The sequence below is a fragment of the Lissotriton helveticus genome, chromosome 4_1 (genome assembly GCF_964261635.1).
Source record: "Lissotriton helveticus chromosome 4_1, aLisHel1.1, whole genome shotgun sequence".
Taxonomy (NCBI): domain Eukaryota; kingdom Metazoa; phylum Chordata; class Amphibia; order Caudata; family Salamandridae; genus Lissotriton; species Lissotriton helveticus.
Window position 1 is genome coordinate 2,095,517,187 of NC_136063.1, and position 72,089 is coordinate 2,095,589,275.

Consider the following 72,089-nt stretch of genomic DNA (forward strand, 5'->3'; position numbering starts at 1 on the left):
ATTTGTGGGAATTCACTGCATGTGCTGGGAAGTAGGTTGTGGCAGTATCATATGAAAAGCAGGATATAGTGTTCTTTATTTCAAAAGGCAGGGCCCCCCTTGATGCATGCAGACCTCATGGGATCCACCGCTCCTCTGTAGCACACATCAGGCCAGCAGCAGGAGCTTGCGGCCCAAGGATCTGCAGCATCCAAGGCAGTCTCTAGACTTATGTCCAAGGGCCGTGGGCATGCGCACCACTCACAAGCATTGATGGCACCCTGCAGCCATGTCAAGCACTTCACTTCCCTGGATCTCCCATGCAGAGGTCAGGCTCTGCGACAATGGCACGACAGGCCTGCATGGGTGCCCCCAGCCTCAGGGGTTTCAGAAGTTTTTACATGGGCTAGGCTGCCTCCCATGCTGTCTCTATCAGGTCCCACCAGCCATGTGAGGTCTCTCCTAGTTTGCGTCCTAGAGGCTCCACGGCCGCAAAGTCTCACCTTCAGGGCCTCAGTGTTCCCTCCCAGCCAGGATCCAACAAGTGGTTAACTCCGCTTTTCGACCACATCATCTGCTGAGAGTTCCCCAGCAAGGAAGACCGCAATGTGGCCGAGCCAGCACTGGAGACTCACCCCTCTCCGAAACAATGGTATGTTGTTTAGAGCCCCCCAGAGGTCCCAGTTGCTGAAGTTTACAATCTTGCAGGTGTTAGGGTTACTGCGACCCAGATGTGCCAGGATCATGCTCTCTTCGGTGGGATCTAGTTAGGGGTATGTCTAACAGGCCATTGTGCTTGGCCGCGCCCCATTCAAATACCTGTCTTAATAGTCATTTAAAATCCAACCTAATGATCAAGCAGGAATTTATATTACTAATTTACAAATTTCACTATTAGAAAGTTATAATTTTTCTGCTTAAGCCAAAAGCATCTTCATGCCAGTTCCACCTGATTGCTGAATGTCTCCCATGTGGTGACATTCGCATTACTGCCAGAAAGTGGACAGAAGGTTTGGGTGTGGAGAGGTGTTTTTCCTTTTAAAGCAAAATGGCCCACAGTGCTCTGATCAACTCTTCCCTGAGCTTCAAGGATGTCTACCCTGTCACTGCTAGGTATAGCTCACACATAAGTCTGTCTCCCTTTGTCTTCCTAGTCAGTTTGTCTGTGAACCCATTGGGCATTGGAATCTGGCCCAAAACTGGGTAGAAGGCACCGCAGGGGAGGCTTTGCCCATTTACATAGTTGCATCTGTGGGTGGGCACAGGGAGCTCTGACCAGAGGCAGAAAAGTTCTGCCATGTTGGTTTTAGGCAAAGATGGGCACTATGGCATAGCTTAAGGGTAAACACATAGGAAGTGTTTCAAAAGTGTGTAGGGTCAACCCTGGGTACCTTTACTCAGTTGGCTAGGGAGTGGCCAGAAGTTCCAACCACCCACAGACTAGCCCTGAGCATACATTTGGCAGCTCATGGCCCTGTGAAGAATGAGAAGAAGGATGGCCCTACTGTCTGAAGAACCTTGTGGAAGACTGGGCCTTCTTGCCTTGAACCTAGGGCCCCAGAAGTGTCTCCATGTGTCAGTTGGATGACCTGTTTTAGCTACATGGGCACAACAAGCCTCCAGAGGACGTTCTCTCTACAACTGCCCAGATGACCAGTTCCACATGGACCCACCCTAGACTCTGCTGATTATCTCTGTTTGAGTGAGTCCTAAACTCCAAGTGGTGCCACCCAGGTCCTGATGTTAACATGTGCTCCTGTTGACTAAACTGCAAAAGCAGGGACTTAGAACCCTTTTGCCTACTTTTTCTCCAGGGACCCGGTGGGAGATCAGCTTGACTGGCAATCTGAAGCCGTTGATGTTAGATCTCTAATCGGATTCAATCCGCATGTTTGCCCCGCTAAATGAGATCAGACTTCTAGAACAATTTTTAAGTCTGAACATAGAGAACTTCATCAAGACCGACACTGAGCAGCAACATATTGAACCTCAAGACCTTCCTAGGCACAGACTTTGGACTTCACCCACTTAGTGCTTTCATACCTTCCTCGACAACCGCACAGGGATCCCCATCCCTAGCGACCCACTGTTGACAAGTGCATTTCCTTGTTGCCCCCCCATGACCACATTTTTTTAAGATACATTTCTAGTCAGAAGGTAAACTTTCCATGTGTATAAACTGGGTTCCTGTATCCAAGTGCTCCTCCATCGCGGTGGGCATAAACTTTAGATTGTCTCGTGGTCTAGCACGACCAGATAACCCCGGTTGGCGTTTTGTGCCTTTTAGAACTATTTTTCATTCAAATTTTTAAAAATCACATCTCCACTTCTACCTATTGGATGTTTGTTCTTTCAGTGTCATTGTATTCATTAAAATATTACCTATAATTCTAAATTGGCTTGGGATTTTTACTCCATTACTGTGAGAGTAGTGCATAAATATGTTACACATGTCCCCTAGGTTAAGCCTGACAAGCTGCCAGAGAGTTAAGCACAGATTTATTTAGTGACTTTTGTGGTTCACCCTGACAAGAATTGTGATTATTATTTGAGAACACATTCAAAATTCTTACATTCACTATGGCAATGGTGTTTGCAAGTCACGCAGCACATTGAGGCAGCAATGGAGCAGGTCCCTCAGGTCTCACTCCATGGATGCCAGTGTGCACACTGTCCATTGGGAGTTAAAAATGTTTCATACACTTCACATCATGAACCATAGAAGGAGTCAAACTGACCTCTACGAGCTTGGGTTGTTATCTGTTATGCTTATGGTATAATGCTGACTCTTCTGGGTGCTTCACATACCAGAAACACATCTGGGCTTCTCCTCCTGCAGAGTCAAGCACTTTCCTTCCCTCTCTGAGAAAGTAGTCAGGCTTATAAGCACGAGGAAGATCCACAGCTTCTCTCACAAGTCATGCAGACTTCATATGATGTCCCCTCACCTCTAGCAGACTAGTTATCAAGCAGACTCTATCCCGGGGCCATAGCAGATCTTTGATTAATCTTCAGAGCACTACCTTCCTTGGTCAAGAAGAACTTGGAACTGGAGGAAAGGATGGTTTGGCTCCCATCTTTATACTCATTTTCCAGACAGGAGATGTGGATTAACTTTCCGATGGCCTGGAACCAGTTTAGGGTGGTTCCCTTTCAAAATAATTTTCTGTCTGCACATCATGGTCATGTGCCTGTTCTAAAAGTATTCCTCGAGTTTTCTGATTGCAGTCTGTTCCTTCTACAGGCAGGAAGAGAGGCTGTATAGTTTCAAGAGCAGTGAATTCAAAAATTCCGTCTGCTGGTCATTGTTGTTGCATTGTGTCAAAGCTTGTCTTTGTGAGCAAGCTTGTTTGGTGAATGTATGGGATTTCAGCTGTTGGTCCTTTTTTTGGTAGGTTACTATTATTTTGGAATGCTTTTAAATAAAGTAACAGTTTTTTTCTTTTTTGGTGTGACTTCACTTTTTTTAACACCACGTGTTAAGCTTAGTATGCAGGTCAGCGGCGGTGCGTCCATAGGGCGCTGGGGCGTTGCGCCACTAATGACGCTGCCCGCCACCATCACATAAATATTAACTCGCGCTGAGGTGCGCACACACAGTGACACTGCTAGGAAAATTAAATTAGCCGCTAATTTATACATCCTTACTCCTAATTAATACATCCTCAATCCATCAAAAAATTTTCACTGAGAGTCTGCAGATAATGAGGAACTCTGTTCACCCATGGGGCGATGAATATATATATATATATGTATATATATATTTTTTTTTTTTAGATGAATTTCAAGCCTTCATCAAGGGGCATGACCCAAAATGGAGAAGATGCCTAAAAGTCGTTGAAAGTAAAGAGGAAGACCAACAGCTACCAGCCCAAAAAGAGAATAAACAATCAACAAAAGAAACCCTTTGGGAATATGTACGAGGGGTCAAAAGAAATAAAAAAAATGTATCCATGTGAATAAATGATGGTACTTAATTGATTGCACCAATAACTTAAAGAACTAGAGACTGGGGTGCCACGCTTAGGTCTTTGTTTTTGCCCTGATCAAAGCTTTGATAATGTTTGAAATAGAATTGATTGATGTTTTAGAAATTATGCACAGACGAAAACATTTCAAAGCATATATGTTTTCTGAACACAAACACGTCAAAGTAATACAAAAACACCATTACCACTGGCCTTACTTTAGCAGATGTGATATTAAATATGTTACTCATGTCTTAAACAAAAGGGTTTGATTTCAATAATCAGGATATCTTCATATCTGAGAAAAAAAATAATATATATTTTTTTCATTTAATTATAGCTTATTACTAATGCCACAAGAAAAAAACAGCTTTCAGGAGAAATGGCAGGTGCAAAGATGCTAGAGACACTGGAGATTGGTCCAGTGGAAGTTACGAAAAACTGGGACACTGGACCTCTAACTGTAGTGTAACACGAGTGACTTGCTTTCTTGGTTTATATCCCTTCCAAGTTAAGAGAGGTACAGAACTCATTAGGCACAGTTAGACCGTAGGTTTCACCTGGCAATGTGTTGTGTAGTTGGACCTGCTGTTTGCTAACATGGTAGTACACATCGGGGGATATTGTCAAGAACGTGTGAAAACTATTGCAAAATTAGCCTAACACAACTTTCAACATCACAGCCCCCTGCTGGAAAAGAACACTGTGTTAACAAAGTATTCAAAACACGGAGGCACCATGCGATAGGTCCCTGACAATGCGTAAAATGCCAGAGATAAAGTCAGCGCGATGCCGCAAAAATGCAAAACACTTGCGATGAGGCCAATCGCGATACAAAAAGCAGCAAAAACCAGCAGCAGGCATGCAAATCCCATGCGTCTGCCGGGAAAATGCCCTATAAGAACAACAAAAAGAACACACCAAAAACAATCCAAAGAGCGCAGCAACATAGATGCACCCGGACCGCGTGCAGAGGTCAACGCGAACCCCACAAGCCCCACAGACCACCAGCAAGAAACAACGGGATCGGGGAAGGCTAAGGAGAAGAGGGAGAGGAACACGGGGTACAGTCCACAGGAAAACCAGATCAGCGTCACGGAGGTGACAAAACACTACCATCAACTGACCCACAATTAGACTACCATGAATGCAATCGGAGTGTTCAGGAGGTCAATGGAGGAGGCCAAGAGGCGCTGGCATGATGTGAAAAATAAACCAAGGACAAACCCACTGCCAACAGGAAGGCAGCAACGGCGATAGGAGATGGGAGTCCTGCGCCACAGGAGGAGCTGGAGGAAACTGAGGCCACAGTCATCAGTTTTCGAGATGGTGCAGTGAGCTGGGAGTCTGGACACAGCTCGAGAGGACCTGACACACCATCAACAGGGCGAGTAACGACCAGGGACTTGGGGGTAGGGTGGAGATGGGCACAATGGCACACATGCACACGATGTGTAGCACACTGCACAAATACAATGACCCAGGAGCAGGTGTTAATTTTCTGCTGCTAATGCACCTTATCGCATTCTATGGGATCTTTCGCCTGTCTGGCCGGTCATTGTGAATGTTGCGGAGTGGTGTTGTCGAGGCTTTTTGCACGGGGACGCCTACACTGCATCTCATTAGCGATAGTTGTGGGGGTCTTCTGCGGCAATGTTTTTTGCGACTGCTATCGCAGGTAAACTGGTGATATGGGCTGTTATCACCAGCTTGTGAATGGGGCGATAAATTTATCGCCACGTTGGCTGCGATAAAGTGCTGTTAACTCGGCGATAACTCCTTGAGAATATGCCCCATCCTTTTTTGTGTATAACCATATTTGTTTGCTGTATTCTTTCTCTTTTTTGTTTACTTAGTTTCCTTGTTAGTTACAGTTTTGCCTTGACTTGTATTAAACTTCCTACCCTATTTTCTATAGGTTCTTACTGGTGAGTTGCTGGTGCGTCCTTAGACCTTCCACTTGTATCTTGGTCAGCTTCAGGCCAGTAACATCACTACTCACTACTAAAACTGATAAACATAATTTCATCAGTGCTACTTTTTTGCTGCAAGTTAAGCTGCATACTTACCATCTCCCCAATGTCTTCCAGTCAATGTAGATCTACCCATTATCTAAACAGATGATATCCCTTGAAAGAGAATGGCCTTTTTAGATTGCGGACACCAGTCAAGTATTTCTCTCTTACTCCCTTTCCTGTTTCTCCTGATTCCTACGACCAGGGGCGAATTTTCCTTGCCCCACCAGCGTGGGTATTCTAGGACGGCAGGGACTTCTGATGTGCTACATCTAATGTCAAATAACAAAAACTACTTCTTCTTTTTCTAATTCTTCCTCTTGCTTTTGTTCTTGTTCTTCTCTGTTCTTCTTTTCTGCAGGTCAGGTCATTGAACATAATTGAACAGATGTTTAAAGAATGAAAACGAAACTTGACTTTTCTTTCTTCTGCTCTATGTTTTATTTATACAATGACAAACAGAAACACGATATTTATATAAAAGCATGTTTATTTTTGCACTCCTTCGTTAATTACTGAGAGGTAGAACCGTTCAGCATGTGTCTATACATTCTGAGCCACTGATATTGACCTTCCTACCCCATTTTAACTAATTCTTATATGTTTTTTCAAAAACTATTTAGCCGCTTTTCTGATGTGTTTAATTTTGCAATATAGATTTTATTGATATTCCTCATGTTTGCAAACATGCTCTCGCTTTCATATGAAAGAGGTACACACAAAGGATTTAAATGTTTGGCGTGAAAGGTGATTGTGTAATCATGTATGATAAATTATTAAAGCACCTGCCGACGTATACGATAAGGATATTGCAAATCACCTCTGAGTGCTGTAACCTTTTAAAGGAACTCAGCCTATGTGGTCATGGAAGGCCTCGGTGACTTGCAATACACTTATAATGTATGGCAGTGGGTACTTTATCCCATTTATTAATATTATTATTAGTAGTACTACTATTCCATTTTATAAATGAGGTTCTAAATGGTATTTAGTATTACTATTATGATTAGCAATATTTTTTGCTGTTTCCTTTCATTTTGCTATAAAAAATATCAATTATGATAATTATAACATTAATAGTTGTTATTACTAGTAGTGCTAGTAGCAGTATTCCTAACACTTTTGGGCGTTGTGGCCATGATGATGTTAAAATGATGATTAAGGCTAGCAAGTAGTTATCATTCAAATTGCATATTGTTGATATAGTTTATTAATAATAGTGATAACAACAGTGATGATGATGGTGATGATAATATTATTCATGAATAAAATAACCATGATCAGAATAACATTTCTAAGACTCTCAGGCAAGCAGGAATCAAGGAAGATAAGACATACTGTTGTTATAAACCCAAACCACAATGCACAGTAGTGGTATAATGTACCAAAATTATGAAATGCATTGCAAGCCACACTATTGAAGAAATGACATTGAATAAAGTAAACAAGTCAATCAAATATCTTTGACTTTCAAAATTATTATCATTATTGAGGTTCCAAGAAAATGATTGCCACCTCCTAAACTGCACCTAAACCCGTTTAAATAGGTGAGATTTCAAGCACAGGCTGTGAATTAATGTATTTAGGTCAAGTCAAATCAAGTCAAAAATAGCTGTATTCGATTGCTATTACATACAATCATAAAAGCACATAAAAAACACAAACAATTATACAGCTCATTGTGAAGTTCAAGATAAAAATTTTAGAATGATAATAACAATCAAGTGCAACTTTTAAAACTCACTATTTAGATCACCATGGAGAACCTTATTTAAATACAATGATATCCTCCATACACTTTGTACATTATCCAGGAACTGCAGATTAATGAACGCCGGTATGCACGGCTGAATCCCCATAGTTTTTAAAATTGGAATGATCCAAATTTTCCTTACTTCCACGTAAAATGTTCAAATTAAAACTACATGTATTGTAGATTGTTCAGAGAGATTATCGCAGGGGCATACTTGTAATTCCCAGGCACAACCATTCATTTTAGGGACACTAACAAGTCTTTGAGAAATCCCCAGTCTAAATCTAGTCAGTAAGAACCTATCGTATCGCCCTGGTGCAAATTTTAAATAAGGTTGGATACTGAAGGTAATTAAGATTAGCTGGTTATGCTGGACCGATGGTTTAGCAATCTCCGCTGACATTGTCAGTGTGTCCAACAGCATAAGAGCCTCTTTTTTCAACTGTTTTCTCGAGATCGTCTGTAAAATACGCTAAGTGACCCAAATCACGCATAAAATCTCTGCCATATTTAATCCATGGGACCTTTAGGGCCCCCTCCGAGTTCATGCTGTCCATTAAAATGTCCCTTTTTAACTTTGTCTCACATTTAGACTAGATTCTATGCAACAAAAAAATAGGCTCTGTTCGGTAATGATGGGTAACCCCAAATCTGCATGATAAACATATGAGGAGGTGTTAATCCGCACACTTGAAATATATTTTAAGAAGGAATTTTCCACCACCTGCAATGGAAGCGTGTTTGTGAAACCCCACAACCCTGCCCCATACACGGCAGTGGTGATACATTTTGCTTTGTAGATTTGAATGAGCTCTACTGGTGGTGTCCTACCCAGCTTTTTAGCAAAGCTAGCAAAGGTGGTAGTTGTTACAAAAGCACATTTTGTTGTTAACCACTTGGCTGCTAAGGGGTTTTCCCCTCCTGTGCTGCATATTTATGAATCCCATTATACATGACGAGTTGACCTTGTCATGAGCACAGATCCAGTGTGCCTCATGACGAGTTCACCTTGTCATTAGCATGCAAGTGGTTAAAGCAGTTTGGGCCCATAGGCCATTGTGATTAAAAAGTATACCAAGATAAGAAAAACTCTTGGCAACCCCCAACTTCGGGCCTTCCACAAACATGTCCCTGCACCTCTGATTACCACGGTCACACCTCATAATATAGGTCTTTTAGATATTACCTCTGAGGCTTAGATTGCTCATGAACATGGAAAAGCTGCCTAGCACCCTCTGCAATCCTAATTGCATTGGTGACATCAATACCGCATCATCTTCGTACAAGAAGGCTGGTATAGGGTGACCTGCTACCTGGGGGAAATCTTGGTTGCCTTTAAACAACGCCTCACCCAGGCCATTGATGTAAAGAAAAAAGAAAGGGGGCAGACACTAGAACAAGAAGTAGAAGTTGATCCTGAAAAGAAAAAAGATCTGTAGAGAGAGAACATAGAACACGCAGATGCTCTAGAAACGCTTCGTGTCATAGACCACAAAGAATACCTCCGTCGACAACATACGGAGGCAGACCGGTCAGGAGCACTATTAGCCCGTTTAGTAAGAGATCACCCGGATATCCCGGTGATAACCCAAATCCGAACAGGGGAAGGGGATTTGGTTTGTACACAGAACGAAATTAATCGGACGTTCTGCGACCACCTGACTGCACTATATGCCCGACCTGAGCGGGAAGACCTGGGTCATATATCCGATTTTCTGGCCGACCTTCCATTCCCAACGCTAACTGTGGACGCCCAGAAAGATCTTGAGGGACCCATCACACAACATGAGATATGCGCTGCCATCAAGTCCCTTAATCGCAACAAAACACCAGGTATGGATGGGCTCCCGGTAGAGTTTTACGCGACCTACTCTTAGATCCTGGTACCGGTGCTGGAAAAGGTATACCGGACGGCGTTGGTGGAGGGCCATCTGCCTGAATCCACTATGCAGGCACTGGTGGTCTCGCTGCCAAAGCCGGGTAGGGATCACCTCGATATGTCAAACTATAGGCCCCTATCGATGCTCTCTACAGAATACCAAATTCTTAGTAAAGCGATAGCTCTAAGGCTCCAGGCGCACCTCCCTACCTTAATCCATAGGGACCAGTGCGGCTTTCTTCCGGGTAGGAGCACCTCCATGAACATGCGAAGGTTACACGCTCTCATGGCGACCACCCCACAGGACCTCCCCAGGGCAGGCTGTATAGCCTTAGATCTTAGGCAGGCCTTTGATTCACTGTCTTGGGTTTTCATATTTCTAACCTTGGAGAAGTTTGGGCTTCCAGCTTCTATTCTGGCATGGATCAGACTGCTATACACTGCACCTTCAGCACGATCGCGCACAGCACGACATGTGTCCGATAAATACACAGTACACCGGGGCACCAGACAGGGCTGCCCCCTGTCCCGACTGTTATTTGTCATTGCCCTGGAACCCCTGGCCATAGCCCTTCGCACAAGGGAAGAACAGAGAGGCATACCGAGCAGAGGTACATACAACTTGATCTCGATCTACGCAGACTATATCCTATTATACCTCCTTGACACTGCCATCTACGAAATATTTGACCGCTTTGCAGAGGTCTCAGGCCTAGCCATTAACCCGGACAAGTCCAACGGCTTCTATTTTCGAGACGCCCCAAGCCCAGATTTCATTCCCTTTGGGGCCCATCTTATCCCAGTAGCTCCGACTACGTTTAAGTACCTGGGGATTCAGGTATACAGAAAACAAGAAGACCAGATAGACGGAAACATCAAATGGGCTATCACACGGCTCCGCAGTTCGGTGGGTTTCTGGACGACGCTACCTTTATCGGTTATGGGCAGGATTGCAATTTCCAAAATGGTGATGCTCCCCCGAATACTGTACTTTTTTGTTAATCTCCTTGTAAGTCTGCCTCAGTCCATTTTTGACACACTTAATACGCTCTTGGTTACCTTAATATGGGGGGTTGGGAGACGCCGATAGGTCTCCGTAAGCTACAGTTAGGGACCAGAGAGGGGGGGTTGGGGGCCCCGGATTTCAAAGGTTATTATTTTGCTAGTCAGCTTCAGTGGCTATCCTACTGGACGGCAGGACGGAACCTATACGAAATCGACTATACGCCAGAGAGGCTGAACCGGGTTGAACTACACACATTACTACTCCCGCGGAGCCGCATTCCCGCAGACTGCCACCCGCTCCTTCGCACGGCTTTGGTATGCTGGCGGAAAGCCCTAGCATATACAGCACCGACCATGGCGTACGTGGCTAATATCCCTCTGTTGGGAATCCCGACGCCACAGGGTAGGCTTACTGGTACAGTAATGCGCCCCTGGCAGGCAGCCGGTGTGCTGGAAGTGGGAGCCCAGGGATTAGCACGAGGGTGGGGGTGGGAGGGACGGGGTGGGGAGGTGAGTTAGCCATACTGTTTAGTTCCACAAAATTACAGATTGTGAAAACAGACATGGGAATGAAATGCATTGCAGGACGTAAAGGAATAACTGTATTACCGCTGGTTCCATGTTTGGGAGCAAACCTGATAATGTGGGTAGTTATGGTTGGGAGAGAAAATCGAAAAACCCCAGCTGATGTAATGTAGAGGATAATTGCACTGTCATGCTTATGATGATACAGCTGTGAATAAAGAGGTTAAAAAAAAAAAAGAAAGGGGGTTAGGACACAACCTTGCCTAACCCCCTTCCTTATTGAGAGTGGGACTGAGCAATCACCGGCCAAGCCAAAACGTACACACGCCCTTGCATTACTATACAGGCGCCTGAGAAAATAAATGATTTTTACATCAACCCCCATGAGGATTTCCCACAGCTTGTCTTGCATCAATGAGTCAAAGGCTGTGGTGAGATCCACGAATGCTAAAAACAGTTGCCCCTTCTTTGCCCGGGTATATTTCCCCACCAGAATAGCTACATTTAAACTCTGGTCAGTCATCCCTAAGCCCTCGTGAAAGCCGTATTGAAGGTCGGATAGAACCGTATTGTCCTCTGCCCACTCATGGAAGCGTTCTAAAAGGATTCAACCAACTACTTTGTTCAGAGAGTCCAGTAAAGAGATGGGCCTATAACATCCGGGATCCTGACGGTCCCCCTTTTAGAAAATTGGGACAATGATGGATTCCACCCAAGTTGCTAAAAAAGGGGCAGCGCAGCTGGCATTAATTACCTGCGTAAGTATTGACCCCATACATCCAAGTTTGACTTAAATAAATCTACAGGGACACCATTCGGCCCGGGGTTCTTGCCACCATGAATTACCGAGATTGACCGGGTCTCTTCCTCCAATGTAATTTGCAGATCAGAGTAAAAAACTGAAGGATCCAGGCTAACTTCCCCCTCATTGATATTTATTTGGACATCGTAGGTTCCCTTCCCATTATATACCTTTGAAAAGTGCTCGACCCATTGGTCCCTAGTTATCGCAATTTCAATTGTGGGACCATCTCCAGCTCTCAAAAATGGGGCTTTTACTGCTTTCCAGCTTTCTTAATCAAGGAGACTTCATGTAGGGATTCCCAAGCTTTATTTCTAAGAGTAACTCTTCTCTCCTTAAGCGCACACCTATACTCTATTCTTGCCTGCCTCACACCATTTACGTTTCTGGGTGCCTTGTGAAGTTCATGTTTTAATTTTGCGTAGGCTCGGGTGCACTTAAAATCAAACCATCCCTGGGACTTGCCTTTGGGACATTTCTTGGTGAATAAGGCCTCCCTTACAGCAACTGATACTATTTGAAAGGAAAATAAAATACTATGTGGGGAAGCATCTTCACTCAAGCACGTCTCAAGAGCCGTTCTACACTTACCTACCACTCGTTGCCTAATAGCTAATGGATCAACCATCGACCAGCGTTCGGGAGTACCCATTCGTCCTATCAATTGCTATCTTGGCTAGTGTCCTGTCAACTTCATCATGAATACCAGATTTACTTGTCAACAGTTGGCCGAATAGACACAAAGTGAAATGGTCACTGAGTGAATTGTCGTCAACAGAGAAAGAGGGAATTCTATTTGTGTGACTGTTATAATCTATAGTAGGAGATAAACCTCTGCCATTAAAGGTATGACTCAAAGGAGCAGGTTCCGCACATAAAGTATTTGCAAATCCCAGATCAAGACATTATACAAGTGTCCCAATATTGAGTGCCTAAAATATATATTACATAGCCCTTCTTTTCTGAAACCACATAGATTGCCTTCATCATTTGGGTACAATGAAAAGTTAAAATCCCCTGCCAAGATTATCATTATATCTTTGGAATCATCAGTGGACAGACAGTTTAGGTCATAACCCAGCTTTCTAACTACAGGCCCACACTATCCTGGGGTATAATATTATAAAAGTTCGCCAGTACAATACAGTGCCTGCTTTCCACATACATTTTAATTAATTGGTAAAACGTCTCCTCCGCATACATCTCCACCTTTTTAAAATTCAACATGCTGGAGAAGTAGCTACAAAGCGGTACAAAAGGGGGGTGGTGATGGACGGAGCATCTGAACCAATCAAACACTCACACCCAGTCCAAAGATCTGGGTTTGATCCATCACCGTTCTTTAGCCCACTCTGCCACCCCAGTTCAGACATGGCTATATACAAATCAGTCTGACCCTGTGCCTTGTGGGAACAGTCCAGCCCGAACTGCCAAGCCATGCCTTCCCTGGACCGGAAACAAGTTTCCGAGGACCGGTTTCTGGCATTACAGCCGTCTTCTGCCTGGCTTGCTTGAATCCAGTGGCAAAGTGAGCAAGGGTCTCACGTCTGAGCATACCCTGCCACACTTATGGCGGCCAAAAGCGGTACAAAAGGTGGGTGGTGATGGACGGAGCATCTGAACCAATCAAACACTCACACCCAGTCAAAAGATCTGGGTTTGATCCATCACCGTTCTTTAGCCCACTCTGCCACCCCAGTTCAGACATGGCTATATGCAAATCAGTCTGACCCTGTGCCTCATGGGAACAGTCCAGCCCGAACTGCCAAGCCATGCCTTCCCTGGACCGGAAACAAGCTTCCGAGGACCGGTTTCTGGCATTACAGCCGTCTTCAGCCCGACTTGCTTGAATCCAGTGGCAAAGTGAGCAAGGGACTCACGTCTGAGCATACCCTGCCACACTTATGGCGGCCAAAAGCAGTACAAAAGGGGGGGGTGATGGACGGAGCATCTGAACCAATCAAACACTCACACCCAGTCAAAAGATCTGGGTTTGATCCATCACCGTTCTTTAGCCCACTCTGCCACCCCAGTTCAGACATGGCTATATGCAAATCAGTCTGACCCTGTGCCTCATGGGAACAGTCCAGCCCGAACTGCCAAGCCTTGCCTTCCCTGGACCGGAAACAAGCTTCCGTGGACCGGTTTCTGGCATTACAGCCGTCTTCAGCCCGGCTTCCTTGAATCCAGTGGCAAAGTGAGCAAGGGACTCACGTCTGAGCATACCCTGCCACACTAATGGCGGCCAAAAGCGGTACAAAAGGGGGGTGGTGATGGACGGAGCATCTGAACCAATCAAACACTCACACCCAGTCAAAAGATCTGGGTTTGATCCATCACCGTTCTTTAGCCCACTCTGCCACCCCAGTTCAGACATGGCTATATGCAAATCAGTCTGACCCTGTGCCTCATGGGAACAGTCCAGCCCGAACTGCAAATCCATGCCTTGCCTGGACCGGAAACAAGCTTCCGAGGACCGGTTTCTGGCATTACAGCCGTCTTCAGCCCGACTTGCTTGAATCCAGTGGCAAAGTGACAAGGGACTCACGTCTGAGCATACCCTGCCACACTTATGGCGGCCAAAAGAGGTACAAAAGGGGGGTGGTGATGGACGGAGCATCTGAACCAATCAAACACTCACACCCAGTCAAAAGATCTGGGTTTGATCCATCACCGTTCTTTAGCCCACTCTGCCACCCCAGTTCAGACATGGCTATATGCAAATCAGTCTGACCCTGTGCCTCATGGGAACAGTCCAGCCCGAACTGCCAAGCCATGCCTTCCCTGGACCGGAAACAAGCTTCGGAGGACCGGTTTCTGGCATTACAGCCGTCTTCAGCCCGGCTTGCCCGAATCCAGTGACAAAGTGAGGAAGGGACTCACGTCTGAGCATACCCTGCCACACTTATGGCGGCCAAAAGCGATACAAAAGGGGGGTTATGATGGACGGAGCATCTGAACCAATCAAACACTTACATCCAGTCAAAAGATCTGGGTTTGATCCATCACCGTTCTTTAGCCCACTCTGCCACCCCAGTTCAGACATGGCTATATGCAAATCAGTCTGACCATGTGCCTCATGGGAACAGTCCAGCCCGAACTGCCATGCCATGCCTTCCCTGGACCGGAAACAAGCTTCTGAGGACCGGTTTCTGGCATTTCAGCTGTCTTCAGCCCGGCTTGCTTGAATCCAGTGGCAAAGTGAGCAAGGGACTCATGTCTGAGCATACCCTGCCACACTTATGGCGGCCAAAAGCAGCAGTTCGGGCTAAAGAACGGTGATGGATCAAACCCAGATCTTTTTACTGGGTGTGAGTGTTTGATTGGTTCAGATGCTCCGTCCATCACCACCCCCTTTTGTACCGATGTAGCTACAAAGCCCACCCTTCGCCCTTCCACTTAATCCTTCCACAGCTTGTGTGTCAAATTCTTTAAACCCTTTGTTGTGGATTATTTTTTTAGCCCATGTTTCCTGAAGACACATAATGTCACAGTTAAGTACGAATTTTATACTCACACCATATGGGGTTGGTCAGTTTAGAGCGCAGTCCGGAGATATTCCAGGAGACAGGGTTACACCTGGCTTGGTCACTTTGAAGTGTTGCACTGTTTATTACTGGTTGACCGGGTTGTAGTCCGCCATCATTGAGCGGTGTAAGGTCTGGGCTGACATGATTGTGTGACTCCAGTAGGATACTGTCCCCCCATGATGTCCTCCCTGTTCCCAATGTTGCCTAGGGCTGGCAGATGGTTATCTGTAATAACATAGGCCTGGTCAGCGGTGGCTTTTAATACATGGACCTTAACACTTCCATCCTCTGCGGGAATAGGACTATTATTTAAAAATGGGAGACCCGACGGGTCGGTCAGAGTATGTCTTCCAATGGGTTCAGAGTATCATAGTGGTTACTGACTGGGACAGCATATGTAGGGTACCTCGTTCTTATGAATCTCTCCTCTAGATGAGTAAACCCAAGGCTCCTGGAAGGTTGGTAAAAGTACCCCAATGGTAAGATGTTAATACTCTGCACCGTTACCAGCCCTATCAAAGTTGGACTGTACTAGACCTGGAGACCCAAATGATAAGACTACGCAGTTGCCCGCAAGAGACCTAGTTGACTTACCCACCCAGCCTATTCTTCGCGCCATTTTGAACTCTGAGAAGAGCGCTTGGGTGATGCCAGTCCTTGTGCTCAACAAGTGCAATGACTTGTTTTTTAATGTAGACCAATGTTCAAAGACGTTGGGTGGTAAAGGTGGAACATTTGCCAGCACAACCGTGTAAGGGGTTGCCTCTGGCTGGAGATGTAAGGTTAAATTGAAGTTAGTAGAATCTCCCTGGTTAGGTCTCTGTTGGATCAGCATGCTTTTTGGTCTCCCCTCTCTGCCTTCTAGGCAGAACCCCCTGTTGGCAGAAGTCCCATACGGAGATTTTGCATGTTGCGTGCCTGCAGCATTTAAACCCTCTGAGCCAACCAAAAAACCTTCTTGAGCATGTGGGTAGGGTAAAGCCCTTAAGTGAAAGTGGCCAGACTGGACTGGATTTGTTAATGTGGTACTGCGGATACCAGAATATGAGGGTCGTCCCCCTGCAAGAATAATTACCAGGCAGACCGGTGTGACCAGCCGCAGTTTCCTTCCCCCTAGTGGACAGTGTCTCGGTGCCTCTGCATCGACATGTGTCTTGTTGATCTGAGACAAGGCTGCTGACAGGTCCCTCCAAATTTAATAATCTGCTTTCCAGGATGGACAATTTTTGGAACAGAGGGTCTAGTAAGGCTGTTACCACTGTTTTTAGACTATCCCAAAAAAGCTCCTTGGAGGGCCAAGGGAGTGCTCCATCTGAAACCGTAGGTGCCTTGGGCTGCGAAATTATGGTAGGCCACTCTCTACAGAGTCTCTCCCCGGGTTTATTTTTACGACTTGATGGGTTTTGGATCTGCTTCTGCGGGCCCGACCCTTCCTCTTTTTCGGTGGGGGTTCATGACTATTATCATGGCATTTTCAGCTCCTAGTAATTACATTAGGCTTGCTTGATATACCTACTGGTTCAGAGGAAGTGGAGGGCTGGGGATCTAGCTCTGTGGGTGTGAACTGGTAACCTTGGAGAGATACGCCCTCCGAGTCAGTTTGCAGAAGGGGGTCTGTAGGTGGAACCCGACTTTGAAAGCTGGGTTTCCAAACATAGGCTCCGCTCTGTGAGTTCAATCTCATGAATAAGTGATGACTCTGCCTGCAACAGAAAGGCATTGAGTGTCCCCACAATGGCCTGTTCCTGTGAGGTGTCCACTCCTGGGCACCCCCAAGGTGAAGCCAGGCATCCTAGCGTTGTTAGGGCCGGTGTGAAGATTAAGCAAGCTATTGCCCAGAGTTGCAGAGTGGAACCCATGATTAGAGTAGGCACCGAGGCGAGAATTATCAGGTCCGAGGACATTGAGCCCAAGACCCTGCCACGACGGGGATTGAACCCTGGTCCTGGGCCAGACCTCTGCCTCAGGGTCTGCCGCTCTAATCGGTGAGCCACACTTCTTAGTAACACAGTACCTTTCACGTTTGAAACAGAAGCGGAAACACCACAGGCGCAAAATGTCAATAATATGGCCCAGCCCAGTCTCTTACAGTCTCTGGTGGGTGCAGACGGGCCGCTCTCGACCCGGGCTTAGCCCAGGCACGGCCTGGGCCCACTCGCGCGCGTCCCGCGCTACGACAGCCCCAAGCCGTCTTTATGCGCCACCAGGCACGGAAGATTCGCTTTGGTGCCTCCTGGCGGGGAACATCCTTTACGCTGCGGATGTTACCCTGCGCTACCATTACGACGCGTCTCTTACAACGCAAGTCGTAACCACGACTTGCGCTGGAGGGCGCTCAAGGACAAGGAATAGTTAATTTACTATTCCAACACCTTCCCTACTATCCACGGGGACTGGTGTTGGAATAGTAAATTAAACTATTCCTAAGTCCGCACCCTACAGCGCAAGTCGTGGTAACGACTTGCGTTGTAAAACACGCGTTGTAACGGTACGCGTGGTAATAGCCCGCGTCGTACCGTCATACATCCCCTCCTGGCGCATGTGGTGCTTCGAAATGTAGTCTCCTTGCGGTCCTGTTAGTCGCAGCTGTTCCGGTGAGGCAGAAAGTGGCGGCGTGCACGTTTTAAAGAGGTTGAGGCATAAGGGCGCATTTAGGTCATAAATGTCATGTTGTACTGAATGGTCACACTTTATAAAACAACCGAACTAATTAATTACTCTCTAATTAATTACTCTTACTCATTTTACTAATGATGGTCCACATCTGTAGCTTTAAGTTTCAGCTCTTCCAAATCACTTTAATGTATTAAAAATACAGATGAGGAGAGTCAAGTAAAACAAAGCCAGTTGTTCTGTTTCTTTATTAGAAGTGATACATCGTTAATTGGCAAGTCAGTACACTCGTGAATGGGTGAGTTGATAAATGTGAGAATGACTGGGGATGGATGACCAAGTGCAGGAATGAGTACAATGGTGAATGACTGCGAGCAACGTCTCGTGTGCTCACTCACTCACGTTATCCAGCCATATATCATTGTCCTTACTGCAACCAAACTTACACTTGTTTATGCAGATAATTGTCAAAACACAAGAAATAGACATAAGCCCAGGTTTACTGACACTTCGCAGTAGACATGGGTATAGTTTTACTAACACTTTGGCCTTGGTTTGCATCACAGCCTGGGGCATAGTGTTGAACTGGGACTTACTTTCCAGAGCTAAACTTTTTTGGTGCTGGAAAGTGCATCTAAAGTAACGCAAAATAGCGCTATTCACTACTTTGATTCAATGGGGAGTACCAAAGGTGGTACAAAGGCATCAAAAGCAACTATCCAGTTGAAAGAAAATCCCTTTCTACTAACATTGTTAGCTGCTTCGAAGCAGGCCTAAGTTTGGAAAAAAGTTTATTTCACCAAATGTTTCCATGTTTGCATGTGTACAGTACAGCACACATACAATGTTAGAAAACTATTAAACAATATATAACCATAGCAGGGTACCCTGGAAGTGCAAAGTCTATGCTTGACATCGTGCACAGTATCTTACACCTTGGTGAAAGTGTGTGTTCATTGGCGCAAGCCAGCCAAAAGTGCACGAATGCAGGATGAAAGCGAATCGTTGCCATATCATTGTAGATATGCCATTGTTCTGCTGTCTCCCTTTGACACAATGCAGGTCAGAAACCATAGTAAATTTGCCCCGTAGCGTCTGTACATTTTAAAGGCCCGATTTATTAGCAGTTTGTGCCAGGTTTGTGTCACAAGAGTGACACAAATTAGGACAAAGTGTTGATTTGGCACTCACTTTAAACCAAAACGCTTGTTTTGGGGTGAATACCAGTAAAAAGAGGGTTACATCCACCAAATATAGGAAATTTGAAAGATATGCTGCTATGCGTCCAGCCTGTTGTCAAATGCTCTGTCATTATCCCATGATATCCATTATCACATCATTGTGGATAGATAATTGGCCACAAGTGCAGCATCTGCAATTGCTTCAAGTCACAGACCCTATAGGACACTCAAAATGACTGGAAGATCCTCTCTACAGAGGCATTAACTCTGGTCGTCCTCGCACTTATCATCTCGCGACTCGACTGTGCCAATTCACTCTATGTAGGAATCCCGGCATACCAATTACAACGCCTTCAACTAATACAGAATCATGCGGCTAGACTCATTTTCCAGCTCCCTGCCCGTCAGCATGTAAAGCCACTACCTAAACAACTGCATTGGCTCCCTGTAGAACATCGCTGTGTCTTTAAGTTAGGCTGCATTGTACACAAGGCACTACTAGGTGAAGGCCCTAAGTTCATTTCTAAAAAAATAAGGAAATATACCCCTTCCCGTACTCTCCGTTCATCTTGCCAAAACCTTCTGATCGCCTCGAGATACAAGCGCCTCAAACATGGCCGAATCCGGTTTTCCACATTGGCCCCCCAAACATGGAATTCCCTTCCTCTCTCTATACGTTCCACTCACCCTCATCTCCAGTTTAGAAAAGAGCTGAAGACATGGCTGTTTTGTCAGGCCTTTTCCACTTGATTCCCTTTCCAGCCACACAGAGTGTTGTTTCCGAAGCGCCAAGAAACCAATCCGGTGTACGTTGCGCTAAATAAATATTTTAACATAACATAACATAACATAACATAACAAGATGTCATCAATGTATGTCATTAGGGATGTTGAGACGTAATCAGTGATGTTATCAATTATGTAATTTAATATTTAAAGAGTGAAGTAATAAGTGAGGCACTAAGAAGTGCATGCTGGGGACCAAAGTTATGGTTGCTTCCGTAAACTATAGTTTGTGATTTTCAACATTTGTTTTTGTTTTTAAACATTAGTATACATTTCATTTCAACAACTAACTATAATGTCACTCGTTCTTTCAATGATTTTCAGGTTTTTTTTTTCAATATGATTGGAAATCTTATTACTATGCCTAACTATACATAATCACTTATATAGGCACCTCTAATTACATAGAAATTATTAGCCATTATATCAAAAACAGTTAATGAATATCCTCACAAACTTGATCTGTCATTTAAATACTCTATCGCCACGAACACATTTAGAACAAAGATTGCAAATATATTTTGGCACTTGGTTTGTGAATTGGCTCACATCATTCTGTCTAAATGTTGTTGCTGCTTAATGTATGTTTGTCCCATTAGCTCAGTCAGTTATTGAACACGCTCTTCTGGTTTTCAAATCTTGTTGTGAAATCAATGTTTCTTGAGCCATGTGGGGGCAAGGTGAGCACAACCCAACCACCAGGCATTGTTAGTCATCTCACAGATAAGAGAAAATGGGCTTGATTCTGTCAGGATTGAGAAATAATTCAGGCATCTGGTTGCTTGTAGGGTTGGATTGGAAAGACCGAGAAATTGTGGAACAACAGGGCAGTGGAAATTGGGTTCATGAAAACACTAGACCACACATCACAGGTTGACTTAAACTCTGGTTTATTGCAAACACTATAGGATGTGGGATTGTTGATACATACGGCATTCTCTGGCACCTGGAGATGAAAAGTATTTTCGAAGGATAGAATAGTGATGAACCATTATAACAATGAATGCTGCTGTAACAAGCTTTCATCACTTCTGGATACCAGGTGGAAACCCCAGGATGCCATTTTTGGAAAATGCTAAACAACCCGGGCTCCCTACACACGACTGTTAACCCTTAAGCAGGGAAATAAAAAGCTATTCTCCTATATGAGCTCTTTGAAACAATCGGCATCAGAGACAACGTGAGCTGATGAGGTGCCCCCAGTGGCCTTTTATCATGTATTACAAGAAGAGTTAGAAGAGTCATTGCCTTTAGTAGTAAACCAGCACACTCCATCAACAGCCTTAATTGGCAGAACTCTTGAAATTGATATCCAGCGAAAAGCTTGCAATGCGGAATGGAGAGTTTATTCTTGATGCCCTTCAATACCAAATCTAACAAAACCCCTGCAAGTAATTTCTCAACAGAAGAACCCATGCAAATGGGGGAGGAGTGAAAAAAACTCAGAGGGGAAGAGAAGGTGAAAAGACGGATGGTAAGGTTATACCTATGCTCCTATTGATCAGCAAAGCACAAAAGCCATCCTCAACACCTCCATGGACTCTGCCAGCTTCTGGACATCTAGAATCATTCCACACTCATATCCCAGCTCAAGAAACTATCCATTGACCCTGCCTGCCACACTTTGCATCTAGAGACCCATTTCCTTTGTGCCATACCCGGAAAAGGTCTTGGAGAAACTAATCAACCAATGCCTCATCAACCAGTCGGGCAACCACCAGCTCCTCGACGCCATGCAGTCTAGACTCAGACCCAACCACAATACAGAAACAGCACTCATCACCAACACAGACGACATTCACATGATCCTTGTCAAAGGAGACACAACAACCATTGATCAATTAGGCCTCTCAGCAGCATTTTACATGGTATTATACCCCAGCCTCATGAGTCACCTGAACGAAATTGGCATTCAAGGGTCCACTCTCTGCTGGATCGATTCCTTCTTAATGGACAGAACACAAGCTGCCACTTGCACCTTACTCCTAGGAAGCCTGCGAACTCATCTGTGGAGTGCCGTAAGGTTCATTGCTCAGTCCCACCCCCTTTAATTTCTTCTCCTACGCTTATGACACAAAACTCATAAGCTCTCTCTCTCTCAGACAAGCTGGACTACTGGACCAAGCAACTCACTAGAAAAATACAAACCAACCAGAACTCACTAGTCAGACTCATCCTCAATCTCCCACACAGAACTCGCATCACACCTCATCTCAGAGAGCTCCACAAGATCCCAATACACAAATATGCTAATTTCAAATTCCTCACACAAACATTCAAGGGATCACAGAACTTATGCCCCACCTACCTGAACGGTCTCACCTCCTTCCACCAGCCACCTAGGCACGTCCTCTTTGCAGGATTCTTACTCACACTCATCCCACACATACTCAAATCTAGATCAGGATGGCAGGTATTCTCTTACATTACTTCTAGACCCTGGAATGACCTTATACTCCAGATCAGACCCCCTCCTCTTGTCTTGAATTCTGCAAGAAATAGAGGATCTAGCTTTTCAATTAAGTAACCTACCATAGCAGGGCTAGGCACAGACACATGCCAGAATACCCCAGTGGTTGACAGTGCACTTTACAAATACATATGACTTAACATAATGAAATATGATTCCCATCCGCTCAGAAACAGACAAACTAATTCCTTTGTAAAAGGATGAGGATTGAGCAAAGTAATAATTGAAGTGCCCAGTAGCAATAAGGCTCAATTCCATCTACAATTATTCCTCAAGATCCTCTCATAGTCTTTGCTTTAGTGCATTCCAGTGTCTTGGGATGTCTAATGGATTATGCCTTTCAAGATAATATACACATTCTGACTATGGGAAAAGACACACCAGAAAAGATAAAGGTATTTATTGCGTACATTGTCTTGGGGAGATATCTCTTGAGTTACTGTTTCTCTCTTGATGCCTAGCCAATCTGGTCAGGTGGAACACATACATTTTAATGTCATAAATACTTTGCCCTTCCCTTTTGTGCTGGGAACACCATAGTTAAAGATCCAGACTCCAGTATATTGAAAAACTCCTTCCATTGTGTTTGATACGTAAACTGCAAGGAACATTGGGGCCGATTACGATGGCGGGAAGTCCGCCACCGCTGGGCCAGCGCTGAGGACCGCCGGCCACTTCCTGCCATCACCCTGAATATTCTCACCGCCAAGTTAAGATGGCGGTGGGATTGGGAAAGGTACCGAGGAGGACGGAAAGATCGTCCGCCGTGGTCCCGCAAGGGCAGTCCTTTTTCACCCGCCTTGCGGGACAAGGTACAATCGGGCTATGGCGGCGGTGCCGTGCAGGCACCACCGTGTGCATTTGCATGCCTGTCTTTTTGGGTGGAGATTCTGCCGCAAAAAGACATGCGATGAATGCCTTTGGGGACCATTTCAGGCCCGCGGGGCTGGGGTGTGGGGTGCTACACATGGGGGTACCTATGGTACCCCCAAAAATATGCATGTATAAGGTGGCAGGCACCGCACGGTGCCTGTCACATTGTACATACATATGCACAACAAGTATTTTTACATTGTGGCAGGTGCTGCCGCCCCCGCAATGTAAAAATACAGGATGTGATCGCCAGTGTGGCGGGAGCATCCCAATTCGTATAGCGGGACCGCCGCACCTATGGCGGGCGGTCCCTTTTGCATCTGTGATGGCGGACAGACTTTGTCCGCCCGCCATCGTAATTGGCCCCATTATTTGTTGTTACAGAAAAAACAGATAATATGTTCATAGTATTTCTTTTAAGGGGAACTCTGGTATGAGTGTGTGAGGGAAATGAGTGGAAAACTGTCAACAAATGGCACAGCTAGTTAAAGTGCCTCATAATGCCGATTGGCATCTGCAGTGGCCCAACTGCCTTCCAGCATCTAGTCAATTATATCTTTTGAGATCTTTGGATAAACTACCTTTTTATTCAGATACATTGGAAACAACTCTGCGGTAATTTACAAGCTGTTCTATCTCATCCTCAAAAACATGCTTACCATGCTAAGGCAGAAAAATATCAGTTGTTAGTAACCTGTATAAACTTTTGGGGATACAAGGTTTCTGGAGAAGTCATTAGTATGGATGCTTCCAAGGTAAAAGCTATGTTGTAGTGGCCTGCAGTGTGTTAGGTTTAACAGTAGTTTATTAATGAATTCTCTGCATTCTAGCCCATCATAAAAAGTAATAAAGAAAGGCGTACCTTATCATTTGGAAGAAGAAAAAGAACAGACGTTTCAAGAATGTAAAACTGCATTCACAATAGCTCCCATATTAAGAGTCCCTATATGGTTTTGTTATTGTTTGTGGTGGAAACAAATGCCTCTAAAATCTAGTACTCAACAACAAACAAAAAAGTGGTGCCATGATTCCCCAGCAGCCTGACATCCTAGTCTGAGGATTCTTACATCTAAAACAGTCAGCAAAGCAGTGTGTCTAGTAACGTTGTGTATGTGCTCAAACAAAAGCCTCATACAACCTGAATATGTCTTCAAACCTTGCCACCTCCTACTCTGCCATAGACCATGATGTCAAAGAATTACATCATGTTATTGCTCCCCTCAAGTGGATGCACCCCATTGCAGATAGTGGTGGATTGTTCCACCAAAGTAGGACACTGCACCACTCATACTACAGTGTTTGAATTAGCTAGACTTATCTTAGTTCACGCATTTCATGTGCATGGGCTGGCTGACACCATCATAACCGACAGAGGTGCGCGGTTTCCAGCTTTATTCTGGAAATAATTTTTCATTTCCACCAAAAACAGACAGAGACCGACTTATTGAGTCACTGAATTATACTTGAGAAGTTACATTCCGAACATTCAGAAACCTTGGAATAGATGAATTGGTCTTGCAGAGTTTGTTTTCAACAATTCCTTACCTGTCTTCTGGGAAGACCCACTTTTTATTGCAGATATGTATACTACCCTCATATGTGACCAACAAGAATAGTAGTTTGGTTAGTTCCTTCGCTCACTGGTCTTGAGAAACCCATCCAGACTGTCTAAAAACAGTTTATCAACACATATTGCAAGCAGAAGCACACTATATCAATTTCACATATCATGATACGAAGGTTGCACTAACTTTTCAAAAAAGGGGACAAGGTGTGGTTGTCTACTAAACATCTAAATGTTCCATGTTCTCATTCCAAATTTTCATCTTGACTTTTAGGCCTCTTTAAGACTGAATATTAAATAGAGATCTCCCTGTTTCATTTGATACTACCTTCACATTGGCAAATTCATCCAGTCTTTTATGGCTCCAGACAAAAGAAAGCCTCTATAAGCATGCCTTTTACTCTTTCCATAGACTTAGAGATTGTTCTCTTGAATATGACTTTTAGCTACCGTTGAGCAGGGTACAAAGAGGAGATTGGAATACAGGGAGTGTAACAATAGCCCTCATTTGGTATGGCTTGTACAATGTCTCCCTAAAACAGGGTCTAACTACATATTCCCAGGTGAGGTGGTTTCGAGGAGAGGGCTACTGTCGGGTAGAACACACGATTCAGACATCGAGTTTCTCACTGAGATGGAAAGGCCCAGTAATTTGGTAGTCAGGGAAGTGGAGATGGGGCTCATGAAGACACTAGACCACATAGTGCAGCTTCAGCAGGCATCTTTACGTCTGCATTATTTGGGTCACTTCTGGGGAAAGTGGGGAAGAGTCTGTAAATAAGACCCTCTCTAACATGGAGTGCACGCCTGGCAATCTGTTGTTTATGTTTACTTGCCTCATATTATTCGCACCTGTGCATCTGTCCCTGCACTTGGTCGTTTTTCCCTTTGCTGGTCTCTCAACGTTGGTGTTCTCCTTGGTTCCCTCTGTAGTCTGCTTTTGACTATTTTTGTGGTTCTCCCTTTGGTTCCCTGTTTATAATGCAAATTCTTTAACCTATTATTTACTGGTCTTCTCACGACCTGGTATTATAGTCTGTTGGGAGCTTAATACATCACCATCAGCCATTACAGTGCATGCAATTGATTTTATCCTTCATTTTCATGTTGGTGTTGAATCAAAAATGATTCTAATTGTATTTATCTACTCATCGCTGGCCTTTACTCCCTTGAAATTCTCGGTATCCTACGGTAGCGCTCAGCCACCCACAGACAGTCTACATCTTACTCTCATCTCAGTTGCTCAAAGTAGGTGGCAAATGGGGGCAGATAAGGGCCCGTTACTTAGCCTAGAATAGGGATCTGCAAAATGTTCTTGACCAGGCTAAGAGAGGTCTACTAGTTATTTCCCATTATCTTATAATTACATGTTGCATACATGCAATTGCGGGCCAGAACTGGTCATTTTAGATCTGGTAATTTCGACACCCCCAACACCAGGAAGCTCGTAAGTGCCTCTTTAAATATATTGTAGGTTCCACATATATTAAAATAAGCCCCAAAAGTTCTAGTTAGACAAAATCCACCTATATTTGCCAATAATCCCTTTGTAATAGTTCACACCCTAATGTATTTTACTCCAAAACCAGAAAATGGTGTGTACAGGAAAGCATCCCCCCAAAAAATGAGTTACTCCCACAAGAGAGAACTGCAATAACATGGTGAAAGCATTATTACAACATGGTAGAACAACCTACAGATTATAAAGAACTGCATTCCAGGTAAAAAGAGCTACTAAAGGCGTGGACGATATTTATAGCAACAAGTATATTGTTGTATCTCTGAATAATGATTCTTCTGATTTTACTCTGCTTGCTCTGGACAATTCTGACATATTACGGGGTTGTCTTTTATTTGCCTAAATGTCTATTAGGGGCCGTTTTACAGATGGTGCCCCAGGGGCCACACCTGCATATTTGCTTTCCCCGGGCACTTTGGTATTATAGAGGGGGACGCAGACACTTGTGCGTCCCCCTCTATAATACCTTTAGCCCTTGCACACTTAAAGTATCAGCGCTATCAACAGATGGTGTTCCTTCATTTGCATACGGGTGTGCTCTATGCAAATGAGGGGATTCCTTTGACTCTGCATCCGCGCCGTATTACAGACATGGGCGCAGAGTGAAAGAAGCCTCAGAAGGCCACCTTTTAAATGACGCACTATGAGTGCGCCTCCTGAGAGCAGCCCTTTGCAGGGGGTAAAGGGGGTACCATGGACCCCCCCAGACATCCCCTTGCAGGTGGGTGCAGTCACTGACTGCACCCGCCTGCAAGGGGATTTCTAAATCCCTTTGACTGAAAACACGGAACGACTGCTCCGTGTGTTCACATGAATGCGCTGCCCCCAGGCAGTACAAGGTCACAGCTGCCCTGGATGCAGCGCATACGCTATAATGTGACGCAAACTGTGATAATGTGTAATACGGCCCCAGTTCTGTTCTGTTAGCCTAAAAGACTCATGCTGCTATCAGGTATTCTTCCTATCTCAATCAAACGCTCAAAACGTGATACCAGCAGCAGATAAAAGAAAATTCAAAATATATGAGAAAGGATAGCGATGCCGCAACAAATAAAGAGGAATTTAATAATGACACAACAAACTAATATGCATTGAGAAGTGGGGTACAAGCTAATTAACTATCCTCCTACATGTTACAAAAATGTTATGTATGAATGCCTGTTCACTATCCATCACAACAGTATTTCTTGTAATTGAAAACCTTGTTTTTCATTTGAGCTTTCCTAATATTCAACTGAAGCATTTATTTCCCATATAGTGCTACGTCACCTAAATCATCTAATTAGACATAGAAATTCACAGGAGGTAATTGGGATTTCCAGTGTGCTTCAGTACAATTGGCTGGTGCTCAAAGCAAGTGGAAGACTCAACAAGCCACTATTCTTGATACATCTAACTCAGCTGATCCCTAATGTGTATGTCACGCACAAAGCTTATGCAAGCTGTCTGGTCTACTGCCTGGTCAATGAGGGATTGGATGTGGATGGCAGCTGTAGTGTGAAGGGTGACAGCAAAGGATGCTATACAGATACTGAGAGGTCTGTTGTTTAGTTACCCACTACAGGTAAGAATAGTTTGTCCAAGGTGGGTGAAATGTACTGATATTTTAATACTGTAGTATTTTTTATGTTTCTAGTCGCCCAATATCTGCTGATCCATTAGGAAAATTCGTCTAGTTAAGTGTTCATGACTGAGAGCTCTTTGTAACCCACAGGACACATACTCATTTCACTCCGTGCAGGCTTCCTTAACGTTTTAGTCTATATCAAAATGAATAGCCTTTTGGCATGGTCACTACAGATATTTCACCTTTTTCTGTTCTACGTCCATTGCATATGGTTTTTAAAGTGCACCTATGGCATCGAAAATGACATGTCATGTTTGGGCTTCAGTGTGCATATTATACCGGCCATATATGACACAAAAATATATTTCTGCCAGAAGCACCACTCAGCTGTGGTTGGGCTGCAGTTTAAAGCACTGCAATGACAACACAAGGAACGGAAAAATGCCTTTGGTATGTAAGAAAAAACTTTCTTTTATGTTCTCGTAGGTCACCGGTAAAGTGTGCCTTGTTATCCCATAGGGCAGGGAGCGGATATATCATAATAAGACACACTATGTATTAGGGTTAGTATGCCTTTGCACAAAAAAAAGCCAAAAGCTGTTTCACTATGCAGGACTTGTAGGCATTTCCTAAGTGAATTTAGATGGAATTAAAATCTTAATTCTGGCTCTCGGCTTACGAAAGTGTTAAAAACATTTTTTCCCACTTCGTCCTTCAAATATGACTGTTGAAAATTGGGTTATTGGTGGAGGGGTTTGAAAACCTGGTCTAACAGCAGCCACAATTTATGTCATCATGGAGTCATCCTCTGGTAGCTTTACACAAAAGCAATCAGGCTTAACTTAGAAGCAATGTGTATTTATGCAGCACTTCAAACAGTAATGCAATACAACATAAGAAAAATCCCTCTCCAATTTAAAAAATTGAATAAAATTGAATGGGGAACGGAGTTGGCCTAACGGCTAGGGCAGACAACCTCGAATCTGGGGAACTGAGTTCGAGTCTCAGCAATGACGCTGAACATCCTGTGTTTCTATGCAAATCACTTAATCTCCCCGTGCCTAACAAAAAAAGAATGTGTCCTCATGTAACGCAACTGGTGCTATGTAAGCGCTCTGATACCCGATTCGGGTCATGTTCGCGCTATATAAAACTCCGTAAAAAAATAATAATGAATAGTTTGACATCAAAATGACAAAAATCCAATCGGTAGAACCATAGGTAGGCAATTTCAAAGTTTTCAGGTAAGTACTGTGCCAAAAATCACAAAGCGCCAATCACAGCAATCTGGTCATGTGAGTCAGGTAAATGGCATAAGGTCAGGCAGACCACAATGGAGCGCATGCCTGATATTGGGATCAGGCTAGTCCCGCTGAAAGAGCTACCTTCAAATTCCAGTGCGAAGAGTTCCATTCACAATGGAAGGGGCCGTGGGGAGCAGGAAGAGCGCCGCAAATGATCGTTGATGTAGCACGAAGAGTAGGTCTGGCGTCGTAGTGCAAAGTTCTGTTGTGGAAGGTCATTGCTGGAGCTTCTTATTGGCAGTCATTGCAAATGGACGAATATGTAGTGTGAAGTGCAGCTCTCGTGGCAAGATCTTGGTGCAAACGGGCAGGTTTGTGTTCATGAAGAGCCTAAAAATTTCCAGGACTTGAGGGTCACCTCTTTGAGGTCCGGAATGAGCAGGATTCAGGCAGATCCTATTACAGGTCTAGTTGCATGTTCAGGCAGCAGGTCAGCTAGGAAGTTTTAGGGAGCCTCTGGAGATTGTTATGTCCCCGTAACTCATAACAGGAGGTCAGCTGGCTTACCCTTGGGGTCACTTCAGCCTGGGATAAAGGGTGCAAGTCCAGTCTTCCTTATCAACAAGCAGGACAGCAGGCAGCAGAGTAGCAGGGAAACAGGGCAGTAGGGCAGCAGAGTGGCAGTCCTTCTAGCAGCAAAGCAGCCCACAAGTCATTCTTCTATAGTATCCACTGGTCCAGGAGGGTACTGAAGAGTTAGGTCTGTGGATCCACTTTTCATACTTGGGCCTAAGAGTCCACTATTTGTACCTGGTGCCCACTTTGAAGTAGGAGAAGTTTGTAATTAATTCCCTTTGTAGTCCTTGAAGTGTTCTGCCTCTCCTGTCCTGTCTCCAAGCTGACTGCATTAATAATGCAGTGCTGACAAGTCATGCCACTAACCTGGCTTTTGTCTGCAGCAATGATGCTGCACCTTCTCTCTCTTGGGGTGGGTTCTCATCAGGAAATTATAACCATGAATCAACTACTGCCCCAGAAGGTAACAGGGTTAGGACAAAGTAACCAACAGATACTTGCGTGCGTGCGAGCTCAGAGGAGTCATACATACGTCTCTTCTCAGTCCTGGAGAGCATTGCCTTGATGTGTGTAATGTAGTACATGGTGAGCTGTTCTGCTAATACAAGTAGAGAGGTTATTCATCAAATGAGTAGTCTTTAAATATTACCTCTCGCCTTTGACATGTGTACTAACAGTCACTTACATGATAATGAATCTATTACTGCATAGATTTCCAATAATCAACTGTTACTCTTGGAGTTGGCGCACTCCCGGCAGAAGCTATATCGTGTTTTCACATTGCACACTAAAGAACACCTTGCTTGTTTAAGGTGCGCAAGAGTGTACTTTTGAATTCACAAATTACAGCATAATAAAGGATGCACTGGTCAAGCAGCAGCCACAATCCTGGTCGAGGTAAGAGCCAGACAGCCCTACATTAACCTGTGTTCACCCTTTGATAGCTGGGTCAGAGCAGTCAGGTTAAACTTAGAGGCAATGTGTAAAATGTTTGTGCAACATTTCAAACAGCAAAAACAGTGACAATACCACACAAAATGATCCCACATCAGGTTAGAATATTAGATTATATTTTAATAAATAAAAGAAGACCAATACAACAAAAATCCAATAAGTAGAACTGGGAATATTGAACTTAACAGTAAAATAAAAATAAAATAGCGCCAAGAAACAAAATATGTTCGGGTTATCACGGGCTTCACTGGCAGTATCAAAACCAGCATTAGGTGGAAGAAATCCAGGCTGCCCATGTTGGAACATAAATGACAAGATAAAGTTGGAAGATATGGATCTGGATCCAAATAAGAAGGCTGGCCTCTGACATGTTCTGCTTCCCCATAATACATCCTCCACCATGGCTCAAGCAATGTATAACACACAAACTCTGTACCCAACGGCAGTTCTGGATTACCAAATAGGTAAAGTAGTCTCCGGCCTATGAGCCCCACTCCTTTTAGTGGCCCCGCGACAATGGGTCAAAATAATATTGATATGATCTTGAAAGAAAATTACATCAACTTTCCTCATATTGTTTCCAAAAGATAGAAAAAAATTATTCAACTCAAAGAAACGAAATCTTTACATTAAAGCCTCTATAAAGAAAATATTGTATTAATGTAATGTGCCCATTGAATATTTAAAGTTTTGTGGCTCTAATATATATGTTTTTTAAAACAGTGTTTGTTTAAAGCATTATTGACTGCCTCCACAGGGTTTAATCCGCCACTGCACAATGGTTTGCCTCTCGAGCAATGAAGGCAATTGTGAATTAATTAAAGCTGCGCTGCCATAAACCATAATAATCGATAACGTTAGCACAACAGTGCATTCTTCACATTGCATGTGCAACTTTGAGAAACGTTTTGGAACCAGAATATCCTATCTCCCCCCCCCCCCCAGGTTTCCCATTCTGCTATAGCTGAGCTCTGCAAAATAGTACTTTAATTGTTCGCCACAGAAGCCTATGCCTGTGTTGTGCTGCAGCAAAGAACGTTATTCAGACAATATGGAGTCGGTTCAGTTTCATGATTTCAGCCGACGCGCTCACACATGCATTCAACACAGCTGTAAAGATAATACATGGAAGATGGGAAGCCAGTGCATTAGGCACACCATACATTTACTCGTATTCCTTTTTGCTGGTTCGGATGTCTCAACCAGAGATAGGATAGAAATATATATACGTTCTTGTCTCTGCAGCATTTCCAAACATTAGATCTAGCTTCTGTCTATATCATTGCATGTTTATCGACCCCAAGTACTCAACAAAAAAGCACAAAGACAAACTTTGCTCACTTCACACATTTTCATGTTGTATTTTTTTTTAAGAATAATGTCACTAGGGGCAATGCTTCTGAAGCATAAAAGCATCAAAGACGCCCGGAGAGAATTCTAAAAAAACAAATGTAGTCTCAACAGAAGCATTTTTATTTGCAGACAGTTTCAAAATATGACCAGGCTTTGTTTATCACTTTTGTCGCTGTCAAAATGATTGTTCTGTAATAGGCCTCGCCTGTTATATACTGCACACAGAAGAAATCTATCCTTCAGGCAAAACATTTTCCAAAGTTAGGTTTGCCTTTCAAAAGTGTACCATTTCCTTGAAGTATGTTATGAAGCGTAATGGCCTTAAACAAAATCTATCTTCACAAATGCAGCCCCACAAGTAGAGTGTTCTTTCATATTGTTTTTGTTGTCATTATTTCATACACTGTGAGCTGGAGACATCAAAGCAGTCCAGTGAAATATGACTGGGGCTCGAATTAATAGAGTGCACAGGGCCCGGCAATGTAAAAACAAGAGAAAATACGTATTGTTTCTCTGGCATTGAACACTGAAAGGAAATTACAGTTTAAATGTCAGAAATGCATTACTCATAGGCACAGCAACATTCAGAATGCTGCTATTGTGCTCAGACCTTTGCATGGAGATTATTTGTTTATATTTGCACACAAAAGCTCATAGAAAGAATGTTTTGAGCTGGAATGTTGTTTCAAACAATTGAAAAGAAAATTGTTTTTTTTAAACTTTGCGGAAAATGGCAATTTAAGGAACTGTATTTTCAATGTGTGCAAATGTAGACAAAGAGCCAAAAGATTGTTGTGCGATTACTGTGCCCATTTCACAAAGGAATAAGCTAGCACGTATGTTCAACAACAGTATGAACCTTCAAAAGCAATCCATTAATAATATAAACAGTTGCAAATGCCCGCTACTTACACCATGCAGGTCATTTTCAAATCCGCAACCACAATTAGATGGGCCCAACCAGGGGAAGCTGTATTGCTACGAATGATTCACCAAGGACTAGTGTACACAACAATGGGGCATATGTACAAGCCCCTATCGCCACCACAACGTCACCTTTATCAACGTTGTGGTGGCGATAGGGGTTGTGCCTTATTTACAAGGCAGCGTTAAGTCACTTATTGAGGCTTAACTCTGCCTTGTAAATCAGCCCCCCTTTCACGCTATGGTTAGAGTGAAAGGGGTGGACAGTGGGTGTTGCGGTGGGCGTTCCACCACAACACCTATTGTATTTGACGCTGTCCCCTATGTACAAAGGTGGCGTACTGTGGAGATAGTAATCATGCACAGGATGCGTGGCACTTAAATTGTAAGTGTTTATTTTATAGTATAAGTACAAGGAGATAAAACCCACAACCGACTCCAGCAGCGTCCTCGTCGCAACTGCCCTCACTAACCGTAAAGGCAGCAACGACGAAAGCGCATCAGCAAAGACATATTTCAAATCATAACAGTGCACGAGATATGCATACAGATAAGTATTTAGATTGGCGTTTTAAATAACAACAGAGCGTGAAGGCACGCTCAAGATGCAAGCCGAAATGACGTGGAGATTGCGAGCCGCTCTTGAAGGAGAAAGAGCAACTCCAACTCCAACACGTACATAGGAGGCAGTGCCAAAATTAAGACCAGGGTTTTCCTGGTCTTAAGTTTGCGAAACAAGGAGAAATGCATGATTTCTCCTCGTTTTTGCTTTTTCCACATGGAAAAAGAAAAATGCCATGGATTGTTTATGTACGTACAGGAAGGTCCCCCTTCCTGTACATAAACAATCTTTAAACATAAATGCCATTTTGTCACTTTCATGTGTGCTGCGTTAAGCAGCACACATCTAAGTGACAAAATTGCATTTCAGGATTGTTTATGTGCAGGAAGGGACACCTTCCTACAAATAAATAATACTCTCCTGTACGCAGACACCCTTGCACTATGGTGCAAGGGTGCCTGTGTTGGTGTTACACCGCTAAGCGTAGTGCCATCGCAGAGGGAACTCAAGGCTGCACCATATCGTTGTAAATATGGTGCAGCCCTGCGTTTCTGAAGTAGCGGAGAGAAGCGTTAAGCCAGGAAGGCTAATGCCTCTCTCCGCCACTTCCTTGTACATATGGCCCAATGTGTCACCAGTCAGTCTAGTCTGCTCAAAGCTACCCCTAAGCATCCTTGGAGCAAGTCACACACGATGCATAGGTTACACTGTAGAAATGCAAATTATGCAGACCAGCACCAGCAACTACATGGACTCTGCCACCAATAAGTAATGAGTATAGAGCTAGTGGAAATGGTGAAGTGCAGGAACTGCAATCACAATCAGGGTGTCACCATCCATCATCATCTCTATATTGTGTACTCTTGTTACTTTGCAGGCTGTACACCAGAAACCGTAGGAAGGTATTCCTAGATTAACATCAGGAGTCAGTGGATTCACAGGTATTAAAATACAACACAACGTTTATTTATATAGAAATTTAGAAAGCACAAAAGTATGGAGCAGGGTGTGATGACCTGTCTTCCTGGGTATTCTGGTTCCATGTTGGAACCTAGTGTTTGGAACCACATGACACCAAGGTTCCTATAACTGGTAATTCCAGGATTGTCAGTTGTTCGCTGACTGTTGGATGGGGCTGAATAAATATTACTTATTGAACACAATCCTGTGTGAATCCCACATTATTACACTGGCGACGTTTGTGGATGGGATCTACTCGTGCAAGATAGCCCCAACAACAGGTGAATAGCTAAATGCGAAGAGAAAGACTCACGTGACTGCTGTGTCGATGAGGGGAGATTGATCAGCATCTTCAAGGTACAGCTGTGGCCCAGCGAAGGAAACGCGGCGAGGGACATGGAAAAAGTCAAAAACGCGACGAAAATCGGCAAAGGTAGTCTTTTACAATGATTTATGGAAGAAAATAGAAAAAAACGGAGCTTGTAACTGACGTCGGTTTTCGAGGGAGATTTCCCTTAGAAAAAAGCCTATTTGTTTGTAGAAAAGGTGGCGGACATCTTTGAATGGGCGAGTTTCAAGAATAAAAAAAACAAGCGAGAAAGTGTTCTGGTGGACAGCCTGTTGCTGCTAAAGTAAGGCGCATTCCAATTTGTGTAAAGGATGCCGTGGGTAAAGAGATTGAGAAGTTATTGTCTACTGGGGTTATACAACCAGTAGAAGCAACTGAGTGGCTCGCACCAATTGTGGTCGCGAGGAAGCCTAATAATGAGATTCGGCTGTGTGTTGACCTTCGTGCTTTAAATAAAGAGGTAATAGTTGACAAGTACCCTTTGCCAAACAAAGAGGAGTTGGTTTCTACATTAGATGGGGCATGCTATTTCACCACCTTAGATATGGCATCGGCCTATCACCAAGTTCCGCTAAAAGAAGAGTGTCAAGAGCTTACTAGTTTCATTACACCAATGGGTGCATTCAAGTTCTTAAGAATGCCTTTTGGGCTGGTTTCGGCAGCCTCTGTATTTCAGAGAATTATGGAAGATCTGTTCAAAGGAATACCGGGGGTAAGATGTTATCAGGATGATGTTCTCATTTCTGGTAAGAATGAACAGGAACATGATGAGAGGGTTTGCCTTGTGTTGAAGAAAATGTTGGAAGTTGGTTTAACTCTGCGTCAGAGCAAGTGCAAGTTTGGTGTCAATGAGCTAGATTATTTGGGCCACCACATCTCAAGGAAGGGCATATGTCCAAAAAAGGATCTTGTAGAAACAATTGAAAAGTTGAAGGAACCATGTTCAAAAGAAGAGGTTTCATCATTTTTGGGCATGGCAGAATTTTACAATAAATTTGTCAGAAATTTCGCAGATAGGACTGTTAATCTGAGGAAAATCATGTGTAAAAATTCTGTGTTTAATTGGACTGAGGAGTGTAGCAGAGAGTTTGATCAGGTGAAGATGGATCTGAGGAATGCACCAAATTTGCAGGCGTTTGTTCCAGGGGATCCGACGTTTATTGTAACAGATGCTAGCAGTAAGGGTCTGGGTGCTTTGTTGTTACAAGTGAGGAAAGACAAGGAGGTCCTGATAGCTTGTGCTTCGAGATGTTAGAAGGGGGCGGAGTTGAATTACTCTGTCATAGAGAAAGAGGCGCTAGGTATACATTGGGCGGTGAATAAGTTCAGGAAGTTTGTTTGGGGTTCCTCCTTTACCGTCAGGTCTGATCACATACCACTAAAGGAAGTGTTTGAAAAAAAGGGGTTAGACTCCATCTCAGCAAGGATAAGGAGATGGGTAATTTCTTTGCAGGAGTTCGTGTTCAAGTTTGAGTATATCCCAGGAAAAACGAATGTCTCGGCAGATTGTCTGTCTAGGCTGGTGGATGTTGTAGAGAATGTTGAGGAAACTTTGGCTGACGATTTTGAGGGTGTATTAAAGGTGTGTGACGTTACTTTGGGGGCGGTGAAGGAAGATACTTGGAGAGAAGAGCTGAGTAAGGATGAGGATTTGAAGGAAGTCATTAAATTGTTGGAAGGTGGTAGGTCTCGTTCTTTAAAGAAACCTTGGTCTTTGATTGCTGATGAGTTGGCAGTGGTGGATGGTTTACTCATGAGAGGTACTAGGTTAGTTCCACCTGTTAATCTCAGAAGTGTTCTGGTGGACATGTCTCATGAGGGACACTTGGGTATTTCAAAGACGAAAGAACGTATACGAATGGACTTCTGGTGGCCAGGTATCGATTTGTTGGTGGAACGCACCGTTAGGGATTGCTCTTCTTGCCAGGCAAGTGATAAAGTTTTGAGGACGAGGTCTTCTCCAATGGTTTGCAGGAGGTTGCCTAGGTCCCCCTGGTATGAAATTGCAGTTGATATTGTGGGGCCTTTACATGGTGAACATCAAACTCCATTTATGTTGGTTTTATTGGATTTGTATTCTAGATGGGTGGAGGTTAGTTTGGTAAGGGAGATTACAAGTGAGTCTGTTATTTCCTTTTTGGAGTCTGTCTTTAAACGTGAGAGTTTTCCGAACTCCATTCTTTCTGACAATGGGCCACAATTTTGTTCAGGGAAAGTTGAGGAGTATCTCAGTAAGTGTGGCATTATCCACAAGAGGATTTCTTTGTATCACCCTGAGGCAAATGGTGCTTTGGAGAGACTCAACAAAACTTTGAAGGAAAGCATTCAGTTGGCAAGGGTCAACTATTTGGACTGGAGAAAGGAGTTACAGAACAGCATTTCAGCTTATCGATTCTCTCCTCACTCAACTACAGGAAAAACTCAGTTTGAACTTTTCAAGGGTAGAGCACCTAACACTTGTTTATGTCCTGCCTGGATGGCTGCAGACAAGGGTGTAAAAAATAATGAGGTGGGTGCATGGAGAGAAACGGAATTGAAACTACAGAGGAAAAGGAAAATATATGTGGATAGGAGAAATTCTGCTAAGGATTCCAAATTCGTGGTGGGGGAGGTAGTAAAGATCAGGGCTCCTGTGGGCTGTCAAAACTGGTCGAAGTTTTCTGTTCCTAGAACCATTGTGAAAATTTTCAAAAATGCTGTAAAGACGGAGGATGGTCGTATCTGGAACAATAGTCGGGTTTCTCATTTTGGGGGAAAAGGGAAATGTGAGGATATTGTTGCTGTTCCTGATCTGCGTTCTAATAATTCTCGCAAGAGTGTGAGAGTATGCAGGCCTCCTGTTCACTTGCGTGATTATGTCTAGGTAGTTTCTTCTTTGTTTTTCTTTATCTTTCTGTTGCCTACTTCATTGCTGAACATGTAAACCTGTTTAATGTTTAAGAGGGAGAAGTGTGATGACCTGTCTTCCTGGGTATTCTGGTTCCATGTTGGAACCTAGTGTTTGGAACCACATGACACCAAGGTTCCTATAACTGGTAATTCCAGGATTGTCAGTTGTTAGCTGACTGTTGGATGGGGCTGAATAAATATTACTTATTGAACACAATCCTGTGTGAATCCCACATTATTACACAGGGGATATACAGAGAGATGGAATCGGATGCTAAAAGTGAACAGATGGTTCATTTGTAGGGAGAGGGAATACAAGAAAAAGCGACGGAAAACAACCGAAACACAAGAGGTATTCCTTTCTCTTTAGGTGAAGATGAACATGAAAATTACATATTTAGATGACTTTAAAATTTGTTTCCTTTTTAGATTTTAACTGAAAGATATTCTATCGACATGTTCGATCTTCAGCGAGAGACTTACATAATGATACTATAACCTCAGAGAATAACTTTGAAGTGGTAGAATTAATGTTGAATTTATTTTCTCAAGATTGAAGGCCTCCTTCCTTTTGAGACGTTTTGCTCTGCCAAGATTTTAAGGAGAAAGTGAAGAGAAAGTGTTTTTTATACATTTAGGGGCATATTACCAATGGCCTTATCGCCGCTTTAGCGGGAATTGTTCCTGCTAAAGCGGCGATAATTTCATCGCCCTATTAACTAGCTGTCACTAACACCAATTAGCGACAGCTAGTAGGAGATAGCGATCATCTTGGGGTCCACTTTGCATGTCAGAGATATTTATCGCTAATGACATGCAAAGTGGGCGTGCCAAGATGTTAGCGACTGGAAACAGTTGCTAACATCGCTAACTCCTATTACCTACTTTTGGAAATAATCGCGCTAAGCGCGATTATCTCCAAAAGCTAACGCCTGCCCAGAGCAGTTCTTAGCCATGTTATCCAATGGTAGGTGGATAACATGGCTAAGAGCATTAGCACGGTAATGCATGAATATCGCTGACTTTACAGCGATATTAATGCATTTCGGCCGATTTTTATCGCTTAGGAGATAAACCTTGATAATTGCAAGGTTTCTAAGCGATAAAAATAGGCGAAGCACGGCGATAAAATTATTGCCTCTAACCAAGCTTAGCGATAATTTTCGCTTATTCTTGGTAATATGCCCCTTAGTGCTTTGAAAGTAAAGATGCAAGTTGAATTAAATTCTTGTCTTCAGCGGTAATCTGTGCAGGTTTCTCAAGGTCTGTGTAATGTGGTCATATTTTATGAGCCCGTAGTCATTCTTACTGCCAAATGTAACAGTGCTTTCATAACACTAAGGCATTTTGAGCAGTTCCTCTGAGACGTCCATTTCTATAATCATTCTTAAAAAGGATGATAGATTGCATGACAGTACAACAGAGTTATTGACTTAGGGCCTGATTACGAGACGACTTGCAGGGGTGCGGCGGTGGCAGTCCAGCCACCTGCACATCAACGGTCTGACTTCACTATTACAATTGGGACATTTGCACCCCCATTGCCCCACCGCAACCACCAGGGATCAGATATCTCTGGCTGTGGAGCATCAATCTTGAGACCGCAATGTTCTTGGCGAGACCGCTGTTTTGCTGCCAATCATTTTACGACTTTTCTCTCCGCCAACGTTTTCGTGGTGTTTCCTACTCCATGAAAACCATGGTGGAGTATAAACAAAGGGGGACATACAATGCCCTTCGGTGCCTCAGGGCCATGGGGTGCATGCAGGGGGTCGCATGTTGAGCCCCCCGTGTGCATGCAACCCAGTAGCTACAAGGCATGGACTGCAACAGTCAATGCCGTGCAGGTACTGTCTTTGACGTTTCCATTGTGTCAAAGCACTGGACTGCAGAGGGGTTAAATTCACTATTCCCACTCCAGTCTGTGCAAAAGTAGGGAAAGTGGTGGACTTTGGAGAGGTAACATTTAATATTCCCACTCCAATCTGTCTAACAGTAGGCAAAGTTATTGAACACCAGATGGGTAAAATTTACTATTACCACTCCAGTTTGTGCAACAGTAGTTGGGTGGACCAAAGGTGGACAGCAGACCTTCAACTCTGCCGCTGAATATGTGTATTGAAAACAACATGGCACCCACTTTGTGAACTCTTTTGCCTTCCCATCAACAACTGAACAATCTGGCTGTCAGTCCTCCGACAGAAGCGTGGAGGCCACAGTTTCTATCGACAGGGGACTGACAGGCCACCTGCCAAGAGGTGAATGACCTCCTAAGTGCTCCATATAAAAAAATTCTAGCTGCTTCTTTTACAAATTTGCAAATATTATTTGTCTGTCTACTCTTACTTTTCACTTTGTGTTTGTAGTCTTCCTCAAAACCTTATTGCCTACTCACCTCCTGTTGTTGAAATGTATTTTTGATGGCTTTAGGACTGTGTGCACCTTACCACTGCTAACTACGGCTAAAGTGTTTGTGCTCACTTCTTGAAACACATGAAATTGGCCTAAACCTGATTGGCACATTTAATTTACTGATAAGTAACTAGTAAAGCAGTACAACATGTACCAAGGGCTTGTAAATTAAATATTACTCTTGGGCCCTAGAGCATCTAATGTGCCACCCATTTAAGTAGTCCTTTCAAACATGTCTCAGGCCTACCTTTGCAATCTGTGTGCAGTTTTAAACCCCCAATTCGGCCTGGTAAAATAAACCTTTTGCCACGCCTAAACCTTCCTTTTTAACACATAAATGTCACCCCTAATGTAGGCCCTAGATGGCAAGGTGCCGTGTATCTAAAATATTGGACATGTGCTTTTACATTTTACATGTCCTGGTAGTAAAATCATAAATGTGTTTTTTCTACTACTGCAAGGCCTACCCCACCCATGGAATAACATTGGGTTACTTTATTACATTTAATAAGTGACAACTTTCCATTGGGAGCAGATAGGAATGTCATGTTTACACTAAAAAGAATTATAATTTAAAATACTCTTTAATGGTATAGTCGGATTTTAAGTCGGAAAATGCAGTTTTTAAGAAGTTCCTACACCATTCTTACTTACAAACTATCTACTTTGAGGAACAAACAAAACTAATTCTTAGTCTGTTCGGGTACTTTTATTTCTACCCTTTAGAATTCTCAATTATTTTATAATTTTCTTATTGTTTTCAAATATAAAAAGAAACACTAATACATTCTACAAAATCTATACATATATACAACAATATTTTACATACACATATATACATTCCACATCTACATTAGACAAAATACATCCTACGTAAACTGATTGCCCCCTTTTTTTAAAAGTACGCAGAGAAGTGGAGACAGGACAGCAATTTTTTGTAAAATCATTAAACAAAAACTTTATTGTTCTTTGTATATCTTACAGACATAAGAGACAAAGCCCTGAAGATAATCCGGGAACTTGTTTCCCCGGATTCGAAACGCATCAGCATATGTGAAGGAGGGAGTAACATCATTAATTGTGGAAACTAGCAAGTGCTGGGTTCGCAATTGGTCGCCCTAGGGTGGTATCACCTCCTCTCCATTTTGACTTTGTCCTTGAATTGTTTGGATATTGTTTTGTATATTGATTTACTCTTTTTGTGGATATAAAATGTACAAAGATTAATTATTTGTATGTTCAAATCAGTTTACGTAGGATGTATTTTGTCTAATGTAGATGTGGAATGTATATATGTGTATGTAAAATATTGTTGTATATATGTATAGATTTTGTAGAATGTATTAGTGTTTCTTTTCATACATGAAAACAATAAGAAAATTATAAAATAATTGAGAATTCTAAAGGGCAGAAATAAAAGTACCCGAACGACTAAGAATTAGTTTTGTTTGTTCCTCAAAGTAGATAGTTTGTAAGTAAGAATGGTGTAGGCACTGTGTGTATTTTTCGATATAGATAAGGTTAAGAAGTTGGCATTTTCCAATCCTAACCATTTTGTGCCAGTTGCCTGTATCCTGGGTTGCATGAATGGGTGTAGTTGGCAGTTGGCTTTGTGCATTCCAGTGAGACAACAGGGAGGGCTAGGTTTTAGTAGGATATGCTATGCTCCATTTATATTTCAAAGAGGCTGACTCAGCACACTTACAAAATCTTCACACCATTCTTTTTTCAACCTGGACCAATTGGAACCTGGCCAGGGGAGAAAGAAAATTCCAGAACCAGATATGGGGAAAGTCTAGACATTTCTCCCACATTAAAGCTGGCACCGGATATTAACATATGATCCTCAGACCCACTCTCCAGTTCATTCCTGGACCTAAAGATGGCCAACAGAAGAACTGTCTTATACTTCAGAGGACTGCCCTGCTGCTTCAGGCCGGCTTTGTACCACAGAGAACTGCCTTGCCACTACCAGAAGACTGCCTTGCTCCTAGAGCCCAGACTACCAGAGTGACTCCAAGGGTCGGGTGACTGACCTCCTGAGCTAGCTCCAGAGCCCTCCTTACAATTTCTCAGCTGACCTGGTGCAGTGTACCTGTCTGGACCTGCAACTGGACAGGTTGAACTCTGCTGACCTCTGCTGGAGTGAGTTCCTGATCCCCAATCTGTGCTTCCCCAGGTCCTGGACCCTTGGCTGGCATCAGTTGAGTTCCTCCTGTGAAGAATGTCTGAAGTTTTGGGCTCTTCGCGATCAAGAATGAGCCTGTTCACTGCAAGATCTTATCTCCCACGATGTTCGATGATGTGAAGCACCGGTGTGAATCTTTGTGCTACGAGCTACGAGCTATGAGCAACCCACAGCAAGGACCGGCAATGAGCGATCAATGTGAGATCTGTACTTTGTGCTATAGTACATGGTAACCACCATGGCAAAGCTCCAGCAATGGTCCCCCGCAATGCCTGACAGGGTCGTCGTGCTATAGTGAAGGCTGTCCACAACGCCCAGTTTACAGCAGCTACCATCTGCAATGCTCTCCTCACTCCTTGCAGCCCTTTCCTCTTCAAACTGAACTCTTTGTGCCGGATGTTGAGAAGGTAACTTTTTCAGCAAGATTAACATGGTCACTCTATCTGGCCCATGTTCCTTCATGGTCAGCCTTAACTTGTGGCTTTCCTCTGCTATAGCACGACCAGACGACCAGAAGTGGCACTTTATGCTATTAGTTGCTTTTCTTAGCTAAAACATTGCCATTAAATATCTCCTGTACTGATTGGATTTTTCTCATTTTGTTTTTAGATTCTTTATTAAATGCTACTCTATATTTCTAAACTAGTGTTGAGGGTAAGGCCAAAGAAAAATTAGCCTTATCTTCAGTAGAATATCAACTGTCCCCTGCCCCTATTGTAAGAAAAAAATTAAACATCCCATGCCTTTTTTGAGGCAGCAAATGACAGACATAATTGAAGTGCAATGAGGTGGACAACCCTAGGCTAAGTGTTATAATTTTGACTGGGCTATTGATGGCTGAACCCTTGCTTGTGTTTTTTGTTCGTAATGTTGCCATATTTATTAGACTTAATCACAAATAAATACCACCAGATTTCTTGAACTGTTTTAGAATACATTAATCCAATTTTAGTCTTGAGCACTACTTAAGGAACACCATTCTGAGTGGCTCTTGTTAGACTCATGTGACATCAAAGTATACATTCTAATACACCATGGATAACAATTCCAACTACAAACAGGTTTCTCCCCCACTCTAACATTGATGTGCAGGATTGACAACCGGGAGTGGAGGAAGAGTAGTAACCCTACTGATGTACACTATATAGATTGTGAAATCCAGAACCTAAATTGGGGAATTCCAACCTGTACAAAGACAGGAAATACAAGTATTGTAATCAAGACTTGGAATGTCGCAGGAGTAAAAAACAAACTAGTAAACCCAGAGTGGATGGAGGCTATTAATAACACTCACTTAGTTTGCATGCAAGAATCCTGAGCGACAGATGATTTTATGTGGCGGGTTTTACTTCATTTTTAACCCCGACAACCCCCTCAGAGGGAAGGCAGGAGAAGAGAGGTTTGCCAGTTTTAATATCAATAACTTCATCATTGAAACCACTTAGGTCCCATATGTCCTCTCCTTACTTCCAATTCCTCCACTTACAAACAGAAGGAAAATTATATCTGGTGCTAATGAACTTTTATGACAATGTTTTTGATAAAACCAAAGTAAATGTTATTATTGATTTAAGTAAGGAGATAGAATATTTTTTAACCCACATCAGGGATGATTACAAATAAAATGGTTAGGGGATTTCAATTTCAGTATATGTAGCAGGAGGGTATCTAAAGGTTGCAGTTATGTAAAAAGTGCAACGGGGAAGGAATGACGTATTCTCACATAACCCATATGGAGATGCCTTAAATGAAATAATTTTCCAATATATCTTGGATTTGCTAGAATATTGCAAAGGGGAAGATCGATCACCAGTACCAACATATTATGGAAATGGTAGAACCTCTTCAATTGACCACATTTTGGTGACTGAAAATGGGTAATGACTAATAGAATCTTTTGATATTAGCCCAAGTGCTCTCAGTGACCATGCAATCCTGTCAGCGGTCCTTAAAATGAATATTTCAAGCTCTCAGAGACCGCAACTTATGAATCAAATTGAAATACAGGGCAGAAATGAAGTTAGTTTAAAATGGGTAAATATAGACAGTACGGCCATCACAGGGAAAATCATGGCAGAAAATCCTGTAGATTTTAACATTTGCATGGATCCGGAGTCACTACCAGAATGTATTATAATATCCTTTTCTAAAAGTATGGCAGAAATCTCGGAGAAACTAAGATACCCCCTAGAAATAAAGGAAATAGTTAGAGGGGATGGTTTAATAAGGATTGTTCCGCCATAAACAGGAATTTAAGAAAAGCCTTACTTGAAATCTCGAGAGACTGGGATAAAATCTGTAAATTAAGAGCCATGTACAGATTTGCCCTATAAAAAAGAAAGATGCAGTTGAAACATAAGATCTGGAATGACCTACTGCAGGCTGTCGATCTAAAGGACTATTCCCTTTTTCGGAAAATAATAAATCAACCCTTCTTGAAGGATAGAGGCGAATATGGGGTGGGGATATCCGCACTACAGGGGGATTAGTTAGAACATTTGGTACTATCTTTAGCCCTATAGAGCCGGCAGCGCCAACTGTGCTTTCTTTTGATGCTGTAGCTATCTCTTATATAAGCTTTGAAGAAGGTACTAACGCCCTAACTAAAGCTGCAAACAGCATGGCTGCGGGACCCGACAGAGTCCCAGTTGATACCTTTAAGCCACATGCCATCTTATGGGCCCCTATGCTAACACAAGTATGTAATTCCACAGTTAAGGGTTTCCTCCTTCTCTCTTGGACAGAAAGTACAATCGTCCCAATCTTTAAAAAAGGATCCAAAGGGGACCCAAGATGTTATCAACAAATATTCCTCTTGGACTCTAGCACTAAATTAATGGGGGGAATCCTCCTGGGCAGGTTGGAACTGAGGTACTGGGTTTTTCAGAACCGGCACAGACACCGGTAACCCAGCGGTGTCAGGGTACACCCAGAGACCTCGGGTTCTTCCTGATCCAGACCACAGAAACTCAGAGTCTTCTAGGTGAAGTCAAAGATCGATTTTTAGGCTGCAACCAAGGTAACAAGTGTCCTAGAAGTACAACACACGGTGAAGTATATTCTCAGGAGACTGCTCGAATTTACAAAATCAGGCTTCTCTTCTTATACACAATTTTAGGCTTCAGGCAAAACATTCTTGGTTGTAAAGTAAATCGTTAACATATTTCCAATACAAAGAAAAAGCAGAGTCATGATGACATGTCCATATTTCACGTCGTGCTGCCTGCAACAAATCACCCGGCAAGGCCCAACATTTCATCAGATATCGGTGGCACCCCAATAAAAATGGGCACCTCCCCACCATAAAGCAAGTGAAGAAAAGGAGCAGAGGTAGATGTGAGCAAGATACGGCAGGTGTGTGCGCTGAAATGGTTTTATGGCTTGTTGAGCCTTGATGCTATCTTGTTCGGCCACTGGGAGGGGAACTGACCTAACGAGTTCGGCCTGGGGCAATAGTTCCAACTTGCACAGGTCACAGGAAAGTCGATTAAGGAGTACGTGTCCTTGCTGAAATGGATTTGGCTGAATTAAGGCCTATGTAAAGGGCAACACACAAGATGGCTGCAGTATATAAAATGGAAGCCAAGGGTTCTGGACGATAATGACGATTTCGAGGAAAAATCGTTACTCGGATACGCTGAAAATATATGTACACGGTGTTCTCGTCATTCTCGGTCTTTTGATACCAAATTCGTCATGTTTCGACGAAGTTTTAATTCTCGAGTCCAGAACGATTACATGAATCCAGAATTTTCAGAACCACAAACCCTCCTTTTGCCCTTACATAGGCAATTAATCTATCCTCATGTTAATCTGAGTCCAGATCTATATTCCTAAAGTCATTGAGATGTTGCTGTAACATCATTCTAGTACTCAGTTCATCTCTTGATACAGGCTTCCTTACACATGATGTAACACAGAGGCCACATATTGCAGGAGCACACTGTATGCACAGACAGAACAGGAAAAGAATGGCTAAGACCATCCCAATGACCATCAGGATTTTCCATCCCCAGGCAGATATCAGTTCCCAGAGCCATCCCATTAATGACCAATCTCCTTTATCCACATGAATAGATTCGGAAATCTTATGTAGTTTGGAGATGGCCTGGTATACTGTTGGAGCGTTATCAGGGATGAAGATGCAGCAACTAGATTGGATCAATCTGCATACCCCACCTCGGTCTGCAAGTATGGCATCTAAAGCGACCCTGTTCTGAAGGGTCATAAGTCGATCCGACTGGAGCTCAGCAGTCAGGTTACTAAGGGCACCAGTAGTTTCTATCACGGTGGACTCAACTACCCTTGTCAATTGCCCTATGTTTCTGCTGTTAGCCATGGATCCCCAGAACGGCAGAAAACCCTTTGCAAAGTCCCCAAGTTCTTGACCTGCAGTGTCTTCTTCACTCAAAACACCTCTAACTATCCTTGTCCTGTGGTAGTCTGCCGCTGCTGTGTAGGTGGGAGGCAACAGGAAGGAAACAAAACATGAGCCCGAAAAGTCAGGGGGCAACCATGTATAGGCTCTATCGTGGCAGATGAAATAAGTGCCCTTGGCTGCTAAAAAGGGCAGGGGAAGTCTGAGATCCAAAAACATACGTTTCAGTACAGACACTCTTCCCCAACTAAGCCCAGGAATTCGTGCCATTACCTTGCAGACACAGATGACCCTGATGGGGTACAATCCAAATCGGGGACGATCTCTTAGCTTGCTGTTTCTCACTCAGAGTAGTTCCATACCCAGTCATGTTCCATCCTATGTATAATAGTGTCTCATCTCTAGGGATAGTCTCATAAGAAATACCTTCCTTAATCATGTCTACTATACCCTTGACTAGAGCACTTTTCCTAGGATTGTCTGTCACAGAACGTAGGGGGTAGATTTTGTGTGCATATATGAACATTGTCCTATATGCCCATACAAAACCATAGTGACTAAATAGCAGGACCAAATAGGGGATACCTTTATCCGTTGTGTGAGGCATAAGACCGCACACCCAACAGTTAGTTGTGTTCATTACAAGTTGGTGTTGGTGTAACAACTGAACAAAGGAGTTATTAATGAACTCCAATCTCCTATTTGATTCGTGGTCAGGCAAAGGGTGGAAAGAATGAGAAGAATCAGTGGGAGGAGGTATGGGGGATGCAGTGGGTGCAAATGTTACACGAAAAGAGAATAAAACATAACTTAATAAAAATACCATGACACTGAATAGCATGGAAATACACAATATTATAAAGTTTTTCCTTGTCATCACGTTGCACAGTCTGCGCTTTAAGGTCGCTTGTTTGGCAGGTCTCTCCACATCGGGAAACTCCATCCTCTCTAAATTGCTGCCCGCGGTGGTAGGTTGCCTCTGCTAAGGGATGCTTCTGTCAGTCTAGGGCAACTCCCTTGGACCAACCAGAACTACCGACCTAACGTCGTCAGCTGCACCCCAAAGACTTTTAATCAACCGCGGCCCTAGCAGCAGAACCCGGATGGCGGTTCGAAAAAACAAAAATAAGCAAGTTTCTTAGATGGGAGAGCTGCACTTTCAAAAATAGTACTTGGGGGAAAAGGAAATATCTATTTTATTAGTTCATGGATCTTGGTCTCCAATCGCAAAAAGAAAGTATTTTATTAGTTCGTTTTTCTCGGTCTCAAATTATATCGTTGTTTCCCAGGTATTGTCTGATCCTGGAACAGAAGGTCAGGCTCTGTAATGTTCAATCGCTCGGATGGTGTCACAGCCTTGTGCAAAATGTTCTCATTTTCTTGTTCAGAGTCAGTTCTCTTTACGTGCAAGTCATGAAAAGGGACGGTATGTGACCCGGTATCAGGTTCAGGGTCAGCGACACCCTTCTGGACCCACTGGTCATAGGGTAGAGGGAAAGGGAGTTTCTTACAATGGATCCCGTGGACCCAGTTGGCCTTCCCCTCCACCCGAACGGCTGAACTTGTAGAAAGAAGGACAAGATGAGGCCCGGTCCACCTGGGCTGGTCGTTCTTCGTTCTTTGGAAGTTCCTTACAAGGATCCAGGAAACAGGGTCAATGGCGTGACCCGGAGTCTCAGAGACCGGAGGCAGGGTGTTGTGGACCTGTTGATGCAAAACACGCAATTTAGCCGTCAATTCATACCGATAGTTAAGCAAAATCGGGTGCTCAAGCTCGCTGAACTTGGTGGGTCTAGGCACTCCCCATATGTTGGCTGGCCGGCCAAAAACTATTTCATATGGACTAAGTTTCACTTGTGAATGTACAGTCATCCTAGTGGACAGGAGTGCTAAGGGTAGAGCGTCAGGCCATTTAAGACCTGTGCTCGCTTGGATTTTGGCCAGTTTAAGTTTTAAAGTGCCATTGTAACATTCTACTAATCCAGCTGATTGGGGGTGATTTGCAGCGTGGAACTTCTGCCGGATACCGAACCCTTCACACACTCTCTTCATCACACGACCCACAAATTCACTTCCATTGTCAGACCAGACCATTCTAGGCATTCCAAACCTGGGGAAGTACTCTTTCACAAGGGCTTTTGCTGTGGACAAGGCAGTATTGTCTTTTAGGAGATAGGCTTCTACCCATCTTGAGAAGGCACAAACAACAACGAGTACGTATTTTAAATTGTTGCACCTCTCCATGTGAATGAAATCTAGCTGCAAAACCTCGAACGGGTACGTAGGAGGTGCAAAATGACCAGCTGGAGTTGGGGTTCCCCTACCAGGATTGTGTTTCAAACATACCATGCAATTCTTGACAACATTCTCTGCACACTTGGGAATCCCTGAATTCTTCCATACTGGGGCCAACAACTCGCAAATCCCTTTAACGCTAATATGAGCCATTCCATGAGCCATTGTAACCACTGCAAGCACATATGCATCAGGTAACAACCATCTCTGATGCTCTGATGATTCAATCCAGCAACCATTTGCATCCATTCTACCCATACTTTCTCTCCACGTACTCAACTCTTTCTCTGTGGCCTCAGCTTGAATGGACTTCACGCTCTCTACTGTGTCTTCACACATTCCAACATCACCAGTCGATCTTGCAGGGCCTGCAACGTACATTCGGCTCATTACATTCTTTGCCGTTTCTTTCGCGATTTCATCAGCAAATGCGTTTCCACGACCAACATCATCAGTCACCTTCTTGTGAGCACTACATTTCACAATCGCCATTTGCAGGGGCAAGGTCAGTGATTCAAGAAGCTCATTCACCAACTGACCATGCTGAATCTTAGCTCCATGCGAAGTCAGGAATCCACGTTCTCTCCACAATCGCCCAAAACTGTGAGCCACTCCAAATGCATACTGACTATCAGTGTAGATAGTCACTTTCATCCCTTTAGACAACACACATGCTCTCGTCAGTGCAATCAGTTCTGCTGCCTGAGCTGAATTATGTGGGACACGTGCAGCTTCAACTACTGTGTGCAACGTCGTAACGGCATATGCTGTGGTTGTGTCCCCACTCGAGAGCTTAAAGCATGAACCATCCACCCATAATGTACCATCACACTCAGCAAGAGGAGTGTCGAATAAATCTATTCTCCCTTTCGTCTCTTCCTCCGTTCTGAGAAAACAATCGTGCGGTTCTGAAACATCTGATTCCTCTGTAATTGGCAACAACGTAGCTAGATTTAAGGTACTGCATCTTTTTATGTGCACATGGCTCGCTAGCAGTGTCAATTCGTAACTGGACAGTCGAGCACTAGTTAAGTGCTGTGTCTTGGTTCTATTTAACAATGTGTCTACTGCATGCGGGACCATCACGATTAGTGTATTATTCATTACTAGACCAGCAGACTGTCGAATAGAGACAGCTGCTGCTGCTGTGGCTCTTAAACAACTCGGTAATGCTTGTGCTACCAGATCCAAGGTCGACGAAAAATAGGCGCATGGACGCTGCCTACCTCCAAACAACTGAGTCAACACTGACAATGCACAGCCCTCTTTCTCGTGAACATATAATGTGAAAGGCTTACTGTAGTCGGGGGTACCTAACACAAGAGCCGAACACAATGCTGTGCGCAATTCGAGAAAACTTTGCTGACACTCTTCAGACCAAGGAATGGGATTGGGTGTATTCTTACACGTTAATGCCACCAAGGGTTTGGCTAATAACGAAAAATTTGGAATCCACTATCTACAGTACGATGTAATGCCCAAGAAAGCACACACTTCTCTCTGTGTTCTTGGCACATTCAATTTCGCTATTGCCTGAATTCTTTCTGGGGTCAGTTTCCTTCCCTCCTTCGATAAGAGGTGACCTAGGTAGGTCACTTCTTGTCGGCAATATTGCAGTTTGGAAAGTGACACCTTGTGATGAAGATCACACAGATGACGCAACAACGACAGGGTGGCCTTTTTACAAATTTCCTCAGTGTCTGCGGCAATGAGTAAATCATCCACATACTGTACAAGAGTCGCACCTTCAGGTTAAACAATCGTATCAAGCTGTGTTTTTAGAGCTTGACTGTATATTGATGGACTTTCACAGTAGCCCTGAGGAGCGCGTTTAAAGCGGAAGCTGCGACCTCCTAAACTGAAGGAAAAAATATCCCTGCTCTCCTCAGCAATCGGGATGCTGAAGAAGGCATTCTTCAGGTCAATCACCGAAAACCAAGATGCAGATACTGGAATCATAGTCAATAACGTGGTAATGTCGGGGACAACTGGGAATTGTGGCACAACTATTTTATTCACCTCTCTCAGATCAATCACGAATCTGTACACAGGTGGCTGAGAAGGGTCAGTTCGTTTTAAGACAGGCAGAACAGGACTATTGCAAACATTGCCTCGTGTTTCTTCAATCACATCCTTTTCAATCAATTCGTAAACGATCGCTAGCAAAGCTTTTTCACCTTCACTCGAGATTTTGTATTGGGGAATTCGTGGCATTTTAACGTTGGCTTTCAATGTTACAACATATGGTGGAATTTCTAAGCGGCCCACATCATTAGGACCAGTGGCCCAAAGAATATCTGGAAGAAACGACAATTCTGCTGGAAGTTTGTCCCCCGACAAATACATGGGAGAAACTACTTTCTTACCTAAAGTAAGGTGTACTCCCGAAGGAGAACAGTACAAAGTCGCATGCAACCTTTTTAACAAATCTAATCCTAGCAAGTTTTCACCACAACCTGTTGTCAGAATGAGGGGTGCTTCGAATTCACAAGGACCAACAGAAAGAGACAAAGAGTCAGAAATCGGATTTCTAACTGGGGCGCCAGAAAAACCTACAGAAACGTTCATTTCGCCAGACAAAGGTGCGCCAGGGAGTTTGGAGTGCATAATAGAACTCTTTGTAGCACCAGTATCCAACAGAAAAGGCTCTGACACACCTGATGTAATCACCTCAACGTAAGGTCCACTCTGATCTACTGGAACTGAAACAACTCCCTCTCTTTGTCTATGGCTGTCCTAGCAATCATTACCCTCCAAATACTCATCTTCTGTATAGTAATCATCAACGTAGTATTGAGCTGTCCTGTCAGATGCGTTATTCTGCTGATCAAACCTATTCATAGAATTTTGTGGTGGAAGGGGACGTGCGTTCTGAGGGGCGTTTCCACACCCTCTACCTCTAGGTGCTTGCTGACTGCCATGACCTCTCACACCAGAAACTCCATTTGCACGTTGTAATAGAATAGGACAATTATACTTGAAATGACCCTCTTCTCTGCAATATGAACACTGGTTGGGGCCTACAGGTACACGGGGTTGAGTATACTCGACTCTTTGCGAGTTCCTCTGATACTGTTGAGGCTGCTGAAAATTACTCTGATAATTATTCTGACCATTATTATTTTGATTACCACTACCACGTGGCGGATATGCTTGCTGTAGTAAAACCTTCGTTTTCAATTCTTTAGTTTTCTTTTCTACTCTCTTTCTCGTCTTTGTCTCTATTTTCGTAATATTGGGCAGTAGCTAATATCTGCGCTGAAGAGGAGACTGCCCAAGAACTTTCTGAATCCTTTAACTTTTTACACAATTCTGGAAGCAGATTGTGCACGAATTTATCGACGAACAACCTCTGACCACCTTCTGTGGTCATATCTTGACCGCTGTGGTCAACAAATGTTTCTTCAAATCTGGTGAAGAAATCTGAGACTGTTTCTTCTTTCTTCTGCTTGCATGCAGATAACTTATCCCAATTTACACGTATCGCAGGCATTATCGTTTTGATGTAATCAACTATTCTACCAGGAAGTTCTGCTATCAAAGGCTCAGGCTTAGCACCACCATCAGGTAATGTCTGTTTAAGGGCTAAAACTTCAGCTCGCTTCCATGGGACATGTACCCATACACGCTGAAAGTGTGGCAGGATAGGTGGGTTAACAGTTGTGTCGCCCTCTCTCCATTGTGGGGGAACTTCTCTCATAGGGTATTGTCGCGCCTTTTTCCTACTAGATGCACTAGATTGTGACCCAGAACTGCTTCCCTTACTCCGATATGATAACAACATTTCGACTGCTTTCTCCACATCTGGACCTACAATCATGCCCTCCCCAAACTTAAACCGTACACGACACATCTCTTGCGGGATGCATTCCAGATCATTGTCTTCCAAATCCTCGCAAAGGAAAACACACATCTGTTCAAAAACATATCTCTGTGTCGGTGCTTCCCATTGATGGAAGACTTCCATGACCGACTCTACATCATATTTTACGGTGTCCATAACCCATTTTCGTGCTAAACGATTCAATGAGTCTCTCTCTTGATAGTCAGGCAGTCGACTTCGCAACTGTCTTCGTTCCATTCTAGGGGTCGTGGTAGGCGACCCAAAAAGAGGTGAAAGAAGGTTAGTGACAGTGCTGGCCATTTTCTGCCGAATTGAAGGTGAAACTGAAGGAAGAACGGGGTAAGATAAGGCAGAGGCAGAGATACCAGCAGAGGAGGCATCAGGAGAAATAGAAGGAGCACTAGTCACAATCGTAGGGGGAGCATTAGGAGAAGTAGACAGTACAGTGGGCAAAATCGTAGAAACAGGTGTGATCGGTGGGCCTTGAGGAGGCTGCACCAAAGAAGTAGGAGCCAGCTGAAGAGTAGCTGGTGGTTGCTGCAGAGGAATAGGAGGCATAACAACCACAGGTTGTGCAACTGTGGGTTGTGGAGGTGCCGTGGCATTTTGTGCATAGGGGGGTGGTGAACTTAATAAATGCGACATTAATGGATCTTTTTCACGCTCTTTTGCTGCCTCTTGCTGAAGAGACGGCAAAACTGGATAACATTTATCTATTGCCATTTTACGTTGCCTGTGCAACTGCTCACTCATCTGTTCTTTTTCATTGTCTTTAAAATGCATAGCAGCTTGCATCACTGAAATTCCTCCTTCTCTCTTATTTTTCTTAGCTAATTTAATTTCCTTCTGTTTGGCCTCCTTACGCCATAGGCGAAAAGAGTCGAACATTGCCGGCCGGGCTTTCTTTTTGAACAGTTTAACTTCAAGGTTATCTAGGATTTTGGTATCAAAGCTACCATATTGGGGCCATTTTAAAACACCATCTTTTCTTGTGTATTTGATCCACAGTTCGTTGTATGTGATGGGGCCTACCCCATGTTTCACATATAACTCGTAAGTTGGAGTTCCAACTGGAGGAACCGGACATGAGTCCTCCAATCGGGAGTCCCTATTATTACCACCAAGACAAAACAAATTTCCAAGTTTAAGACTAGGCATCTTCGCTCTCAAGTCTAGTTCCAAACTTCAAAGGATTATCGATTACGATATTTCTCGTGAATACACGAGTCCTTCGGTTTTGGTGCTTGCAAGTACCAATAATTATCCCAAAAGATACCCAAGACTAAGACCAACTAAGGACTGGGAGACGCTCCACTTATACTTAACTGAAATATCGATGACGTCACCAGAAGACTCGTCTTATCGTTTCGCTCTACCAAACTTCAAGGGTCCAAATCAGGGCGATAGCCAGGGCAGCAGTCCTTGTAGCCGTCGGGAAGCGGGGAACCTCGCAGCAAAGACCTTTGGACCACGTCGACATGCAGGTGTCGATGAGGTGGTTGGCCGTCCTCCGGAATTTTCACACGAAGCTCCTCACGAACCTCTGGCTGACTGGTACCACTGGAATCGCCCCACGTTGGGCGCCAGCTGAGGTACTGGGTTTTTCAGAACCGGCACAGACACCGGTAACCCAACGGTGTCAGGGTACACCCAGAGACCTCGGGTTCTTCCTGATCCAGACCACAGAAACTCAGAGTCTTCTAGGTGAAGTCAAAGATCGATTTATTGGCTGCAACCAAGGTAACAAGTGTCCCAGAAGTACAACACACGGGGAAGTATATTCTCAGGAGACTGCTCGAATTTACAAAATCAGGCTTTTCTTATTATACACAATTTTAGGCTTCAGGCAAAACATTCTTGGTTGTAAAGTAAATCGTTAACATATTTCCAATACAAAGAAAAAGCAGAGTCATGATGACATGTCCATATTTCACTTCGTGCTGCCTGCAACAAATCACCCGGCAAGGCCCAACATTTCATCAGAAATCGGTGGACCCCCAATAAAAACGGGCACCTCCCCACCATAAAGCAAGTGAAGAAAAGGAGCAGAGGTAGATGTGAGCAAGATACGGCAGGTGTGTGCGCTGAAATGGTTTCATGGCTTGTTGAGCCTTGATGCTATCTTGTTCGGCCACTGGGAGGGGAACTGACCTAACGAGTTCGGCCTGGGGCAATGGTTCCAACTTGCACAGGTCACAGGAAAGTCGATTAAGGAGTATGTGTCCTTGCTGAAATGGATTTGGCTGGATTAAGGCCTATGTAAAGGGCAACACACAAGATGGCTGCAGTATATAAAATGGAAGCCAAGGGTTCTGGACGATAATGACGATTTCGAGGAGAAATCGTTACTCGAATACGCTGAAAATATATGTACACGGTGTGCTCGTCATTCTCGGTCTTTTGATAACAAATTCGTCATGTTTCGACGAAGTTTTAATTCTCGAGTCCAGAACGATTACATGAATCCAGAATTTTCAGAACCACAGAACAATGGGTGGAGAAGAAGCATGTACTTACTGAGCGATATTGGCACAATGGAACAATGTGTTAATTTACACCTTCTTATTGGCAAACATACAGCTGTAAAGGAGGGACATGTGCATCTATGTTTCGCACACCTAAGTAGTGCGTTCGATTTGGTAAATCATAATAAGTTTTGGACAACCCTTTAAGGTATGGGTGCACAAAAGGGTATTATGAATTACTTGTCCCAATGGTACTCTCATTTGACTGCATGGGTGTGCTATGGTCCGAAGGAGGAATGCACTGGAAGATTCAAGGTTGCCGGAGGCGTTTATTCAGGGGTGTGTTCTTTCCCCCTGTACTCTTTTCACCTTATATAAATGGGGTGGGTGAGTGTTTACAAAATGTAGAGGCTGACGCTCCTATGGTTGGGTCTCGCCCTGTGCCAATTTTATTATATGCAGATGATGCTGTCCTTTTATCCAGAACAGCTAATTGGCTCCAGCCTTGATTGACAATTTCAATACCTTTATGGAAAGAAAGATATGAAAGTAAACTTAAAGAAACGGTCATCATGGTGTGTGGAAAGGGAAGAGCTAAAAAGAGAACACATCCTATAAAGGAGAGAGATTAGCTGAAACCCAAATATTTGCATACTTAGGTAAACAATTTACTGTATCAGGGCTCTGGAAAAGTCAAATAAATATCTCTAAAATGAAATTCCTCAGCTCTATGGACTCCATCTTTAGATTTGCGAGTAAAATAGGACAGTAACCAATCAGGGAGATGTTGATTTTGTATAAAAACAAATGCCTTCCAAGTGCCGGGTATGGCGCTGCCCTGTGGGGGTATACTAACTGTGCCCCGTTGCAAACCCTTGAGAATAAATTCTTGGCCCATCTGCTGGCCGTCCCAAAAAGGAGCTCAGCATATATCACACATAAGGAAGTGGCTGTTCCCTTTTCAGAGGATGACTTATACATTAGCCCCATCCTTATGTGGTATAATATATGGAGTAGAACAGGGACCGAGTTTACAAAGGCGATAATTTCAGACTGTCCAAGAAAAGAAAATAGTTGACTTATATAGATAGCCTTTTTTAAAAAGGTGGATAACACCATCAGAGTTAAAGACACAGATAAAGTCCTTTAATAATCCAAAACTGATATTAAACGTATACTCAGAGGAAAGAGAGAATCAGAAAAAGATACATATGAGGGAAAAGAATCATCGGTGTGCAGAAATCTCTTGCGCCCAGTACAGGTGGGACTACAAAATGACCTGACAACTGTAAAGAATAGACAACATAAGTTCTACCTCACTAGATAACAAACATGAGCACTACATCTAAGGACTGCCTTCCCTAAAATTGTGACACATAATAACACCTTACCAAATTGTCCATGAGATGGTAGAACTAGTCAAAGCACATTGCACTTTATGTTATTTTGTAGCTTTTATAGGCATCTTAGGAAACGTTTTTCAGCCCAGATTTTTAGAACTGGAAAATATATTTATTATCAGAATGCTTTTTATTACCTATGTGCTTTGGGAAATGGGGATATTTGTCTTTGTGTTATAGATTTTATCATACCTGCCCTGGGAAGAAGGAAAAACCTTGGACACCTGGAAGCTTTAAGCTATGAGCCAACTTTGCAAACATGTCTCTCTTAAACTGTTTTTAACTATAAATGATACCTGTGGTATTGTCTTGATTTGCACTAAACAAGTAATGGGAGACCCCAGTAACTGTTATTATTTGTGTAAATAACTTGTCACATAGGATTTTGATTTGCTTTTAAGAGATGGACCCTACAATGTAATATTTACAAATGTCACAGGCCACTGACTCTGGGAATGGGCATGTAGACATGAGTTTCTGCTTTTCTAAAGTTACCTATTAACTGTGTTTGTTTTTATTGTGTACTTTTATGGTTTTATCTTTATAACCGAATAAAGTGAATTGACTGACTTATGTGATATACTTATATCATTCACCATATTAGTTGTAATTGATTTTTCTCTGCCAATTGCTAAACACTTTATAAATACCTTTAACTCTTTATGCTAATTTGCCTTAGATGTAACTTTGCCATTAGTTTACTACAAAATCTAATTTGAACATTTACTAAGTGACATCATATTTACTCATAATACATTTTTATAGATTTTTACAATATTGCGTCTTCACTTGTATGTCTCCATGACTTGTGTTCACTTATGTTCTTATCTCAGTCTCCATGTCCCCATTATATAAAAAAAGACAAACTCAGGGAAAAAGGGTGGGAAGATGAAATATAAATTAATTATAAATAATTTATAAATGTGCAATTATAAATTATCCAACTACTATGAAAGGCCTCTAGTTTAGTTATCCCTATCCCTTCGTGCTAGATCAACCATTGAGACAAAGTGGCATGGAGAACATCAACCACAACCTCAGTGCAAACTCAGTCTTCTCTTTGTATTTTACCATGACAGAAAGATAGATTGTGGTCACCAACACAATTTTCTTTTCAGGAGAGACTCTGTTAGATTGTCACACATTAATAAACCACTGCCTGCTTCTTGTCCTGCACATCACAGTAAAACACCAGCAGGACGACCTGAGCAAAGGTCTCATTGATAAGATTTGAATTGCTAAGTCAAAATCAGATCCTATTTGCCAAAGTCTTTTTAGAATGTAAAGATAGAGCTGCATTAACTCAAGTAAAATTCAGAGTAGTCTAGGGAAGACAGACTGGTAGTGCAGAAAAAGCTTTGGAGCTCTAATTACAATCCTTAACCAGAAATATATCCCTGGCAAGATCATAAAAATTGGTATGGCGAAATGTAAAAATATATCTGTGGAAACTTTTTTTCATTCAAGAAAAATCTGCACAATGCAGGTTGGAAGGGACTCATTTACCAGTGACCAAGGGAGACAGGTGTACTGTTTTGTTAGTCAGGCTAGATCTACAATTTGTAGAACTCATGACTTGAATCTGTGTGTAGAAAAAAAACTAGGTATGCAGTTCCTAAACTGGATGGGAGGAGGCGGGATCCCAAGCAGGAGTATATTGGTCTATTACAAGAGGAGGCTGCATTGTGGTGCTGCCAGAGTGCCTTATTCGTATTGACTGTGCTCTGCTTGCTGCCAAGGCCCTACAACTCTGCCCAGGAGAAGAGGAGCGGACCCTGCAGCGCCGGGATTCTAAAGCGCTACGAGGGAATCCCGGCGTGTGGGATTCCCCCCCTGCCTGCTTGGTTGACAGCGGGCAGCATCAACATTGTGGGGAACTCTTAATTGCAGAGTCCAGAGGAGGGACTCCATTTTCCCAGGCGCAGTGGTGCCAGAGGTTACTCTGCAAATTTGGTGCCTTTGTGAGGTTAGAGACCCCTTTGCGACTGTGTAGTGCGACAGAAATTCATCTGCCACTTAGGGGGCAGAGACTGCAGGTGTTGAGGCCAGCTGACTGCGAGGATGTCTATGCTACGCCTAATGTTCCTACCCTGAGGATAATGTCCCCGGATTGCGTATGCCCCATCAGGACCTGCCTGATTCCAGGCTTATGGTGAATGTCCTGCTAAGAGGTTTTATTGCAGATGTCCCTGCCTAATGTTTGATGCCAAATGATAATGGTTTGTTTCTTTATTACAGCCTTGACACGGATGGACTTACCTTTCTCATTTATCCTTGCGTAATGGTTCTGGCAGTGGCCCGATTAGCCCTGCCCTGTAAATAATCCCCTTTGTATATATTGCCCTGGCGCCAGTTGGCGCAGTCTAGAGACTACTGTGGTTACCTACGTGGTAACTCTTGTATGTTTTATACAATACAAAAGTTATTCTTTTTATCTAATCTGTTGTGGTCTCTTTTTGTAGTGTGCCTTGCGTGTCGCCTTTGTGTACTGCGTGGATGCTTCACACATGTCCTTTGGAGTTTGGCACGCCCACTCTGCACCATGCTAACCCGTTTCTAACATTGTTGGCGAGATGTGGGATAGGACTTGTGTTTGCGCAGTACCGCAGCGGCAACGGGTTACACTACAAATAGAGCATTGAAATGTGATCACAGTCTTTTTCTTGGGGATTATTGTTTTGCTGATTATTGTTTCCTCCTAAAAGTGTTGTTTTGAATTGTGTCCCCCTGTTGCACTGTGGGTGGTGTGTCCCGGGTGTACCTTGCCAGGATGGGGTTGGTCTATGATGTGGACTACCTCATGGAGTACACCGAGCAGGAAGTGATGTATTTCTGCAAAGAGAGAGGGATACCCCTAGCAGGCAACATTCACAGGAAGCTGTTTCTCTATGAGACCCTCAAGAGGGGGGAACCCTTAGAGCCCTGTGGGGACCTTTCTGATTACCCCTCTGCGTATTTAAAGGGTGGATTTGGTGGAGACCAGAGGGAGGGCTCCCAGTCCATAACCCTGGAGGGGGTTGACTCTGAGGAGGAGGAGGAAGAAGTTGATAGGACAGAGACGCCAGTAGCGAATGGAGACGCCATAGTCAGGGTGTCCCGTGCTGGGTCCAGTCCCAGGGGCACTCCGCCATCCCTTACCCTGTCCCCAGAAGAGTGGGTAGATAGGAGGGAAAAAAGGGAACATCAGCTGGCGTTGGAGAGGCTCAGGTTGGAGCATGCCAAGGAGTTAGTGCAGCTAAGGGTAGAGGAGAAGAGGCTAGAGACTGAGAAGGTCCTAGCGCAGGAGAGGATGGCAGAGGCAGAGAGGTCCTTCGCTATGGAGAGACTAGCCCAGGTGGGTAGGTTGTCCCCTGAGAGTGTTTTTTGTGGTCTGGATTCACCGGTGAGGATGGGATCCAGTGGTGGCAGCGAGAGTGAGTCCAATGTAGGGAGTCCCACTCCCAGAGCCCGGGAGACGGTGCCTGATTCCTAGGAAGAGGGGGACGGGTTGGAGTTCAGGGGCAGGGGAAAACTGTCCCACCAGTCCTGGGGGGTGTTTTCAGAGGTGTGCTGGACTGCATTGGAGGATTGGGTGGTGAGTAGCACAGTAGAGGATTGGGAAGGGCTGTGCGATATAGTTATCAACAAGAACATGCTGAGGAATTGTTTCCCAAGGTTGCGCCACCACCTGTTACAGTGTGGGTTCTCAGATCCCAGGGAACTTGCACGGGAGGCAGACCTCTGGGTAAGTGCCAGAGAGTCTGAGAGGTCATTGGGGAGTGATCCTGAAGGGAGTGGTGCAGGGATATTCTGACCCAGCGAAGCGGGAGAGGCACGGAATAGCCCAGCTGGGTCCCAGGGTAGTGAGAGGGTTGTAGGGCCTCAGATCCTATCTACAGGAAGGAGTGAGATGGGGAGGTGTCCCGAGGTGTCCCAACCGCAGTCACAGGGCCTGGAGAGTTCCATAAGGGGACCCCAGGTTGGGAGTCTAGGCTGTGCTGATGTGCCGTCCAGTTAAAGGGATCCCCTCATGTCAGGAGAACCCAGAGCATCTGTAATCAGAGCTCCAGGGGTTGAGGGTCTGCTCAGTCGCGGGGTTTAGATCCTGGGCTGGGGTGCCAGGTTCAGGGGTTGCCTAACCTGGAGGGTGGGGAACTTGTTAACAAGGTCCCTACTAGTGTGACTTCCAGGGGTACGTCTCCAGGTGGGAGGTTGCAGAACTCTGGAAGGGGGTGCAGAGGGAGGAAGGTCTCGCCTCTGGCACCGGCTCAGCCACAGGGCTTAGATCCTGGGTTGGGAGGCCAGGGACGGGTACTGCCGGACCTGGTGGGTGGGACGTCTGTAATCAGTGTCCCCCCAGAATTGTCTTCCAGGGTACTACTCCGGTTAGGAGGGTGCGGAACTCTGGGATGGGGTGCAGGGGGAGAGAAGACTCGCCCCTGTCACCAGTTCAACCTAAGGGTTTAGACTCTAGGTTGGGGAATCAGTTGCAGGGTCAAGGCCCTGGACTGGGGAGAGAGTGGTGGTCTGAGGGTGCCCTGCATAGGAGGAGAGGGCAGAACCCCAGAAGGAGAGGTAGGGGAAGGAGAGCCTCGCCCCTGAGGGTTGGTCAGTCTGAGGGTGCGGACCACAGGTGGGAGGACCGGTGGCAGTTTGGAACTGCGAAGAGGAGAAGGAGAGTGGTAAACGGGTACTACGAGCCTGGGGCTAAAGTCCCCCACTCTGTGAGAGAACAAGGGCCAGAGACATCTGGTTGGCCGAGGGGCCGGTCCTGGCCGTAACCAGCTAGAGAGCACCAGTGGGGTGGCTTAGTTGGTCAAGGGAGGTGTGAGAGAGGGAACCATGGGGTTCCAGAATGGCAAAGAACCTGCAGATGCCCCTGCAGTTGCGGACCTGTGTCCACCTTTTTTCGCCCCAAGCAGGGAAGCCCATCAAGGCAATGATCGGTATACCCTGGCTTTTGGCTGGGGGGGAGTTGTGTTGGACTTGGCCCTTTTCCCCAAAAACTTTCGCTTTTCACCCCCTGTGTTAGGATGTCTCCCCCATTGTTGAGAAATGTATAGGCCATGTGTGGTGTGAGATGCAGTGACACATGCTGTGCAATGGCGTGCACAGATTTATTTGAGCTGCTGTTTAGAAATTTCGCTTTTAAAATGGACGCCATTGCTGTGTGCTTTGTGCCGCCTGCCTGTGGTGGGTTAGCGGTCTAGTGTTTGAAGTGACAAGGTGCTCTATACTCCACACAGTGACAGTTGAGGCTGGAACTGCCTGGGACCTTCTGGAAGCTTCCAGCCTTTCTGGTATTTGTAGAGCAGTAGAGATGCCATGTGCTCAGTCAGAGCGTGGACTTGAGAGTGAGGGGACTACAACACCCGATGTAGTTTGGGATGCCTATAAAGCCTGGCTCAGGGGGAAACTCCATGGAATCATCTGTTATAAGAACAAGATTGAAGTGAGGGTACTAAAGGGCATCGAAGAGAGGATAAGTGGCTTGGAGAGAGAAAGAGATGGAGCCAGCAATGGGGACCGGGAGCAACTAACTCAAATCTTGGGGAATTTGGAAGAGGCAAGATCAGAATATAGAGGGAGACTAGAAGCCAAATGTAGAGCACAGTGGGATACTAGTAAGATGCAGAATTATGAATATGGAGAAAAGGCTGGCGCTTTATTAGCATGGAAAGCCAGAACCGACCGAGCTAGGAATGACATAAAAGAACTTAAAATAAACGCCGGCGGGGAAACCTCAAATAAGACCGAAGATATACAGACCTGTCTTCTCTCTATGTTCTCAGAACTGTACAGGGAAGACCTGGCTCCCACACCATGTTTGATTCAGTCATTTCTCAGTAATAAACAACTTCCAGTTCTCTCGGAAGAAAGCAAAAACAACTTAGATGCTCCCTTTACGTCAGAGGAGATCGTAGCTCAGATAAATAAATCCAAGAATAAAAAAGCTGCAGGATCAGACGCGCTCCCGAGTGAAATATATAAACATCTCAAAGAGGAGCTCCTAAAACCCATGGAAGATACCTTTAATTCAATCTATGGTTTGGACGGAAAGGTCCCTAAAACTTGGAAAGAGGCAATAATAGTTCTGATATTGAAACCAGGCAAGGATCCAAAAAAGGCAGACTCTTACTGCCCAATCTCCCTGCTGAATGCCGATTATAAGGTCTTTATGGGCATTTTAGCAGGGAGATTGGCCAAACTGATACCTAAGTTAATACATCCAGATCAGAAAGGGTTTGTCGCAGGTAGACATATCCAGGAAAAAATATAGCTTCTTATAGGCAACATCGACCTGGCTATCCAGAGGACAGAACCCTTGGCCGTTGTCGCCGTCGACGCGGCCAAGGCGTTTGACAGAGTTTGCTGGGCATATCTATGGGAGGTTCTGAAGGTTATGGGTTTTGGCCCTATTTTTATACAGACCTTGCAGAATTGCTATCAGGGTGCCTCTGCCCGAATATTTTTGAATGGGTTCCTCACTGCGAGTTTTAATATTCAGAGAGGAACGAGGCAGGGGTGTCCAATTTCACCTCTTTTGTTTAATTTATATGTGGAACCGTTGGCCCAGATGCTTAGATTGGATAAGTCAATTTATACATTCAGATGAGAACAATACGGCTCCAAAATACCTCTGTATGCTGACGACTTGGTGCTGTATACAAGCGACCCAGATACAGCTATCACAAGGGTGGAAGAGCGTATGAGCAAGTTTGGATTACTTTCTGGGTTTCTTGTTAATAGAACCAAGATGGAGGTGATGTGTTGGAATTTGGAGTGGTCAGGGACAGAAAGTGAAGAGATGAGATACTTGGGGATTTATGTAGTGAAGGAAATTGAAAAGATCCCTGAGCTAAATCTAAAGAGGGTGGTAAAGGAAATTGACAGTCTATTTAGTAGATGGAGAAATCTCCCATTGACCATATACGGGAAAACCAACTTAGTAAAGATGGTCATCCTTCCTAAACTGTCATACCTATTCTCTTCAATTCCACTGACATTTCCGAGTAAAAGTGGAAAAAACTCAGACGCAGATTAAAAAAAGGGGGTTTAGCGCTCCCAGACGTAAGGCTATATGCAGCAGCGTTTCAGTTTAAAAGCATACGGATGCTGTTAGTAAAGCCAGGAGAATCAGCCTGGGGGAGGTTGTTAGGCGAAATGGTGCGGGTAGAAGGGGGAGGAGATGGTGAAGCATTTCTGTATAAATTTGGATCACCAAGGTTCTTCAAGAGGGTTCGTTTGAAGGTTTTAAGGGCATCTCTGGAGATTTGGTGCAGGCTCAGGCGTAGCTGGGGCATTGGATACTACTCTGATAATGCCCCTGTATGGGATGCCCCAGGAACCCCGGATTGCTTGCAGGATGGTTTGGCACTGCCGATAAAGAGGGCTGGTGTCAAAATTTGGTCTGAACTGTTGGACACTGGGGGGATATATCCCTGGGATTACCTGAGGGCCAAGATTGGTATTGGGCTCTCGAGATTCAAGTACATACAGTTAACATCATGGTATGAGGCAGAAAAGCGGGAGATCAGTGGAAATAGGGAGATCGAAGACTTGCTGCAAGGGACACGCCCATTGAATAAGGAAATCTCTATGTGGTACAATAGTTTGCTAGAGGCCGAAGACCACAAGACACCTCCTCTTGTTGCAGTGTGGACAGGAACCCCACTTGGGCCACCAGCAGACCTTTTATATGAATCCTCACTGAAGACATTGTACAAATTTGTTAAACCCGCCTGCCTAAAAAAAAATCATTTCTTTGTTATTAATAGACTTTATTACACCCCGGCAAAAATTGCAAAGTTCGCTCCTTATCCTGTCCCTAAATGCCCCAGATGTGCAGTACCTCTTGCCAATGACTTACATATTTTATATGAGTGCCCAACACTCACAAGATTTTGGGCTGAGGTAGGTGACAACTTACTGGACATACTTAACACCAACATTGAGATAAATATGCATCTGGTATTCTTTGGAGATGATGGTCGCCTCAGCCAGAACCTTTTGCAGAAAGATAGGGGTTTACTATTGAACTTGATATTGTTGGCAAGAAGGGAAGTGTGTAAGAGGTGGAAGGACCCCCTACCCCCGCAAAGGGAGGATTGGCTTAAAGCTGCATTCTCTATGGCACGACTGGAGTATGATGGAGTGGAGGATAAGATCTCGAACATGTGGCACCCCCTTGTGAGCTGGGGCAAGAACTTAAGATTACTGTAACATCATTGGTCTTATGCTTACACCATGGTCCCTTACAAAACAATTGGACTGGTTGGACGACCCAAGCGAGTGCGGTAAGCCGTAGGGGCGACAGATAACGAAGGCGGCTTCATAAGACCCGCAGAGGCTTGTAAGGTGAGATGAGGACCAAAAAAAAAGAGAGTGAGGGGACCTGCTGCCAGGGGGTGCCACCACATGGGCCTGTGTGCTGGCCCCTGAGCCTATCAGTACCCCTCCAATGTCCACAGGGCCAGTGAGAGCCCGCTGCTGGAGTTCAGGCTGCTGTCCCAGGAGGAGTGCCACGTTACAGGGGATGATGGTTCCGAGGAGCTGCTGTCCTGTACTGATGAGTACCCACCGACCGCTGACCTGGCCTAGCACTGCCTGCCTGCTCTCCTGCCCTAGCGCCTCGTGAGTGCTACACCTGGGCCCTGACTGTTCCCTAGTGCCTGGAAAAGGAGAGTGCATTGACTGACTGCCAAGGAGCACCTTTGACTGTGCTCAGAAGGAGGTGAGGACCGCGACCTATTGTCCCTGAGTCTGCTGGTGGGACCTAGCACCTCGTGAGCCATCCATGTTGACTGCCTGTACCCTCCCCCTGCCTGCATTCTAGCGCTGTACTGCTCCAAGCGCTATATGCAGATGGCCAGTGAGGAGAGAGGAGCATGGGCCCTATGTCCTTAGGTGGAACCCTTACTCTGTGGCAGCTACCTAGCGCCTCTTGAGCGCTATATTCGCATTGCTGGTGAGGAGCGCTACCTGTCATCCCTGAAGCCCCTGGTGGGACTGAGCACATCATAAGCGCTATATTCAGGGTGCCTGGGGAAGAGGAGCTTCGGCCTGCAGCGCTGTGCTGTCAAAGCGCTATATTTCAATTCCCCTGCATGAGTGCTGCATTGTGGTGCCTTATTCGTATTTACTGTGCTCTTCTTGCTACCAAAGTATTACAACTGTGCCCAGGAGAAGAGAAGCGGACGTCGGCAGCGACAGGATTCTAAAATGCTATGAGGGAATCCAGGTGTGTGGGATTCCCCCCCTGCCTGCTTGGTTGACAGCGGGCTGCTTCAACATTGTGGGGCACTCTTAATTGCAGAGTCCAGAGGAGGGACTCCATTTTCCCAGGCGCAGTGGCACCAGAGGTTACTCTGCATCTTTGGGGCCTTGGTGAGGTGAGGTTATAAACCCCTTTGCGACTGCGTAGTGCAACAGAAAATCATCTGCCGCTTAGGGGGCAGGGACTGTAGGTGTTGAGGACAGCTGACTGCGAGGATGTCTATGCTAATGGCTTATGCCACCCTACCAATGTGATTTAAGCTATCGCAGATGCCCCTATGTTGAATGAGGTCAGGCTAAGGAATGTTTTCGGCCTAGAGTTCTCCAGCTGCAGAGGTTGCTGATGTTACGCATGATAATACCTGATGCCTGTGCTAATGTGGTTAATAATGTATTCCTTTCAGGCTTGTGTATATTGTGTTCATGGGCTGGCCTGACATCTTATGCGAGGCTCATGGTTAATGCCCTATACCCCGAGAAGTTATATGCCTTGGAGAGGCCAAATACCATACCAGGATATCTGCGTCGTACGCCTAATGTTCTATTTGCAGGAGATGTTGATGCAATGCATAATGTGCTTTTACGCCTAATGTTCCTACCATGAGGATAATGTCCCCGGCTGGCATATGCCCCATCTGGTCCTGCCTGATTCCAGGCCTATGGTAAATGCCCTGCTAAGAGGTTTTATTGCAGATGTTCCTGCCTAATGTTTGATGCCAAATGACAATGCTTTGTTTCTTTATTACATCCTTGACACGGATGGACTTACCTTTCTCATTTATTCTTTATCCTTGCGTAATGGTTCTGTTAGTGGCCCGATTGGCCCTGCCCTGTAAATAAACCCCTTAGTATATATTGCACTGGCGCCAGTTGGCGCAGTCTAGAGACTACTGTGGTTACCTACGTGGTAACTCTTGTATGTTTTATACAATACAAAAGTTATTCTTTTCACCTAATCTGGTGTGGTCTCTTTTTGTGGTGCCTTGCGTGTCGCCTGTGTGTACTGTGTGGATGCTACACACATGTCCTTTGGAGTTTGGCCTGCCCGCTCTGCACCATGCTACCCCGTGTCTAACAGACAGAATGCAGAATAATGTCAAATACTCACCCCCAGTACAGAGATCTGTGCCTAAATCCATTGTTTTGCTGCTCACCGTGCCATTCCAGTTTGGATCCAGCCATATGGAAATTTTTACCCTGCTCTCTATGGGAACAGTCCAGCAATAACTGCCAGGTCAGGTCCTTCCCGAACAAGAAACAAACATCCTACAACCGGTTTTGGGAGACCACCCCTCGTCATCCAGGAAAACCTGACACCGGTGGCATGGTGAGCACGAGGCCCACATCGAGTGCATACTCATCCCACTTAGGGTGATAAATGCAAAAAGAATGAATGATGGATGAAATGTTGAATAATATAAAACACTGACCCCCAGTACAGAGATTTGTGCCTAAATACATCAAGCCATTCCAGTTTGGACACAGCCATATGCTAATCAATCTTGAACCTGCTCCCAATGGGGACAGTCCAGCCTGAAATGCCAGCCAGATCCTCCCTGAACTAGAAAAACGCATTCATGGAGGCATTGTGAGCACAGGACCCACGTCTGGGCAAACCTGTTCCACTTAGGGCCACAAATGCAAAAAGAACAACTGATGGAAGTAATGCTGAACAATGTCAAACCCTCATTCCCAGTACAGAGATATGGGCCTAAACCCATCATTTTTTCGACCACCATGACATTCCTGTTTGGACTATTCTGGCTGATATGGGGTGATACCCTGAAACCAATCCTAGGATCCTTATTTCGGGTTTGATGTGGGCCTGGCCTGGCAGTTGGGCTGGACTGTCCCATGGGAAGCAGGTTTGCATATGGCTAGGTCCAAACTGGGTTTACTTGATGAACATGAAAGGATGGATTTAGACCCATATCTCTGTACCGGGGGTGAGTGTTGGACGATGTTCAGCATTGCATTCATCAATAGTTATTTTTTCATTTACACCTCAGGCTGGGCGGTGATGCCCAGATGTGGGTCCCATGCTCGCCATGCCGCTGGATTCAAGCTTTCCTAGCTGATGAGGTGTGATGTGGTTCTGAAAATCTGGACCCTATTGTTATCCCAATATCGAGGTCCAATACCCGTGTCACAAAATATCAACGTACCATTACGAATTTAGTGTCCAAGAACCGATAATGATTAGGACATCATTCCTATGTATTTGCGTGACAATCGAGGGTAGCCAACACCCCTAAATCGTAGTTTCCGTCCCAATCCCTTAGACTCCATTTTGTGAACGGCATCCATCTTACGTCTTGCCCTCATGTTAAGTCAATTAAAGGTCGAGCTTGATCCAAAAGGACACGTCCACCTTCCCTGACTTCCCCCTGACCTGTCCAAACTGACTCCATTGCCTTAAGACAAAACCTGTTTGGGCGGCTCCCCGCCTAGTGGCCGAATACGATACTATCGACACATAACATTCCACAAACCATTCACCCCATACAGAACATGCTTTCTACAAACATGCACCTGTCCATACTTCTTCTTTATGGCCAGTTTTATGACTGGGTGGTACCTGCCTTTATTGGTGTTTCATCGATATCTGATTGGAGTCCCGGATCTTGCTGGGTAATCTGTCACGAACTGGACATCTAAAATGTGGGTTTGCTTTCGTGACGCCGCACTTTGTATTATTACAGAAATATGTTTACAGCCATATCATAAACTCAAGAATTCTTGCTTGAAGCCATTATTTCTGTATAAAAAGAGAAGACTGGTTCTGTAAAAACGAACACGTACAGTCTCCTGAGAATACATGACCCGTGTTTGTCATGCTTCTAGGACACGTGTTACTTGGTAGCTACCAATAAAACTTGATCTCTGACTGCGACTGGAAGACTCATTGTTTCTGTGGTCCGGAACAAGGGAGAACTCAGAGGTCATCGGGTGTTATCCCCTGGCACCACCGGGTTCCTAAAAACCCGGCACCTCAATTGGCGCCCAACTCGGGGCGATATCATGCGGCGACGGTCCAAGCCAGATGTTCGTGAGGAGCTTCGTGTGAAAATTCCGGAGGACGGCCAGCCACTTCAGCGACCCCTGTGTGTGGACGTGGTTCCGAAGGTCTTTGCTGCGAGGTTCCCCGCGTCCCGACGGCTACGAAGGACTGCTGCCCTGACTATCGCCTTGTTTTGGACCCAGTGATCCTTGGTAGAGCGAAACGATAGACGAGTCTTCTAGCGACGTCACCGATCTTCAAATACTTCAGTTAAGTATAAGTGGAGCGTCTCCCAGTCCTTAGTTTGTCCTTAGTTTTTGGTATCCTGGAGATACGACTTGATTTGGCACTTGCAAGCCCCAAAGCCAAAGGACTCGTGTTTTCACGAGAAATATCATAATAGATAAACCTTTGAAGTTTGAAGCTAGACTAGTGAGCGAAGATGCCTGGTTTTAGCAGACTTGGAAACTTGTTTTGTCTTGGTTATAATAGGGACTCCCGATTAGAGGATTTGTGTCCGGTTCCTCCAATTGGAACTCCAACGTATGAGCTCTATGTAAAACATGGCGTAGGTCCTATCACATATAATGAAGTGTGGATAAAATACACCCGTAAAGATGGTGTTTTAAAATGGCCCCAATATGGTAGTTTCGACTCAGAAATTCTAGATAACCTAGAGGTCAAACTGTTCAAAAAGAAAGCCCGACCGGCGATGTTTGACTCTTTCCGCTCATGGCGTACAGAGGCCAAACAAAAGGCAATTAAACTAGAAAAGAAGAATAAGAGGGAAAGGGGTATTTCAGTAATACAAGCCGTGATAAAATTTAAAGACAACGAAGAGGATTGAATAAGTGAGCAGTTGCACAGGCAACGTAAAATGGCAATAGATAAATGCTATCCTGTTCTACCATCTCTTCAGCAAGAGACAGTAAAAGAGCGTGAGAAAGATCCATTAATGGCGCATTTGCTGAGTTCGCCACCACCCTATGCGAAAAATGCCACAGCACCTCCGCAACCTTTAGTTGCACCTCTGGTAGCTGTTATACCAGCTCCTCTACAGCACTCACCAGCTACTCTTCAGCTGGCTTCTATTTCTCTAGTGCAGCCTCCTCAAGGCTCACCAGTCACATCTACTTCTCCTACTGTTCCTTCTACAACTTCGCCTAGCGCACCTTCTATTTCTTCCGATACTAGTTCTGCGAACGCTTCTGTTTCTGCTTTGCGTGACTCTGTTCTGACACCAGTTATTCCTCCACTTTCACCTTCCGTCTGGCATAAAACAGCCAGCATTATTACTAACATTCCTTCACCACTTTTTCGGTCGCCTAAAACGACCCCTAATACGGGACTAAGACAGTTACGAAGCCAAATGCCTGATTATCGAGAGAGGGAATGCCTGAATAAGTTAGCACGGAATTGGGCTCTGAATACAGCCAGATATGATGTAGAGTCCGTCATGAACGTTTTCCGCCAATGGGATGAACCGACGCAAAGATATGTTTTTGAACAGATGTGTGTTTTTCTGTGTGAGGATTTGGAAGATGATGGCCAAGAGAGCAACTCTCGAGATTTGTGTAGTATACGATTTAAATTCGGGGAAGGCATGATTGTAGGTCCCGATGTCGACAAAGCAGTTGAGGTATTATTATCATATCGAAGCACAGGTGGTAACTCTGGGTCATCGTCTGAATGTGGTACGTCTAGTAGGAAAAGAGCGAGACAGTACCCCATGAGAGAGGTTCCTCCTGTTTGGAGGGAAGGTGATGCGAATGCTAATCCACCAATTCTGCCCCATTTCCAGCGTGTATGGGTACACGTCCCATGGAAAAGATCGGAAGTATTAGCACTCAAACAGTCACTACCTGACCCTCGTAAGAACCCAACTGGGTATTATAAGGAGTTATCGCAAACTGCAAGCTCATGTATAATGAATTTAGCAGATGTAGACATGTTATTTGGGAACATTGTTCCACATCCTTTATGGAGCAAGATACGTCATACGGATCACGATCAGGAACTAGGTGACTCATGGGCGAACATTGCGACTACAGATGCTAGACAAGTCGGTGGTTTTAAACCTGAGCCGTTAATAGCTGAACTTCCCGGTAGAATTATAGCGTACATGAAGACAATAATGCCTGAAGTACGCGTAAATTGGGACAAGCTATCAGCATGTAAACAAAAGAAAGATGAGAATGTGTCTGACTTTTTCACAAGATTTGAGGAAACATTCACCGACCACAGTGGTCAAGATATGGCTACCGAGGGTGGCCAAAGATTGTTTGTGGACAAGTTCGTATATAATTTGCTCCCTGAACTATGTAATAAACTAAAAGACTCTGAGAGTGCTTGGGCTGTCTCTACGTCAGCAGAGATTTTAGGAGCTAACAGTATATAGGCTTCTGGGATGCAGACGAGAGTTGTACGTGATTCCCTTTGGAACTGTGTCCTGGTTGCCTTGTGGTTCGTTTGTGATTCTGGAGTATTCCTGATTAAGCGTTCTCGGCTGAGACGCTGGACTTTCGTTCTCGGAGGGGGCGGCTGCTCTCTTCCGGGCTTGGGAAGGATTCCTTTGTTCATTACCGCCTGCAGCGGTCTATGCCTGCGAGCGTTCTCGGCTGAGACGCTCGGCTTTCATCCTTGGAGAAGGGGGGGCGGCTGCCTCACTCTTCATTTGTTTCCGGTAACACCGCCTGCGGCTGCAGCGGTCTCTGCCTACAAGCGTTCTCGGCTGAGACGCTCAGTCTTCATCCACGGAGGGGGCGGCTGCCTCACTTCGAGTCGGAAAAGGATTTTGGAACTCTCCGCCTGCGGCTGCGGCGGACTCTGCCTGCAAGCGTTCTCGGCTGAGACGCTGTTCCATCATACTTGAAGCGGGCGGCTTCTTCCCTTTCCGAACTCCTACAGAGAGATAAGTAACTGTGCTTTTCTTGTGCTTGCTGATTTGTTTTGGATCCGGAACAAAGAACTCAATTCCTGAACTTTGCTTCGGATGTTTTGCTAGCACTACT